The sequence below is a fragment of the Zonotrichia leucophrys genome, unplaced genomic scaffold (genome assembly GCF_028769735.1).
Source record: "Zonotrichia leucophrys gambelii isolate GWCS_2022_RI unplaced genomic scaffold, RI_Zleu_2.0 Scaffold_38_522144, whole genome shotgun sequence".
NCBI classification, from domain to species: domain Eukaryota; kingdom Metazoa; phylum Chordata; class Aves; order Passeriformes; family Passerellidae; genus Zonotrichia; species Zonotrichia leucophrys.
The window spans coordinates 224005-296093 of NW_026992243.1; the positions used below are offsets into that span (position 1 = coordinate 224005).

At 47.8% G+C, this 72089-nt stretch overlaps 1 protein-coding gene and 1 pseudogene across 1 annotated transcript; one reads left to right on the top strand and one right to left on the bottom strand.

Annotated features, from left to right (window-relative positions):
- Window positions 1-3489: 3489 nt before the first annotated feature.
- On the bottom strand, window positions 3490-50170 carry LOC135460405 (zinc finger protein 239-like; annotated as a pseudogene).
- An 18668-nt stretch (window positions 50171-68838) lies between these two features.
- On the top strand, window positions 68839-72089 carry LOC135460395 (zinc finger protein 586-like). Its single transcript, XM_064737212.1, has 3 exons — window positions 68839-68967; window positions 70937-71018; window positions 71204-72089. Exons 2-3 carry the CDS (start codon window positions 70964-70966, stop codon window positions 71872-71874), a joined length of 726 nt encoding a protein of 241 aa, XP_064593282.1. The 5' UTR covers window positions 68839-68967; window positions 70937-70963; the 3' UTR covers window positions 71875-72089.

A 72089-nucleotide genomic window follows, 5' to 3' on the forward strand; every position in this document is an offset into this window, starting at 1 on the left:
TCTTCCTCTGAAGATCCAGTGGAAGAAGAGGCAGCTGCTGTTCCTCTGGGGAATCCAGTGGAGAAAGCTGTGCTGGTGTCTCAAAAACTTCTGGATCTGGGTAGGAATGCTTGGCTCCTCCCTCTGGGCAGAGCATCTCACAATGAGATGTTTTAGTTCTTATCAGTCATGCAGTGACATTCAATAGTCTGTTATCAGCAGATGTCCCCTCCCGAGGGAGGAGTGATTGTGGTCACTCAAAGAGAGAGAGAAGGCAAACTGCCCACTTGACAGAAGATAATCTGCCATGCAGATGGTAATGGAAAACATCTCGCATTGCGATCTTCAACACTTCACCAAGGTGTCACCGTGGTCTCCTGAGTCCAGGTAACAATTCAGAGTTGAGATTCCAGGAGATTCCACCCTCGTGTCACCATGGTCTCCTGGGTGACAATTCACACTTGGTTCCATGAGATTCCACGGTGTCACCATGGTCTCCTGGGTCCCATGAGGCCTCTCTATGTGTCACAGTGTTCTCCGTGGTTTCCTGAGAAGCTGATGTGTTGACAGTTGACCCTTGGTTCCTCGAGATTCCATTGCATCCCAGTGGTGTCCCTGGTTTCATAAAGCCCAGGTTTATCACAAGGGAGCCTTGGTTTCAGGATATTCCATTGTGGCACAATGGTCTCACCCCTCTCTGGGGCTGCCCCATGAAACAGTGGACACCTGGTTCCATGAGATTCCATGGGGTAATAGTCAATTCTTTTGCTTCTTTTCTGCCAAGGTCGGGACGAAATCCCAAGACAGAATTTCTTGTTTGGACTCAGGTGTTCATTAGCCCTTGTATCTAGAACAGTCTCACAAGATGTGAGTTCTGCAGCACTTCACTAACAAGGTAAAAATGGAGCCCCATCTCTCTCTCTGCAAGGTCTTTTAAGAATAAACTGTCCAATTAACAAATAACACCTAAATTATTTTTACTTTTAACCCAATAACCAACCACCCATGCCTAACAATGGGGACTTTTTTATCCAATTACACAATACCACCCAAACACAAGGAGGAAGAGGAAGAGGAGAAGGAGAATGAGAAGGAGGAGGAGGAGGAGAAGGAGGAGAGAAAGAAAAGAAGAAGAAGAAGAAGAAGAAGAAGAAGAAGAAGAAGAAGAAGAAGAAGAGGAGGTGGAAGAAGAGGAAGAAGAAGTAGAAGAAGAAGGAGGCGAAGAAGGAGGCAAAGAAAAAGGATCAGCCTCCACCCTAAAATCTCCATCTTGCTTTGTATATATTACTGTATTCTAAAACCTTAAACTCCAAGTTTTCCACCCTGTGATATTACACCCTTCTATTCAAACTCCACGCCCATAATCCCAGTTCTATCATTCCATTTTGGAAGCCTTCTCCACAGCCTCAGATCAAATGCAGTGTTCTCCTGGGGGTCAGTGTCTGTCAGCTCAGAAAGCCCGAAATTAGCAGCAGCCAGGGTTCCAACAGGTAACAATGTTCTCCTGTGTTCCAGTAGGTTCCATCAGGCCCAGCTCTGTCCCCATGGACACCTGGTTCCATGAGATTCCATGGGGTAACAATGTTCTCCAGTGTTCCATCAGGCTCTGTCACCATGGACACTCAGTTCCATGGGCAGTGGCCATGTCCCAGTGGCACCTGTGTGCCAGGGCACCCTGTCTGACCAGGGACAGTTTGTTCCAGGACATTCCATGGAGTCCCAGCAGTCACTTGGGTTCCGTGCAGGTGCCTGGGGAGTGGGAGCTCAGCCCAAATATCCTGAGGGTCCCTGTGCGGGTGTTTTTTGGGGGGAACCTTTGGATCTTGCAGGGCTCCAAAGCTGAGCCGCGGATGCCCCTTGGGACAGAGTGGAGCATGATGGAGCCAGGAGACCCTGATGGAAGCCAGGAGAGCCTGATGAAGCCAGGAGACCCTGATGGAAGCCAGGAGACCCTGACGGAAGCCAGGAGACCCTGATGGAAACCAGGAGAGCCTGATGAAGCCAGGAGAGCCTCATGGGAGCCAGGAGACCCTGACGGAAGCCAGGAGACCCTGATGGAAACCAGGAGAGCCTGATGAAGCCAGGAGAGCCTCATGGGAGCCAGGAGACCCTGATGGAGCCAAGGCTGCAGCGGGACACAGAGGGACCTCATGGGAGCCAGTAGACTGTTGTGAGGCTGTGGAACAATGTGGCACCAAACTTTCGCTGGGGCTTGAGAGAAGCTCCTGGAGACAAGGAAGAGCCGCAAGGCTCTGGAATCAGTGTCTGCAGGAGGATTTTCTGCTCCCTCCTGGGATGCTGGTGGACAATAAAGCCTGTGTCAGCCTCCCAGGTGTCCAGCTGTGTCACCAGTGGGGGCCACATCTGCGGGGACGCCCTGCCAGCCCTGGCCGTGCTGCTCCTCCTGGCTGGGCGCGGAGCTGCTGGGAGCCCGGGCTGGGGGGAATCCTCAGGGCTGTGCAAGGAAAGGCTCCCCACAAGCAGCACTGGAACGAGATGTGCAGTGTGAAAAACACCAATCACTTGTTTTTACAATTTTACAAGTTTAATATTAATAAAATGGTTATAAAAATAGTAATATAATTAGAGTAATAATAATTTGGACAATTTTAATTAGGACAATATGAGACAATAGAGACAAAGAGTTACAGACATCCGGGTACCTTTTTCTGGGCAGCACAAGCCTGAAAAAGGACCCCCGGTAACAAAGGATTAACCCTTAAAAACAATAGCCTGTTGCATATTCATACATGTCATACATGATGCATAAATTCCATTCTAATACAGGATTCCGTCTGGTCATCATCATCATCTTCCTCTGAATCCTAACAGTGCCTTCAAGGTGGGAAGAAGTTAGTTTCTTATGATAAGAGGGCAATAAATTCATTTTCTCTGGAAGATTTAGGTGTTCTGTGGCTACTATCTTGCTGCAAGTCCTTTCTTTAAAAAAGAATCCTACATAGCACAGTTTCTATTTCAACATTTTTATAACCAAAAACTATATTTACACACTACTAAAGAGAATTAATACAGCATCACTTTCTAACACAAGACATATAATATTCATTTTAATATTTGCAAAAAGCCAATCATAAAATATGTATTTTTCACATACTGGGAGCAGCCACTGCCAGTGTCAGGACTCCCCAATGTCACCCTGAGGGCCATCTGCAGCTCGGCTTTGGAGCCCTGCCAGCTGCAAACATCCCCCCCAAAAAACCCCAAACACAGGCACCCCCCGGGATGTGTTAAAAATCAATTGTTTTCACTGGGACTTGAGCGGTTCTGAAGCGACAGATCAACCCTTCTTTGCTTTTGGAGTTCAGAGAGATGGAGAAGGGAAAAAATTAAGGCCAAATCAAAAGGCGAAGCAGTCAGGTGTGTTCCCAACATGGATCACAGGGAATGTGAGTGACCAGGGCTGTGCCCAAAGTGCCTCCTCCAGTGGGGGATGGAGCTGGAGCAGCGCACGAAGCTCTGCCCGCACTCGGGGCACTCACAGGGCTTCCCTCAGTGGTGCCTCTGTTGGTTTTGGGTCAAGTGAGAGCTGCTGGAGAAGCTCTTCCCACACTGGGGACACTCGTAGGGCCTCTCCCCAGTGTGGATGCGCCGGTGGGTGACGAGGGCGGAGTTGTGCTTGAATCCCTTCCCGCAGTCAGGACAGCGAAAGGGCCTCTCCTCTGTGTGAATCCGATAGCGCAGGAGGAGATGGGAGCTGGTCGGAAACCTCTTCCTGCATTGATCACACTCGTAGGGCCTCTCCCCACTGTGGGTCCTCTGGTGCTGGATCAGGTCGCAGCTCCTCATACTGAGATCATACTGGGACCATACTGGGAGTGAGCAGGAGCCTGCGGGGGGCAATTGAGACCATGTTATGGGCAAATGGGATATACTGGGATTGACTGGGATGGTGCTGAGGATGACTGGGAGCAGCTGTAAGCAACTGGGAACATGCTGGGAGCAACTGGGAATAACTGGAAGTGACTGGGTGCATACTGGGGGTGATTGGAAACTGCTGGGCTTATACTGGTATGAACTGGGATCATGCTGGAGGTGACTGGGATCATACTGGCAGTGAGTGCCACTACACTGAGGCTGACTGGGAGTGGTTGGGAGCAAATGGGATCATACTGGAAGGAACTGGAAAGATGCTGGAGGGAACTGGGGTACAATGGGAGATACTGGGAGTGACAGAAACAAAAGTGAGGGTGAAAGAGAGCAACTGGAACCATGTGGAGCACAACTGGTTCATACTGGCAGGGACTGGGAGCACACTGGGCCCACATTTGCATCATACTGGGAGGGACTGGACGAATACTGGGAGTATCTGAGAGTGACTGGGAACACACCCTGCACATCATCCCCCATACTGGGCCTGACTGGGAGCAACTGGGAGCACGCTGGGAGCAAATGTCATCATACTGGAACTGACTTTGTTGATGCTGGAAGCAACTGGAACCACACTGGGGGCACTGGCATCAGACTGGGAGTGACTGGGAGCAACTGGGATTAGACTGCAAGTGACTGGGATCTACTGGGAGCAGAGTGGGTGTGATTGGACCCTGACTGGGGGTTACTGGGAGCTACCAGGCCCTGCTGGGAGCCAACTGGGAGCATAATTAGGGCAACTGGGAGCAACTGGGATAAAACTGGGGGCAAGTGAACCACGCTGAGGGAACTGGGAGTGCCTGGCAATGACTACAAGAATGTTCAGGGCAACTGGGATATACTGGGAGGGTCTGAGACCATATGAGTGGTGACTGGGACCAGACTGGGAGTGACTGGGAATGTGCTGGGGGAACTGGGAACATGCTGGCGGCAAGTGGGAGAGAGTGGGGCCCTGCTGGGAGAGACTGGGATCATACTGGGAGTGCCTACGACTACGCTAGGGACAACTGGGAGAACTGATTCAGCCGTCTTGGTCTGGATGGTCCCAGTCCATATTTGATCCCACTCCCTATTTAATCAAAGTCCGTATTTTATCCAAGTCCATTTGATCAAAATCCATATTTAACCCAAATCCATATTTTATCCTAGTTCCATATTTGATCCCAGTCCAAATGATCCCAGTCCATATCTGATCCCAGTCCAAATTTGACCTCAGTCCATATTTGACCTCAGTCCATATTGATCCCAGTCCCTATTTGATCTCAGTCCATAGTTGATCCCAGTCCTGTTTATCCCAGTTTGTATGGACACAATCCATAGGATCCCACTCCATAGGATCTCAGTCCATATTTCCATATCTCAGTCTAAATAATCTCAGTCCAGTTTATCCCAGTCTGTACAATCCCAGCCAGTATGTGATCCCAGTCCATGTTTGATCGAGTCCGTATTTGATCCCAGTCCATATTTGCCCCCAGTCCATATTTAATTCCAGTCCATATTTGCCCCCAGTCCATATTTAATCCCAGTCCATAGTTGATCTTAGTTCATATTTGATCCCAGTCTAAATAATCTCAGTCCAGTTTATCCCAGTCTGTAGGAACCCAGTCCATTTGATCCCAATCCATATTTGATCCCAGTCCATATTTAATCCCAGTCCATAGTTTATCCTAGTCCATATTTGATCCCAGTCTAAATAATCTCAGTCCAGTTCATCCCAGTCTGCACAATCCCAGTCCATATTTGATCCCAGCCCATAGTTGATCCCAACCCATATTTAATCCCAGTCCATATTTGACCCCAGTCCATGTAATCTCAGTCCAGTTTATCCCAGTCAGGATGATCCCAGTCCATATTTGATCTGAGTCCATAGTTAATCCCAGTCCAAATTTGATCCCAGTCCAAAGTTGATCCTAGTCTAAATAATCTCAGTAGTGTTTATCCCAGTCTGTACAATCCCAGTCCATATTTGATCCCAGTCCCTATTTGGCCCCAGTCCATATAATCTCAGTCCAGTTCATCCCAGTCAGGATGATTCCAGTCTATATCTGATTCCAGTCTGTATTTACTCCCAGTCCATATTTGACCCCAGTCCATGTAATCTCAGTCCAGTTTATCTCAGTCCATGGCATCCCAGTCCATATTTGATCCCAGTCATTATTTGGTCTCAGTCCATTGTCGCAGTCGAGGCGGTCACGACACAAAGCAGAGACCACAAAGCAGTTTCAGTTGGCAACACTTTATTAGTGAACATGGCTGATCTTTTATACACTTTCCAATTGTTTACCCTTCTTCTACCTTAACTATTGGCCACAATAAGTCAATATCATGTTATTGGTGAAAAGTTATAGTGACTTCATCTAACTTTCTAAAAATGCTTCGTCCAGCTGCAAAGTGCTCTTATCTTTCTTCTCTCAATCTCCTTGGTTACAGCCTTGGAGAAAGCTCCTTATCAGCTTGTTCTTCCTCTTGCTCCTTTAGCTAACAGGCCTGCTGTTAGCCCCTCCCACAGTCCATAGTTGATCCCAGTCCAGTTTATCCCAGTCTGTACAATCCCTGTCCATATCTGATCCCAGTCCATATTTATTCCAGTCCATGTTTGATCCCTGTCCCTACTTGGTCCAAGTCCCTATATGATCCCAGTCTCTATAATCTCAGTCCAGTTTATCCCAGTCAGGATGATCCCAGTCCATAGTTGATCCCAGTCCCTATTTGATCCCAATCCATTTGATCCCAGTCCATATCTGATCCCAGTCCCTATTTGATCCCAATCCATATTTAACCCCAGTCCCTGTTTGATCCTAGTTCCATATTTGATCCCAGTCCAAATGATACCAGTGCATATTTTATCTCACTTCATATTTGATAGAGTCCCTATTTAATCCCAGTCCCTAATTGAGCCCAGTCCATATTTGATCCCAGTCCCTAATTTATCCCAGTACAGTTTTGATCCCAGTCCTTATTGCCCTGCACACATTCCAGAAGTCTGGAATTCCAGCTCCCAGACAGAGAAAGATGTTTCCGCCCTTGAAGGCAAATGGAGCAAAATCCTACAGAGACATTTCCCTGCCAGCCTTCAGGACTTTAGCTCCTGGGACTGGGAATTGAAATAATTATTGGGAAATAATAAATAATCAGGGGACAGTCTGTGGGGACAGAGGGGTCAATTAAATCAGGGCAGGGGTCAATTAAATCAGGGGAGGGGGCAATTAAAACAGGACAGTGGTCAATTAAATGGGGAGAGTCTCTGGTGGTCCGTGGGTCCAGGGAGACACTGAGAGAGAAACAGAGCAGGCAAAGAGAGGCAGGAGAGAAAAGGGGACACCAAGACAATGAGCTGAGAAGGCGGCACTCTGCAAACAGAACTGCAACAGACTGAACATGAACGGGAGAGAAATCAGTAAGTCTCAGAGTTTTATTTGCTGTCAAATACATCCCACACACCCAGCCCCACACAATCTCCATCCCACCACTCTAATTGAGATCCCACGACTCTAAATCATTTCCCAACCTCATCTCAGCCTGATGGCTGCGGAATCGAGTGAGTTTGGCATGGGATTGAGTTTTTTGAGGTGGGTTTGAGCTGTTTTTGGGGTAAGATTGAGCTGTTTTCACTGGGATTTGAGTGGTTTGGAGGTGACAGATCCATTCCTCTTGGCTTTTGCAGTGCAAAGAGATGGAGAATAGAAAAAAATTAAGGTGAAATTAAAAGTAGAAGCAGCCAAGTGTGTTCTCAACATGGATCACAGGGAATGTGGCTCACCTGACCTGTGCCCAAAGTGCCTCCTCCAGTGGGGGATGGAGCTGGAGCAGCGCACGAAGCTCTGCCCGCACTCGGGGCACTCGCAGGGCTTCCCTTACCAGTGGTGCCTCCGTTGGTGTTGGGTCAAGTGAGAGCTGCTGGAGAAGCTCTTCCCACACTGGGGACACTCGTAGGGCCTCTTCCCGGTGTGGATGCGCCGGTGGGTGACGAGGTGGGAGGTGTGCTTGAGTCCCTTCCTGCAGTCGGGGCAGTGGAAGGGCCTCTCCTCTGTGTGAATCCGATAGTGCTGGAGGAGATGGGAGCTGGTCGGAAACCTCTTCCTGCATTTATCACACTCGTAGGGCCTCTCCCCAGTGTGGATCCTCTGGTGCTGGATCAGGCTGGAGCTCTGGCTGAAGCTCTTCTCACATTCCCCACACTCATGGGGCCTCTCCCCAGTGTGGATGAGCCGGTGCCTGACAAGATGGTGGTTCTGCCTGAAGCCCTGCCCGCAGTCGGGGCAGCGGAAGGGCCTCTCCTCTGTGTGTGTGCGCTGGTGCTTGAGGAGATTTGAGCTGGTCTGAAACCTCTTCCTGCATTGATCACACTCGTAGGGCTGTTCCTCACTGTGGGTCCTCTGGTGCTTAAACAAGTTGGAACTACAGCTGAAGCTCTTCCCACACTCCCCACACGTGTGGGGCTTCTCCCCATCATGGAGCTGCTCATGGAGCACCAGCTCTGAGCTCTGGCTCTATCTCCGGCCGCCTTCCCGGCCCAGGCTGGCTCTTTCCCCCTCAGATCCCCGCCAGCTGCGTTTGCAGCCCCTCCTCGTGCGGCATCTCCAGGGCTTTTCCTCCCCGATGGCTTCCTGCGCCGTGGAGCCACTCAAAACGGCCTCTTCCACCAGGTTCTGCCACGGGCATTTGTCCTCCCTGCTCTCCATGCTCAGCTCCTGCTCTGGGGGAGGAAGGACAAGGACAGGATGGGATTTGCCTCCGTGCCACAGGCAAGGGCAAGGAGATCCCCCAGGGCTGAGCTGCAGCCGGGGCCGTGCTGGGCTGGGAGATGGAGCAGCACAGAGGGGAAAGGGGCACTGACTTCCTCCTCACCTGCCTCAGTGTCCCGGGGCATCTTCCTCTTCCTCGCAGCCTCCCAGGCCTTGGCAATGGGAAATCCTGGTTTGGGGAAAACAAGGGATGAGCACAATGTCTTCGAAGGTCCCTCTGCCCAAGTCCATCTCTACAAGTCATTTGCCATCTGGGCTACTGAAAAAGCTCCCAAACACCCAGATTCAGCCCTGAAAAAGCCTCCCAGGAGTTCCCTGTCCCTGGTCCCTCCCCTCTGGTGTTTGGGGGTTCCCTCCTGTCCTAACTGCTGGGGGTCACGCTTGGATTGGGGGTCCCCCTTCTCCTCGGTGCCCGCCCTGCCCAGGCTGCTGGCAGTCCCAGCAATGCCAAAAGCTCCTCCCGCTTTGCTCTACCCATTTTGGGATGCCGGGGCTGTTTGGGCTCCCTTCTCCCCTCATTCTCTACTCGGGGCTGCAGCGGCTCCAAGGAGTCCCCCCTGCCCCTCTCCAGGCTCTTGAGGCTCCCACCAATGGCGCCGCTTCCCCCTCTCTGGGCTCCCCACTTTGGGCTCCTGGGGGACACAGGGCTCTGCTCCTCCAGGCTGCCTCTGCCGGCAGCCGCCACCAGCACCCACCGATGTCCCCCCAAGGGGCCTTTTCCGCTCTGCCTTGGACTGCTTCATTCTCCAAACATGCCCCCAAAAACCCAACCCAGGGACCCCCCGGGATATCTGGGCTGAGCTCCCCCTCCCCGCTCACCTGTGCGATGGGGGGGGGGCGATGATCCCACAGGTGGGGGCTGCAAATTCAGGCAGGGCTCGACCGGGGGGGTTCCCTTGGCTCAGCGTTGATCCGCCTTTGTCCCTCCTCTTCCATCCCCCCTCCTCCTCCTCGCTAACCCCACCTCCTTCTACTCCTCCCCTCCTCCTCTTCCATAGCCCCATCTCCCCCTCCCTAACCCCACCTCCTCCTCCCCCTTCATCCCTGCCCTTCCCTCCCTCCTCCTCCTCCCCCAGCAGCAGCCACACCCTCGCTGCCCCGTTCCCGCAGCCCTCGCGGCAGGAGCGGGGATGGAGCCGGGACAGGTCGGGATGGGCAGCGCGGGGCTCTCGGCTGCTCCAGCCGCTGCGGGCGGGGGGAGCCCGGCCCAGGCCAAAGGAGAGGCAAACTGGGCAAACTGGGGGCTGCACATCTGTTGCGGTGTGTTGCAATGTCCTGTTTTACCTTCTCCCTTCCCCCTCGCCCCTCGCTGAGTGTGCCCTGTCAATCAGGCTAACATACCAGCAAGGCGTCGTGTGATAGGTGTCCCTAGTCCCTTGAGACCCTGCCCCTTCACCTGGTTGGTGGCTCACCTGTCCCCTCCCCTTCCCCTGCCCTGAGCTTAAAATGTTAATGAGACCATGAGACCATTCTGTTGGAGGAATTGTCCCAGTGTAGACCTCTGCACCCATGGAATAAACATCTGGATATAACCCTCTAGCAGAATCCACTCCTTCCTTGTCCAGGTTTAGAGCAAATTTGGGGAAGAATCCCCCCAAAGGAGCTCCGGTGGGAAAAGCAGATCCAATCGGCCCCTCCCCCCAACTGGTCCAGGAGGAAAGAAAAATACCTCCTTGGAGAAAGGTGGAAAAAAACCCCCTGTTTATTAAACAATAAGACCAAAACAGTATCAAAACAATGAGACCCCTTGCCACTCTAAAAGAGATGACAAACTGAGAAAAACCCCGGGTTCAAGCAGCAGCTCACTCAGTCTCTGATCAGTCTCTCAGTGCTGGAATTGTCGCAGGCCAGGGCCGGCCCGGTGGGCCACAGCTGCAGCTGCCGGTGCTCTCCTGGGTGTTCAGTCCAGAGCAGTTCCAAGAGGTCCAAAGAAAAGGGAAAAAACAGTCCAGGGAACTTCTTTGCCTCAGCTAGCTAACACTAACTAAAAAGCAAAAGAAGAGCTCTCTGTCCCGCTGTCTGTCCGCAGACAACACAGTCAGGAGCAGGAATGTGGAGGAGTGCAGTGTCTGAAAAACAAAACTGCGCGCTTCTTCTCTCTCCCCCTTCACTCTCTGTAACACTCTTAAAGGTACAAAACTTATTATTATTCAACATAAACAGAATGAGACGATTGGGGATAAAAGCATCATATAGTCAACCCAGGACATTCCACCCCTTATCCCCATATCGTCTGCTTACTACTAAAACTAATATAAATTCTAACTCTACAAGTACATACATGATACATCCATTATACAACTATACACAGACAATGGTAATAACATTCAGGAAACAGTGATATTTATACAGGTTTTATCCAACAATCAGGTCTCCCTGAGGTACACATCGTGTTCTTCCATCTTTTTGCATTATCCACCACGTGCAACCTGGTCCCTGAGCAAAGACAACCCCACGAATGGGTTTGTCTGTACTCGAGGCAGAATTGATCCACACAGTCTTCCCTAATAAACCTCTGACATGTACCACTGGGACTTTGTCTCCATCTACTCTCTGCAAAGGCTCAGATTGGGCAGGGCCGACTCGGTTAGTAGAGCCTCGGGTGTTAACTAACCAGGTGGCCTTTGCCAGATGCTGATCCCAGTTCTTGAAAGATCCCCCACCTAATGCTTTCAATGTGGTTTTTAACAGTCCATTGTACCTCTCCACTTTGCCTGCAGCTGGTGCATGGTAGGGGATATGGTACACCCACTCAATGCCATGTTCCCTAGCCCAGGTGTTGACAAGGCTGTTCTTGAAATGAGTCCCATTGTCTGACTCAATCCTCTCAGGGTGCCATGTCTCCACAGAACTTGCTTTTCCAGGCCCAGGATGGTGTTCCGGGCTGTAGCATGAGGCACAGGGTAGGTTTCCAGCCATCCAGTGGTGGCCTCCACCATGGTCAGCACGTAGCGCTTGCCCTGGCGTGTCTGGGGCAGTGTGATGTAGTCAATCTGCCAGGCCTCCCCATACTTGTACTTGGACCACCGCCCACCGTACCAGAGGGGCTTCAGTCGCTTGGCCTGCTTGATGGCGGCACACGTCTCACAGTCATGGATAACCTGAGAGATACTGTCCATGGTTAGATCCACCCCTCGGTCTTGTGCCCACTTATAGGTGGCATCTCTGCCCTGGTGGCCTGAGGCATCATGGGCCCACCGAGCTAAGAATAACTCTCCTTTATGTTCCCAATCTAGGTCTATTTTGGACACCCCTATCTTTGCGGCTTGGTCTACCTGCTCATTGTTTTGGTGCTCCTCATTAGCTCTACTCTTGGGTACATGGGCATCTACATGGCGGACCTTCACAGGCAGCTTCCCTACCCTGGTAGCAATGTCTTTCCACTCTTCAGCAGCCCAAATTGGCTTTCCTCTACGTTGCCAGTTAGCCTTTTTCCACCTCTCCAGCCATCCCCACAGAGCATTGGCTACCATCCATGAATCAGTATAAAGGTAGAGCTTTGGCCACTTCTCTCTCTCAGCAATGTCCAGGGCCAGTTGAACAGCTTTGAGTTCAGCAAGTTGGCTTGATCCACCTTCTCCTTCAGTGGCCTCTGCCACCTGCCGTGTGGGGCTCCATACAGCTGCTTTCCACTTCCGGTTCATTCCCACAATGCGGCACGACCCATCAGTAAAGAGAGCGTATTGTGTATCTTCTGCTGGCAGTTGGTTGTATGGTGGAGCTTCTTCAGCTCGTGTCTCTTCTTGTTCCCCTTCATCAGAGAGACCAAAGTTTTCACCTTCGGGCCAATTTGTAATGACCTCCAAAATCCCAGGGCGATTCAGTTTACCTATATGGGCGCGCTGAGTGATGAGAGCAATCCACTTGCTCCATGTAGCACTGGTGGCATGGTGAGTGGAAGGAACCTTGCCTTTGAACATCCACCCCAGCACGGGTAGTCGGGGTGCCAGGAGGAGTTGTGCTTCAGTGCCTATTACCTCCGAAGCAGCCTGGACTCCTTCATAGGCAGCCAGGATTTCTTTCTCTGTTGGAGTATAGTTGGCTTCAGACCCTCTGTAGCTTCGACTCCAAAATCCCAGTGGTCGACCCCGAGTCTCCTCAGGCACCTTCTGCCAAAGGCTCCAGGACAAGCCATGGTTCCCGGCTGCAGAGTAGAGCACATTCTTCACCTCTGGTCCTGTCCTGACTGGGCCAAGGGCTACTGCATGAGCAATCTCCTGCTTGATCTGTGCAAAGGCTTGTTGCTGCTCTGGGCCCCAGTGGAAAGTGTTCTTCTTACGGGTGACCAGGTAGAGAGGGCTCACGATCTGACTGTATTCGGGAATATGCATCCTCCAAAAACCTATGGCGCCTAGGAAAGCTTGTGTCTCTTTCTTATTGGTGGGTGGAGACATTGCTGTGATCTTGTTGATGACATCGGTGGGAATCTGACGCCGTCCGTCTTGCCACTTCACTCCCAGAAACTGGATCTCTTGAGCAGGTCCCTTGACTTTGTTCTTCTTGATGGCGAAGCCAGCTTTTAGGAGAATCTGGATAATTTCCTTCCCTTTCTCGAACACTTCCGCAGCTGTCTTCCCCCACACAATGATGTCATCAATATATTGCAGATGTTCTGGAGCCTCACCCTTTTCCAGTGCAGCCTGGATCAGTCCATGGCAGATGGTGGGGCTGTGCTTCCACCCCTGGGGCAATCGGTTCCAGGTGTGCTGCACGCCTCTCCAGGTGAAAGCAAACTGAGGCCTGCATTCTGCTGCCAGAGGAATGGAGAAAAATGCATTGGCTATGTCTATAGTGGGGTACCACCTTGCTGCCTTGGACTCCAGCTCGTACTGGAGTTCCAGCATGTCCGGCACAGCAGCGCTCAGGGGTGGGGTCACTTCATTCAATGCACGATAGTCCACAGTCAATCTCCATTCTCCTTCAGATTTTCGCACAGGCCAGATGGGGCTGTTGAAGGGTGAGTGGGTCTTGCTGACCACCCCTTGGCTCTCCAGCTCTCGGATCATCTTATGGATGGGGATCACAGCATCTCGATTCGTTCGGTACTGTCGGCGGTGCACTGTTGAGGTGGCAATTGGCACTCGTTGCTCTTCCACCTTCAGGAGACCTACTGCAGATGGGCTGTCTGACAGTCCAGGCAAGCTGTTCAACTGCTTGACACCCTCTGTCTCTACAGCAGCTATTCCAAATGCCCATCTGAGTCCCTTTGGGTCTTTGAAATACCCACTTCGAAGGTAGTCTATGCCCAAAATACATGGGGCCTCTGGGCCAGTCACAATAGAGTGTTTCTTCCACTCATTTCCAGTCAGGCTCACCTCAGCTTCTACCAGAGTAAAATCCTGTGATCCCCCTGTCACACCAGCAATAGAAACAGACTCTGTCCCCACATGTCTTGATGGGATTAATGTGCATTGTGCACCAGTGTCAACCAAAGCTTTGTATTCTTGTGGTTCATATGTGCCAGGCCAACGAATCCACACAGTCCAAAAAACACGGTTTTCCCCAGCCTCTACCTGGCTAGAGGCAGGGCCCCTCTAAGCCTGGTTATCCTTCTTTCCCTGGGCATATGTCTTGGAGGTTCCTTCAAGGGGATCAAAAATATTGTCATTATCATCATATGTGACAGTTCGGTTACTGGCCACTGGAGCTGCTTCCCTTTTGGAACTTCCTCTCTGAATCTTCAGTTGTCTCACCCGTTGTGCCAGAGCAGAGGTAGGTTGTCTATGCCATCTCCTCATGTCTTCTCCACAATCACGCAAATAGAACCACAGCTCAGCTCGTGGGATGTACCTTCTCTCGCCGTCTGGGGAACGTCTGCGTTGGGTACCAGAACCTCTGATCTGTACCGCCGAGATTTGGAGAAAGCTCTCTTTAATCTCCTCCCTCAGTTTCTTGTGACCCTCCTCTATCTTGTCCTCTAATTTTTGAAGACGTGTTTCCACCGCTGCGATTCTGGCATGTGTTGGGCCATGTACAGCATCTGCATATGCTCGGAGCTTCCTTGCCATGTCAAGCACAGTCTCACCCCTCTCATCCCTCTTCATGATGGCTAAGGCAGAGGCATATTCTTGTGGCCCGAGTCGTACGAGTTTTCGCCACATCACAGACGTGCATGGTACTAAGTCTGGGTTCCTAGTTGTTACATCATCTGAGAAGATAATCTCAACCATGGCCATTTCTCTCAGGCGTTGGATCCCTTGCTCTATTGTCTTCCACTGAGTCTGCTGCATATAGAGATCGTCTGCACACAGGTATCTTTCTGCTACACTTCTTAGGACCCGTTCCCAGAGGCTCTGAGAGTTAGCCCCCCTCATCATTCCTTGGTCTATGACAGTATCCTGTGACAGGGATCCCAAATGCCTGGCTTCAGTGCCATCCAAAATTGTAGCCTCGCCTGCAGCATCCCAGAGACGGACCAGCCAACTAATTATGGATTCATCAGACCTTCGAGTGTAGTCCTTCCTTAGGCCACAAAGGTCCTTCAGGGAATAAGACTCAATATTTGCGTCTGATCTTGCACCTGCTGCTTTGACTCCTGATTTTACGTCAGGAGGCATTGAGGTTCCTTCTCCTGTATCACCACCATCATCATCATCATCATCCACTGGTCGATCAGTTTTTTCCGTGCGTTTCCCACTTCTAGTACTGGTAGCAACAGCCATGGGTTTAGATGCTGGCTTAGGCTCACTGTCTGGTCTAGCTGCTGGCTCTGAGCCTGGGCTGTTGGCTACAGCTTGAGTGACTGGGATAGCTGATTTATCTCCCTGCCCCCCTGCCTCTGTCTGCTGCCCGACAGTATCTAACAAAGTGCGATAAGCATAGGCCAGGGCCCAGCTTATTGCAATTAGCCTTTTCTCCTTAGAATTGTCATGGCACTTCTCCTTTAGGTATTTCCCCACCTCTGCTGCGTTCTGAATTTGTTCCCGTGGGAAATCCCAGTCTACAGGATCAGAAAATTCCTTCAGGGTTTGGCCTATATTTTCCCATTCTCCACCCCACTCAGGATTTTTCACGCCTGCATCTGCTTCTGGATCAGGGGTCTCACCAGCTCCTCTGGATATCTCAGCCCTCATTCTAGAGAAGCTGCAGACCATATAGAGGAAACTTACCAAATTAAATACCAGAAAGATGGTCTCTTTAACATTCAGGGGAAACTGAACATTCTCAAAAAGTGACATAACCGATCCAAAGGAGAAGAGGGAAAGGGAAGGCTGGAAAGTCTCATTCTTAGCTCCTCCTCTAACAGACTGAGTGTAGTTACTAATAAATTCCCAAAACATACCACTGGAATTGGGATGCAGGGTAGGATGAAGAAACCATAAACCATACATGCTGTAAACAGAGGTCAGTATCTTTTTGAACGCTTTATAAATCATTATCACCAAGGCCAGCACAACAGCTATTCCAATCCGTACCCCTCTACCGTAAAAATTACTTGTTAAGGACAATAATCCTAATGACCAGAAAGGTATTGAAACCTCAAAAAGGTCTAGAGCCCAGAGCCATACAGAGGCGTTCTCAACCAGAGACATCAGGGGTTCAAGCAGCATAGCTACTAACTGCTTTAACAACCACAGACACACAATTAATAGGGCTTTTATCCACATTTTCCAGCCGCGCGTTGGGCGCCAATTCATGTATTTGTCCAGGTTTAGAGCAAATTTGGGGAAGAATCCCCCCAAAGGAGCTCCGGTGGGAAAAGCAGATCCAATCGGCCCCTCCCCCCAACTGGTCCGGGAGGAAAGAAAAATACCTCCTTGGAGAAAGGTGGAAAAAAACCCCTGTTTATTAAACAATAAGACCAAAACAGTATCAAAACAATGAGACCCCTTGCCACTCTAAAAGAGATGACAAACTGAGAAAACCCCGGGTTCAAGCAGCAGCTCACTCAGTCTCTGATCAGTCTCTCAGTGCTGGAATTGTCGCAGGCCAGGGCCGGCCCGGTGGGCCACAGCTGCAGCTGCCGGTGCTCTCCTGGGTGTTCAGTCCAGAGCAGTTCCAAGAGGTCCAAAGAAAAGGGAAAAAACAGTCCAGGGAACTTCTTTGCCTCAGCTAGCTAACACTAACTAAAAAGCAAAAGAAGAGCTCTCTGTCCCGCTGTCTGTCCGCAGACAACACAGTCAGGAGCAGGAATGTGGAGGAGTGCAGTGTCTGAAAAACAAAACTGCGCGCTTCTTCTCTCTCCCCCTTCACTCTCTGTAACACTCTTAAAGGTACAAAACTTATTATTATTCAACATAAACAGAATGAGACGATTGGGGATAAAAGCATCATATAGTCAACCCAGGACATTCCTTCTCTTCACCATCGCCAGAAGCTCTCTCCTGAGGTAAACGGAGTCCTGACAAGCCTGGACTTGCGTCTTGTGCCCTGCTGCACTCTCAGCCAAGGTATCTCTGGGGTAAAACACCACAGTGCTGCTTTTGGCCCAGCAGCGAGGGTCAGAACTGGCCCAGGCACCATCTAACTGGTTATATTGGGATTCGTATTCCAATATATTGGCGTCCCTGTGGGTGGGCAAAGTGACTTCGCAGCCCTAGAACGGACTCGCAGTTCCTCAGAGAAGTTTCTGCCAGCCGTGCATCCAGCTGGAAGGGCTTTGGTTGCATTGCCCTCAGCTAGAGACTTTGGGAATACTCCCAGAAAAAGTTTCGTGGACTGTTCGGCGCCTTCTGGAAAGCCCAGCTTCATTGTGGTGAGCAGATTTTCCAGAGGAAGAAAAGGGGAGCCTCTCTTGCACCCAGAGAGAGGTCCTTTTCCGGTGGAGACCTGCCTGCCTAGACCCAGCCTACAGCTTCCATTTCACGTGAGTATCTCTGCTTTCGGTAGAGCAGAAGCTCAAAAACAGACTCTGCCGCGAGTTCTGTTCCTTTTTGCCTTTGCATTTTTGGCTGCGCAGCCCCACAGACAAGAATTCATAGCGTTCTAGTTTTAGCTTTTCTGCCGCGTGTTTTACTGTCTTTTAAAATTCGCGCCGGAGCGGGATCGCTCGCTGCCCTTCCCCCCCCGGCTCAGCAGCGTGTTCAGACACGTGTTAGGAGACTCTCTTTCTCTTTCTCTTTCTCTTTGCGGGGGAGGGGGGGAGCTCTCTTTCCACGTGGCCGGGGGATCTGCGGGGTCGGGAGTGTTCTCTGCACATGCGGCGGCGGGGGGGAGCCCGGTTTCGGCTGCCACGTGGAGTGGCTGCTGTTTCTGCTCCGCGGGGGGGATGCATTCCATGGCGGGGGAGGCTTTGTGTCTGCCTCGGCTCGGCAGGGCGTGCCCTGCTGCTGCTGCCCGGGAACTTTAAAAGCAGTATATACAGCTGCATTGTGAAGCTTTTGTCTGCTCGTTATCGCTTTCTATCTGTGGTTTTTTTAGAAATTGGTAGCTGATTTTAGCTTTGTTTTTGGTCAGGCGGGATTAAGTACTTTGCTTTTTACATCTAACATGGGTTCCAAACTTAGCATTGTACAAAGGGGAGTGTATTATAATATTGTTAGCATTTTAGTCAATGGTAATGTGAAATTCTCTAAAGGAAAATTGAAACAGTTTATAAGATGGCTTTTTCTGCAGTTCCCAAACATTTCCCCTGAAGAAATCCACAATATTCAATTCTGGGATAAAGTTGGGAATGAATTGATAACCTTAGGACAATCTGGCAAATCACCCTCAGCTAAATTTGTGTTCTGGAGTTTACAAATTCGAACAGCATTGCTCAAACAAAAGGAAATGGAGAAAAAGCCAAATGTAAAGCCATGTACCCCTGCTCTCCCTGTTCCTCCCTCTCACTGCCCTAAAACCCCTAAACCTCTTTCCCCAAAACTTGGTATTTTAAAGAGTGCAAACTCATTGGGAAGTTGGCTCCCAGAGTGTGCAAGAATACCCGAGTTGTTTTGTTCACAGAGCCCTGGCCAGGCTGCGTGTCTTTCCCAATCCCCTGTATCCCCTCCTCTAAAACCCAGAGCACGTGTTAGCTTTCCGGAGAGCAGTGATGTCCAAAAGGGCCCCCAGTCCCTAGGGGGTGCACAAGATGGTGGGTGCCACGTGGCATCTTCCCAAACCTGGTCTTCTTCTTCCCAAAATCCTCTTAAGCATCCCAAAATTCCTGCCTCATCCCCCTCTCCTCCTGTTCCTCGTGACACCTTCCCCCCTCCCCCCGCTTTCCTGCAGTACCCTCAGCTCCGCCTCTCTACTCCTCCCAGGGGGCGTCTGCTGATGTGATGTCACCAGGTGACCCCGCCCCCTGTTCCCACGGTTTCCCCGCCCCTTGCCGGCTCCCTGTCCCCGCCCCCTCCCTGGGTTCCCACGGTGGGGACACACCCACTGCCTGTCCCCAAACCTGTAGCTGTGATCCCAATGCTTCTGATTCAAGGGATACAGAGCAGGGAACAGCAGACCCAATGCACAGTGCCATGTTGTCACTGGCTCCTGTTACGTTTCAGCCTGCAGCTCAGGGGGGAGCAGCCCCTACTGCCAATTGGAGCTCCTTTGGACGAAAATTGATTAAAGAGATCTGTAAATCTCATAAAGAATATGGTCCACACAGTCCATATTTCCGTGGCCTTTTAAATTCTGAATTAAGTAGGACTGTTGTGATTCCACATGATTTAAAACAGCTTTTTTCATGTCTCATGACATCCACGGAATTCAAATTATGGGAATCAGCATTGAAACAACTGCTAAAAGACGCTCTCCCAGGCTTACAGGCTGATCCAAACACAGCAAAAGACAACAATGGTAACCCTAATACCCTTGAGCACCTCTGTGGTGAAGGCCAGTGGTCTTCTCCCTCAGTCCAAGCTGCGGCAATTCCTGCAGAAACACTTGAGAAAGTAAAAGAAGCAGCTGAAAAAGCATTCTTTTCCCTCCAACCTGAGGGGCCTTTTGAGCCCTATAGTAAAATCAAACAACTACCATCAGAGCCTTTTTTGAAATTTGTAGAAAGGCTAACTAGAGCCATTGAAATACAGGTTAAAAAGGAAAATGCTAGGGAAGCAATTTTAGAAGAAATAGCATTTACAAATGCAAATGAACAGTGTCGAGCGGCAATCCTGAGCCTTCCTATGGAACCTTCCCCTACACTAAAAGATATGCTTGTAGTCTGTAACAGGAAAGTGCCTCTGATGACTGTGGCTGAAGACACCAGACCAAGGCTGCTGCCAAGACCACCTCAGCGTGTCGCTGTTGCCAGCCCTGCACCTTTCCCCTCAGCACAGCAGTACCCTGGGCAGCAGTGGAGACCAGCAATGGTTGAGCCCACTAAACCATGCCTGCTTTGTAATAACCTAGGACACTGGAGTAACCAGTGCCCCCTGAAAAGGGAATTTGATGAATTTAGAAATGGCAGGGGAGGAGAACTACAAGCCCTCCCTGGCGGTCAACAACAAAAAAACGAAGAATAAAGCGCCAGCTTGCCAGGCGTGCAGACATAAAAGGAGCAGGCCAAGAGAATAAGGGTAGCAAAACAAATCAAGCGAGCGATAATATTAACATTTGTGTAAGTGAAGCAGGTGCTTCAAAGACCAAGTCTGCTAGTCCACTGTTGAAAGTGAAACAAAATAACCTTTGTTATGATTTAAGTGATTCTGTATTAACCACATCTTCTGTCAATGAGCCTTACATGTTGCAGCTGACAGAGTCACTCCACCTGAAGGACACTGACTGGCATTTTGTCTCTGTAAATCTTGAACAGAAGGGTACTTGGAACCAAATTCGTCGTAAGTACATCATCACTGGGGACAAAAACACACCACAAGAGACCGAAATTGCTCCGGGAATGACAACATCGGATCCCAAGCAATTTGTTCTCAGCCTGCACTGTTTCCACCCACCCCTGTTTCTTCCCAAGGGACAAATTGTTGCTCAAGCTATCCCTGTGCCATCTTTACCTGAAAATGTCGATAAACAAGGGCCCACAGTCGCCCGGGTCCAAGTTATTGGGACAGATAAACCCAAATGGTGGTGCAATGTCAGTGGGGGTGGGGAGTCCAAACGCATTGAGATGCTTGTAGACACAGGTGCAGACTGCACAGTGATTCCAGTACAAGACTGGCCAGCACACTGGCCTTTACAAAATGTTGCTGGCCACCTTCGAGGTGTAGGAGGTCTGCAATTGGCAAAACAATCCAAAAGCATTATTCAATTCGAGGGTCCAAACAGGCAATTGGCAAATATCCGTCCATTTGTGTTAGATTATTCAGAACCTTTGTTAGGGAGAGATTTAATGGCCCAGTGGGGTGTCACAATTAATATTCCAGACTCTCCACAGCATTTTTGTGCAGCAGTCATTGAACAACAGCGCCCCACCCAAAAACTGAAGTGGAAAACAGACGAACCAGTTGATGTGAAACAGTGGCCACTCAGTAAACAAAAAATAAAGGTGCTTGAGGAACTAGTACAAGAGCAACTAAGAAAGGGCCACATTGTGGAGACCATGTCCCCATGGAACTCTCCAGTGTTTGTCATCCAAAAAGCTGACAAAAAGAGGTGGCGACTCCTCTGTGACCTCCGACAAATTAATAATGTAATTGAAGATATGGGTTCTCCCCAACCTGGTATGCCATCCCCAACAATGCTTCCCCAAGATTGGAAATTAGCTGTTATTGATATTAAAGATTGTTTTTTCCAAATCCCATTGCACCCTGATGATGCACCGCGTTTGGCATTCTCTGTCCCTTCTATCAATTCAGAAGCTCCTATGAAAAGGTACCATTGGACCGTTCTTCCTCAGGGCCTAAAGGTATCTCCAGCTATCTGCCAGTGGTATGTCTCTTCCCTGCTTTCCCCAGTTCGTGCAGCTGCAGTGAAGGCCATCATTTATCATTATATGGATGATATCCTTGTGTGTGCCCCCAATGATGATTTACTCACACATGCGCTTGACCTAACGATCGATGCATTGATTGTTGCAGGGTTCGAGCTCCAGGAACAGAAAATTCAAAAGATGCCACCTTGGAAGTATTTGGGCTTAGAAATTGGAAATAGGACCATTGTTCCTCAAAAACTAGAAATCAATCCAAGGATCAAGACCCTTGCGGATGTCCACAAGTTGTGTGGGTCTTTGAATTGGGTAAGACCATGGCTTGGTCTGACTAATGAAGACCTTGCCCCTCTTTTCAATTTATTGAAAGGGGGAGAGGACCCAGGTGCTCCTAGGTCTATTACCCCAGAGGCACGGAAAGCTCTAGAAAAGGTTCAGATTGCAATGTCCACAAGACAGGCCCACCGATGCCGGCCTGACCTGCCATTCAAATTTATCATCCTAGGTAAGTTGCCACACCTCCATGGAATTATTTTCCAGTGGGAGGAAAAACAAACACCTAAGGCAAAGGACACACCAAAAAAGGACCGGGACCAGAGGGACTCTCTCTTGATCATAGAATGGGTTTTCCTCAGTCACAAAAGGTCCAAGAGACTGACAAAGCCTCAGGAACTGGTAGCAGAACTGATCCGGAAAGCAAGGACCCGGATCAGGGAGTTAGCAGGATGTGATTTTAAGTGCATTCACATTCCAGTTGAGTTAAAATCAGGTCAAAATACTATGAAAATACTGGAACAATTGTTTCAAGAAAATGAAGTGTTGCAGTTTGCTCTGGATTCCTACTCAGGACAATTTTCGGTAGCACGGCCCGCTCGCAAATTGTTTGAAGAAGATGTTCAATTTACTTTAAAATTAAGAACTGCTCTAAGTAGGAGACCTTTAAAAAGGGCTCTAACTGTCTTTACAGATGCGTCCGGGAGGTCCCACAAGTCCGTTATGACTTGGAAGGATCCTCAAACCCAGCAGTGGGAGACGGACATTGCTGAGGTGGAAGGTTCACCTCAGGTTGCTGAATTGGCTGCGGTTGTTAGGGCTTTTGAAAGGTTCTCAGAACCATTTAATCTGATTACAGACTCTGCATACGTGGCAGGAGTAGTATCCAGAGCAGATCAAGCAATACTGCAAGATGTATCTAACATCGCACTTTTTGAATTGCTCTCAAAACTGGTAAAGTTAGTCACTCACCGAGAGCAACCATTTTGTGTGATGCATGTCAGGTCACACACTGACTTGCCAGGGTTTATCGCTGAAGGCAACAGAAGGGCAGATGCTCTTGCTGCACCTGCAGTGATGGCCACTCTCCCAAATGTTTTTGAACAGGCAAAAATCAGCCACCAGCTTTATCACCAAAATGCACCTGGCCTGGTTCGCCAGTTTAACATCACTCGAGAACAGGCCAAAGCGATTGTGACCACGTGCCCAAATTGCCAACAACATGCACTCCCTACAGGGAGTACGGGAGCAAACCCAAGGGGACTGAACAGTTGTGAACTGTGGCAAACAGATGTAACACACATACAGGCTTTTGGACGGCAGAAATATGTTCATGTTAGTGTAGATACCTTTTCTGGAGCGGTCTATGCTTCTGCCCACACAGGAGAATCATCTATTGATGCTATTAAGCACCTCTTACAGGCTTTTTCTTTCATGGGCATCCCCAAGGAGCTGAAAACTGATAATGGGCCTGCTTATAAATCCAAGGAATTCGGGAGCTTCCTGCAGCAATGGGGAGTAGAGCACAAAACTGGCATCCCCTACTCCCCTACAGGTCAAGCCATTGTAGAAAGAACTCACCGTGATATTAAAAGGGTCCTGGACCAGCAACAACAGGTTCTGAAGGTAGAACCTCCCCACATCCGGTTATCCAGGGCACTATTCACAATCAATTTTCTGAATTGTTCTTTTGACAGCCTGAACCCACCCATCCTACGCCACTTTGGAGGGAGCAGTCACAAGTTGATAAAAGAAAAACCTCCGGTTTTAGTAAAAGACCCTGAGACTTGGAAAATTGTGGGACCTTACAAATTGGTTACTTGGGGACGTGGATACGCCTGTGTGTCCACCCCCTCTGGTTTAAGGTGGGTTCCTTCCAAATGGGTAAAGCCCTATGTTCCCAAAGTCTCAGAGAAATCTGCAGAAGCATCCCAGGTTGCTCACGCTGCCTGAAGAAGAAAACGCCGCACCCGTTCTCTGGAGGAAATTCCATTTAAGCCTCCTATCTGGAATAGCTTGTAATATATGTCTGTCTCAAGTTCCTTGTACCAGTTTAGATCCCACTGTTCGTGTGAAGCCTCGAGATGCCATGAGACCGAGCCTGCTTCTCGTCCTACTCGTGATTGAAGCCCCAAACTGCCCATCCGATCAGCATTTTACTACTGCACAAGAACATAATTTTGTTATCAAAATGCTTAGGCAGAGCCACAGACTGAGAATCAACCCTGAGCAGTCCTATCCCATTCCCATCCCATTAGCTACTCACGCGACCCCTAACACTAGAGCCATATCCCATATCACCGGCGGGTGGTCTCATGTTAGGTACAAGGGGATTCGCCCCCATCCACACTCAGGAATTGCTTATGATGCTGTATGGTAGGTTATTCATTAATCCGGAAGCAATCCTGGAATTATTGATAATGCTGTATGATAGGTTATTCATTAATCCAGAAGCAATCCTGGTGGATCCTTCTGTTTGAAGTTTGGTAAGCAGGGCAAACAATAAAGAGAGATAGGGATAAGGGAATTGACAAGCTAAGCATGATCAGAGCTAATAATGTCAAACTGACCCTAAGAGCCATGCCAAGCCATGGGAACCAAGCCAAATACACCGGGAATTGACCATATTAGGATAGGAGTTCAAAAGTTTAAAGAGGAAGACTCATCAGAAGACCCTTGCCCACGATGAAGGACCGGAAGGACCACCAAGAATAATCCTCAAAATAGATGTCTCCGCCCACACCACGCCTCTTATGAATATGATGTAACCCTGCACCCAAGACTGTATAAAAGCTTGCTTCTGTCATGAGATAGCTAGAAATCCCTTTGTGATTTTTCCGACGCGTCGTAATAAAATACCTCCTGTCTATGTTGACTTACTTGAGTCTCTTAGGCAGTTATTCTCGCCTTTTGGGGCAAAATTCGGCATCATAATCATCCCACCTGCGATCTCCTACATAGTACTGCAGCCCAAACCACATATGGACTGCCTTGACAAAGGCTCTCAGACATCAACAGAGAAACTGACAACGAGCTGAATGGACTTTTCAATGGCTGGGGAATCTCAGGCTGGTTGGGATCTATTCTGAAAACTGTGTTTTTAGTGCTGTTTATTTTAGTTATAGTTATTGTAGTTTTTAACATTGTTTTTGGACTAATCAAATGCATGGTTCTCAAGTTAATCTCAAGCTCATCTCCCCCTCCTGAGGTCTACCATTTGGAAGCCCTCAGTGCTCCAGTGGAGGACCTAGAGGCCTCAGTGGAAAACACTGACCCTCCTGTAGAAGAAGAACCGATTTACCAACCATGGTTTGGCAATCATTCTGCACCATAAACACAGTCCTCTTCTTTTTAAGCAAAACTAGGGGGAGATGTTGCGGTGTGTTGCAATGTCCTGTTTTACCTTCTCCCTTCCCCCTCGCCCCTCGCTGAGTGTGCCCTGTCAATCAGGCTAACATACCAGCAAGGCGTCGTGTGATAGGTGTCCCTAGTCCCTTGAGACCCTGCCCCTTCACCTGGTTGGTGGCTCACCTGTCCCCTCCCCTTCCCCTTCCCTGAGCTTAAAATGTTAATGAGACCATGCGGTCTCGATTCTGTTGGAGGAATTGTCCCAGTGTAGACCTCTGCACCCATGGAATAAACATCTGGATATAACCCTCTAGCAGAATCCACTCCTTCCTTCTCTTCACCATCGCCAGAAGCTCTCTCCTGAGGTAAACGGAGTCCTGACAAGCCTGGACTTGCGTCTTGTGCCCCGCTGCACTCTCAGCCAAGGTATCTCTGGGGTAAAACACCACAGTGCTGCCTTTGGCCCAGCAGCGAGGGTCAGAACTGGCCCAGGCACCATCTAACTGGTTATATTGGGATTCGTATTCCAATACACATCCAAACTGGGCCTTGCTGGGGACCCTGCCTGGGCACTGCCAGCCCTTGGGGCTCCTCTCGGCACATCTGTGGGGGGGATCCCAGCAGTGGCAGCACTGCCAGGGACTGGGCTGGACTGGGATCGTACTGGGAATGACTGGGTGACTGGGGCTGTACTGGGCTTGTACAGATATCATACTGGGATCATACTGGGAGTGACTGGGAGTGTACTGGCTTTGTACTGACATCATACTGGGATCGTACTGGGAGTGACTGGGACTGTACTGGCTTTGTACTGACATCATACTGGGATAGTACTGGGAGTGACTGGGACTGTACTGGGACTGTACTGACATCATACTGGGATCGTACTGGGAGTGACTGGAAGCCTGCAGGGGGCAATTCAGACCATGTTAGGGGCAAGTGGGATACACTGGGTGTGACTGGGATTATGCTAGGAGGAACAGGGAGTGACTGGGTGCATGCTGGTGGCGATTGGAAACTGCTGGACTTACACTGGGATGAACTGGGATCATGCTGGATGTGACTGAGATCATACTGGCAGAGAGTGCCACTACACTGAGGCTGACTGAGAGTGGTTGGGAGCAAATGGGATCATACTGGAAGGAACTGGAGGTGACAGGGAACATGCTGGAGGGAACTGGGGAGTGCTGGGAGATACTGGGAGTGACTGGAACGAATGTGAGGGTTAAAGAGAACAACTGGAACTGTGTGGAACACAACTGGTTCATACTGGCAAGGACTGGGAGCACACTGGGGCCATCTTTGGGTCATACTGGGAGGGACTGGAACAAAAGTGAGGGGGAGAGGAATGTGAACCATATGGGACACAACCGGTTCATACTGGCAAGGACTGGGAGCACACTGGGCCCACATTTGCATCATACTGGGAGGGACTGGACTAATACTGGGAGTATCTGAGAGTAACTGGGAACACACCCTGCACATCATCCCCCATACTGGGCCTGACTGGGAGCAACTGGGAGCCTGTTGGGAACAAATGGCATCATACTGGGACTGACTGGGTTGATCTAGGAAGCAACTGGAACCATGCTGGAGGCAGCTGGGACCATACTGGGAGAGATTGGAAGCAACTGGGATGATACTAGGACCACACTGGCAGTGCTGGCATCTGATTGGGATCAAACTGGAGTTGACTGGGATCATACAGGGGTTGAAAGGGAGCGACTGGGATCACACTTTGGGCTACTGGGAACAACTGAGAGAAACTGGGATGATGCTGCAAGCAAACTGGAGGAACTGGGAAGGACCGGATGCATGCTGGAGGCAACTGGAATATACTGGGCATGACTGGGGGATCATACTGGGATAACTAACACCTTACTGGGGCCACTGGCAGTGCCTGGAAATGACTACAGTCATTCTGTTGGCAACTGGGATATACTGGGAGTGTCTCTAACCATACTGGGGTGACTGGAACCACACTGGGAACAACTGGGACCATGCTGGGGAGAACTGGGACCATGTTGGGGGCGACTGGGAGTGAGTGCGACCATGCTGGGAGGGACTGGGATCATCTGGGGAGTGACTGGGACTAGAGAGCAGGGACAACTGGGTGCTACTGGCATCACAGTGGGAGGAACAGGGAGCAACTGGAACCATGCTGGGGGCAATTGAGATCCTACTGGGATCACAGTGTAAGCAGCTGGGGGAGACTGGGATCATACTGGATCATGCTTTCAGCAACTGGGACTGCACTGAGGGTGACTGGGAGTGGCTGTGAGCAACTGGCATCAGGCTGGAAGCAACTCCAACCAGCTGGGAGTGACTGGGAATGTGCTGGGGAGAGCTGGGTTATACTGGGAGAGATTGAAAGTATAATGGGGGTAAATGGGAGCAACTGGAACCATGCTGAGTGATAGTGGGAGCAGCTGTGCCCATGCTGGAATCATACTGGGATCACACTGGGAGTGACTGGACTAGTACCGGGAGTACCTGAGAGTGACTGGGATCCTACTGGAACCAGACTGGGAGTGACTGGAAAGGTGCTGGCCGTGACTGGAACCATACTGGAGGTGAATTGGAGCAACTGGGCCCACACTGGGAGTGACAGGGAGTCACTCTGGGCATGACTGGAATAACACTGGGAGGATCTGGGAGTGACTAGGGTTACTGGGAGTGACTGGGAGCAACTGGGATCATAGTGAAAGTGACTGGGATTGTAGCGGGAGTTACTGGGATCATCCTTGGAGCCACTGGGATTGCAATGGGTGTGAATGGATCCTGACTGGGGCTTACTGGAAGCTACCAGGCCCTGCTGGGAGGAAAATGTGGAAACATTGGGAAGAACCGGGATCAGCTGGAAGGTACTGGAACGATGCTGAGGAGACTGAGACCACAACTGGGATCATACTGGGAGCAACTGGGACTATACTTTGGGCAACTGACAGAAACTGGGATCATGCAGAGGCAGCTGGGAGTAATTGGGAATGACTGGGATCATTCTGAGGTAACTAAAGACTTACTGGGGCAACTGGGATAAACTGGGAGTGTTTGTAACCATAGTGGGGGGACTGGAACCACACTGGGAACAGCTGGGATCATGCTGGGGACAACTGGGAGTGAGTGGGACCATGCTGGGAGGGACTGGGACTATTCCAGGGACAACTGGGATCATGCTGGGATCACAGTGAGAGCAGGTGGGTCCATGCTGGGTTAGACTGGGATCACACTGAGGGTGACTGGAATCACACTGGGATTGACTGGGAGTGGCTGTGAGCAACAGGAATTGTGCTGAAAGCAACTGGGAGAAAGTGGGAGTGACTGGGAGCATGCGGGGGGTGACTGGGATATACTGGGAGAGACAGGGAGTTACTGGGATCACACTGGAGGCTACTGGGGTTATGCTGGCATTGACAGGGAGCAACTGGGATCACATTGGGGGCACGGGTATCAGATTGGGAGTGACTGGGATCATACTGGGAGTGGCTACAATCATACTGGGATCACAGTGGGTGTGATTGGACCCTGACTGGGGGTTACTGGGAGCTACCAGGCCCTGCTGGGAGCCAACTGTGCACACACTGGGAGGAACTGGGAGTAACTGGGAATGATAGGATGCGTACTGGTAACAACTGGGATATACTGAGAGTGATTAAATCTTTGATTGGGATAAAACTGGGGGCAGGTGAACCACGCTGAGGTGACTGGGAGTGCCTGGCAATGACTGCCAGAATGTTCAGGGCAACTGGGATACACTGGGAGTGTCTGAGACCATATGGGTGGTGACTGGGACCAGAGTGGGAGCGACTGGGAATGTGCTGGGGGAAACTGGGGCCATTCTGGGGGCAAGTGGGAGTGACTGGGGCCTGGCTGGGAGAGGGAGACTGGGATCATACTAGACTCATCCTGGGATCATACTGGGAGTTACCGGGGCAGCTGCTAGGGACAACTGGGAGAACTGGGAACACACTGGATCAAAGTGGGAGGAACTGGGAGCAACTGGGACCTTACTGGGGGCAAATTGCATCATCATAGGGAATGACCGGGAGTGACCGTGTTATGAATAAGAAGCTTGACTAGGCCAATATTCAAGCAGCAATCAATTTATTATTTAATATGGTAAAGTGTGAGAAATACAGCGCTGGGTACAGTGCGGGAAGTTTTCCCTCCAACTGCACACCGATAATTGATGGTTACAGGTATTTATAGGGGTCCCCATCATTTGTTTTCATCAGTTTCTATTTCCAATCTTTTACTTATCAGCAATTTTTATTCCAAACTATTACATCACAATTCTATACACTATTGTGATTTTAATTTCTCAGGATGTATCTAAAAGGAGTATCCCCAGATGGTGACGGTCCAGTTTCTGAAAGAAGTAAGATGAATCCTGTCCTGTCTCAGCTGTTCAAATGGCCTGGTAAGGCCTGGATGGCCTTGAGGCAGCCCGCGCTCGGAAGGACGAAAGTAGTCTTCAGGTTTTTCAGTTCTTCAGTGTTGTTTATTAATTCTTATCTACAATATTTTCTCCCGGCCCGACAGAGGTCCGCACAGCAAGTCAGCCATGGGCACACTGACCTCCCTCGGGGTGGCCGCTTATTTTTATACCAAAAACTACATGTAAGATATTTACCTTTTCCTCCCAATACCTTTCACTCTTATTGACAAGTGCAAATTCAGTAACAACCAATCTCAAAGTGCCACCATCACCATCAAAGATGGATGATAAGAAGACGAAGAAGGAGAGGACACGCCCTAATTCCTCCATCTTGTCTCCTAGAACCCCCTGTACCAAGATTCCAAAACCTGTGTTTTCACTCTATAATTAATCTATCCCTTCACCACTTATCCCTGTGTGATCCTCTCATCCTCATACAGGTGTTGCATCCTGTGCAGGATCAAAGTCTAGCCACCAAGCACTTCTGGCAACGTTCCAGGACTTCCGAGCCCCCCAAGGGTTATCTCGGCAATTCTGGACATCAGGAATGATGTGCGGAATTCCCACATCTCCGCCTTCTGTTTGCACCAAAAGCACTTCTTTCGCTACCTGACTCATGACATGCCTTATACATAAAAAGATGCGCAGGATAACAAGCATGAGGACTAAGAGAATTATTAAGACATATAATGCTATCTTTAAAATTCCTCTCCATATCGGAGAGAGATCAAAAAATCCTGTCAGATCATCGATCCAAGATCTTGCGATCTCGCCAAGTTTATTTATGCTGTCTTTTATTTTCTGAATACTTTCATTAATTGATCTTGAATGGTCTGAGAGATTCATGCAGCACATCCCCTCAAATTCTTCACATCCATGTCCATGAGCGAGCAATAGATAATCAATCGCCACCCTGTTTTGAAGAGTCGCCTGTCTTACACTACTGATGTCTTTTAACATGTCACTCAATGCCACAGACACAGATTGAGCATGTTTGCTCAACCAACAACCCATGCGGTCGAGTTGAGTCAAGGCCACCCCCGATGCTGCTTGAGGTGAGAAGATTGCTGTAGCAATTCTCCTTGCCTTGTCCCAAGTATATATTTTGTCATTGCAATCTGCCGCATAATGTTGTAATGATCTTTCTTCTTTGTGTTTTTTCTCTCTTAGCAATTTCAAATCTGGCGACAACATTGAAATTTCCCCAATGCTGCATGGACCTCCCCTGGCATTAGCAGGAATGCCATGCCAAATTCTGTCCCCGCAAATTAAAAACAAACCCCGTGGCAATTGCACCGGGACTTGGATTGATCCTTTGGCAGTTTTCTCTGTGTATTTACACCAAGCTGATGCATTTTTATAAAATTCATGATTGGGAGTTACATCAATAGTTTTGTTTCTCTTTGTGGCATTTGGAGTTTCAAACTGCATGCAGAGTTCCATTGTCATGGACCTAAAAATCTCCAATACCTGAGGTTCTGTAGAAGCCACAGGAAGAAGTTGTGTCCAAGCAAACCACTCCTTCACAGGATCTTTAATGACCTGTGAGATGTTAACTGTGGAGTGCCCTGGAATTGGCCATTCGTCCACTGGCAATCCAAACATGCATGCTGAAAATGGTCTCCCTGGCCTCGAATGTGTCAGACAAATACAATCGAAATTCGCTGCCTGAGCTAAAGCCTCACACACATTTTGTTTTGGTTGATCAATGGGTAAATTTGCCCCATTGCTTATTGCAATGAATGAAAGAATGATGCACATGAGCATTGTGAAGCTCATGACTTCACTCTTGTGCAAAATCATTGTCATGTTTTCACTCAAGACCCCAAAGGAAAAATCCCTAAAGTCTTTAATTCTTTTTATTTCTCTTCTGAGTCGTTTTCTGCAGCCTGAGCCTCGACTTCTGTCTGAGTACTCGTCTCTTTGTTTCTTGGATCAGCGTTCTCCTGTTCTCGCATTCGGAATGGCTTCACGTGTCGCGCTGAAACCCACTTCAGACCACGATCTGTGGAAACACAAGCGAAACCCTTGCCCCAAGTGATTAGTTTGAAAGGGCCCTCTATTTGTCCTGTCTCTGGGTTTCTGATCAAAACTAAAGGATTTTCCCTTAGCTTTGCCTGTGTGCTGTTTAAGAAATGCCTCATGATTGGTGGATTAGGTTCTGAGGATGAACTATTTAGGAAATTCAACACATACAACGCTTTATTTAATTTCATGTGAGGTGTTGCCTCTGGCTCACCCTTTCTTTGTCTGTCCAGAAGGGATTTCAGGGTGTGATGTGTTCTTTCAATGATTGCCTGACCTGTGGGTGAATGTGGAATACCAAATGTATGTTTGACACCCCATCTTTTCAGGAATTTGTCAAGCACCCTGCCTGTATACGTTGGACCATTATCTGTTTTTATCTCCTGAGGCACACCTAATGAGGCGAATGCTTGCAGAAAATGTCAACAAGCATGGTCTGCTGTTCCCCCTGCATGTGCTAAAGCAAAGACTGCACCTGAGAATGTATCTACTGAAACATGAACATTTTTGAGCCTCCCAAAGGATGGATACTTCGTGACATCAGCTTGCCACAATTGAAGACTTTGCAGTCCCCACGGATTGAGCTCTGACCTAGTGTGGACAACCTTGCTCCACATTGCCCAGCCCCATCCTGTCTGTCCTCACTTCCCTGGGACCTGCTGTGATTGGAGAGCTGGCTGCACCCAGCCTGAGAGGGGTTTGCCCTTTTTGTACTTTTTGAAGCAATCTGTAACTCCTGAGTTTCCCTACTGCAAACAGACACCCTGCTCAGGTGTGTGCCAGCCCCAGGTGCCACCAAAGCCACTGCAGAGCTGCCCTGGGCCAGCTGTGAGGGTGGATCATCAGCCCAAGCTGCACTGGGCCACTGCAAGGGGCTGTGGCCATGGGCACTTCAGTGACCCCACTGCTGGGTTTGGCTGACATTTGTTATGAACAGAATTCTGCCAATTTTTCTGTGAGAAAAAGGTTACCACTGTTGCTGCTGGGCTGCTGCTTGTGTTATGGTAATTATGGGTCGTTGTTGTTAATAGTTGTTTTTGTATCAGTAAAAGCCCTGGCTGGGGCCAGTTAAAGGCCCTTCTCTGAGACAGTGAAGGGTGGGGTACCTCCCGAACAGTGAGGAGAAGGGACTTTGGAGGGGAGGGATATGCAAAATAACTCTAAGGACCAGCATGCTTTGTGGGACCCCTGCTCCAAACGTACTGAGAAAACCCCAAAAACAACGAGCCACCTAAGAGTTGAGAGATTGGAGTGATGTCTGGACGTGAGAAGCGGAGTGCTGAGCCTGCAGAGATGTGGACCACCTTCGGAGTCCCTCTCGCCTTGACCATGGGAGTCGTCCTGACGCTGGGAGGAGACGGGAAGGAGCGGGGAAAAGTAACAATGAGGGTCACGACGGTCAAAAGGCTCCCACGAGGACCAGACCCCCTGCTCTGCCCCTAGCGGACAAAGCTGCGCATATCCTCCTCCTCTGAGTCGCCCTGGGAGAGACGATTGGAAGATGCAGGCCCACCAAGCTGCTCAATCCTGAGCTGATCACATATAATAAAGGCATTAAAAAGGAGAAGAAGTCTCCTTGCCCTGTTTATTTCAGTTGGGGCGCTCATCCAGAATAGCCACGCCGAAAGAGGACACCAGGACTGGCCATCTTGGACCTCCAGGACAGCTGGCTACCAGGACCAGAGGGATCGGCTCAGGAGCAGCGACGCAGAGGAGCACCGGAGCACCGGACTGGTGAGAAATCCGGTGGCGGGAGTGGGAGACGAGTGCATGTGTGTGTGAGTGAGACGAGGGCCGGCAGCCGGACTTTCAAAGTGAGAGCAACCCCCTCAGCACCGCGTTTTTGGCCTTTCGCGAGAAAGCCGGCTGGGAACAGTAGGAAGTGAGTGGAACTAGTGTGAGTGAGTCATCTCCTAAGGGGGAAAAAAAAGGGCCCCCCCCCCTCCGGGCATGTGGAGGAAATAGTTGTATGAATGGCTCGCACCCAAAGTAAGTCCTGACAGAGGAAAGTCAAGCAGATTGTAAGTCCCGAGAAGGATTCGGGTAGGATTTGTAAGTCCCGAGAAGGATTCGGGTAGGATTTGTAAGTCCCAAGAAGGATTTGGGTAAGCTCAAGCCCTGCAGGCAAAGTAAGTCCTGACAAAGGAGTCAGGCCCCACTGAGAGCCATTGCGCCTCGAACTCCCGTGATGCTCCGCGGCCCCGTTAAACTGTATGATACCCTTGCCTACAACTCCCGTCACCTCCTGCGCCCCAGAGAGCCCCGTTTGAGCCCCGCAATGGCCCACCTGGACCCCGAAGGGCCCCAAATTCCCCTCCCTGACCTCCAAGTGCCTCCCTGGACCCCCAAGTGCTACCCCGGACCCCAAACTGTCCCTCAGAATCCCTGAGTGCCCCTCCAAGTGCCCACCTGGCTCCCCCAAGTGTCCTCCAGACCCTCAAGTTCTCTCTGAATTCCCTCCCCAGACCCAAAACTGCCACAAATGTGCCCCAGAAATGTCTCCAGGGACCACAAAATGCCCCCCTTGACCCTATGTGAGAAAATAGTAGAAAAGATGACAGAAGTGCTAAATTATTAGCATAAAGAAGAAGAGATCAATAGCCGATAGTTGCCAATTAATTCATGAAGGGAATTATGTTACTTAGAACGGACGAGGAATAATTTTTTTGGTTCCTAAAAATGCATTGATTTTTCACATCAATTTATAAATTGGGTAATAAAAATATTAAATAATAATATTATAACTAAGAAAAATACTACTATAACTTTAGTAATTATTACATTCTAATTTTCAAGTAAAATGCATAATTTTTTTTAATGTTTTGGGATGTCAGTCCCAGATGGGCGATGTCAGACATAGTGAGGCTGGAGATGAGGAGCAGGTTGTCCAAACAGGGTCAGCCTGCAAGGGGCTCATTCTTCTCTGTGCCCAGACCTCCTAAGGAGACATTCAGCATCAAGATCACCTGGGAAATGCTTCCATCCCCTCTTCTCTGAAATGAAAAGTATAAAAACATTCCCTTGACTAAGACCAAAAATCATGATGTGCACTTTGGAATCTCCTTCCTGAAGACAACTCCAAACTGACTCCAATCACTGCACAAACCCTGGAGACTCAAAGACAATGGAAGGGAGACAAAGAGCTTCTGAGGCCTTTCTGTATTTTAATCAGCCCCACGCTGGATTTGGGGCTAGGTCCAGGAGCTTCAGGCTCGCAGAGAAGGATGGAGAAGCTGCTCAAGGAGGCAGCAGCAAAACTCCAAGTGCCTTGGAGCATGGCTGGGCCCCAGGGAGGGCAGGGAGTGCCAAAGGCTGCCCAGGGCCTGGTGAGAGCAGATCCTTGAGGCCAAGATTGCAGGGAGCCCAAGGCTCTGAGCAGGGAACTGCAATGCTGAGCAAGGCCTGGCTTGGCTGGGTTTTCTCTCCTTTCAAGAGTCTCTGGGTAGACACTGTTGGTTTCAGGTCCGTGGTCCCTGTACTGCTCTTGGCCTGCTCTTGTTAGGGTGACAAAGGCAAAAAGCTCTGACGATGGTCCTGATGTTGTCTTATGTGTTCTGTTGTTAGAGGTGTTATTTTAATTCTTTATTTGCACGGTGGCTTGTTGTTCTAGGGCTTTTTATTAGGTCACTCTTTTCTGCTAGGTCTTATGGGATTTTCATATTTGGTTATTATGACATCATCCTCTTCTTTATGGTGTTGGGTGGTTTGCCATCTTAGATGAGAGTGGGAGTGATAGTAAAAGGTTTTAAAATCATAAAATTCAGGGAATTAGAAAGAAGCTAGACTTAGTGGGGCCCTGGAAAAATGTTAAAAATAGACTCTGAAAATGTGAGGCTTTGTGTTTGCCAGATCATGTGAAATTGCACCTGCATAAGGAGTATATGATAAATTATATACTTGTTAGATGTGATGATTGTTTAGTAATTAAATACAATTATTGTATTATCCTAAGAAGAATAATGAGAAACTATGTTAGAAGTTTGAGGAGGGGGTCACGAGGAGCCCATGCTTGGATAAAATCTATGTATACAATAGAACAATATATGTTTAATAATTAACATGAAAGTTATATAACGATAGAATATAAAAACATTTTCATCCCAAATGCATGTTGGAGACAGATTTGGGTTTGCACCCCTGACACCCAGAGCTCTTCAATAAAAGCACCTGCATAGAATCATTCTCGTGATTATGTGCTTCTGAACACTAACAGGAGCAGTGAGGGTAACACCTGACAGTGAGGGGATTTACATAATTATAAATCCTTTAACTAGCATTGGAACTTAACTATTAAATATTCAACAAACAATCTATGACTAACATTGGAACTTTATATTAACTCCTTTAACAGTGAACTTTATATCAACTCCTTTAACAATGTATTCTCTACAATTTCCCCCTCTAATTGTTCGATTGTGCTCAAGCATGCATCAATTAGCAATTACTGCTTCTTGAAAGTACAGTTTTTAATATTGGTTGTAAATTTGCTTGGCATCTGGACGTTCTTGATCATTCATTATCATGATTACTTTTACTTCTTTCTTATTAAGCTCTTTTGGTATCATTACACTTGCTTGTACAGCAGATGTTACAACTTGGATTATACAGGGGAGCATGTAAGGTAGGAGGATTAAACTAGCAATTTCAAATAAGATGAAAAAGGCTATTTTTTTCCACCAGTTTCCTTTTAATGACCAGAAATTGACCCACCAGCTGGTATCGAATGTAGGGGTCCACTCTTGTGTTCCAACATAAACTAACTTCCAGATTTCCTTTGAGATATTTCTAATTACTTCACTGCAGTCATCTATTTCTAAGCAGCACTCGAGGAGTAATATTTTCCACATATGCTTCCTTCATGGGCTAGTAAATAATCTACTGCTAGTCTGATTTGATACACCACACTTCTAGTCTGGGATAGTTGGTCATTTATGTGGTCTAAAGCTAGAGAGGCTCGGTTTGATACCATCTCGAGTACTGCCTGTAATCTCAGAATCCGATTTAACCCCCTATAAATTGGGGTCCGGTGTCCCCAGGACCCATTTTGAGCCCAGATCGCTGGTCCATAAGTGCAAATTATTTCCTGGGCACTCCATATGGTGTTTTTCCGTGTCTGTATTCCTCCAATTTCAATTAAGTTTCTTTTTGGTCAGGTAGATTTGTTCAAATCATCAAACACTGGGACCCGTAGGTTCAATCAGACTCTTTTGGGAGTAAGAAAAATGACGGTTTAATAATTCTGATAGTGCAACTGCTGCTGCACTCCCTGGGTAATTTAGTGTAAGCCACATTCCCACATATCCAAACCAGGTTTTCTGGAGCTTTCCAAGAAGCATCACTGATAGTCATTGGAAATTCCCAGTACTTGGATATTTCTCTCACTCCCCAGAATGGGTTTATTCCTTTTACTCCTTTATTTATTCCTATTTTTATTCCTTTATTTATTCCTTTTATTTATTTTTTTATTTATTCCTTGATTTATTCCTTGATTTATTCCTTTTCCAGTACACTCATGGAATTTAGATCCTTCTCGGTAGATATATCCCATTTCTTTCTTCCCAATGGATTTTCAGTATTTATTTTCTTAATATACTACTACTACTACTACTACTACTACTACTACTACTACTACTAATGTATTAATATATATTATTATATTATATTATATTATATTATATTATATTATATTATATTATATTATATTATACTATATATCTTATATGAAATAAATATATATAATATATTATATGTATTATGTTAATTAGTAATTAATATTTTATTAACTTTCTAAAATTCTAATAAAATAATATAATATTATAATTATATAATATTAATTAATGTATATAATATATCATATATCATATACCATATATTAATTATTAATCATTACTATATAGAATTATATATTTATATTATTATAATATTAAAATAGTATTTTAATAATAATATTTATTTTATAATAATAAAATAATAAATATTTTAAAATGTTATTATTATTTAATAAATAACATTTTTTTTATCCAATATGTAAATAATGAATAATACTTCCAGTATTTATTAGGTTCTCTAGGGACCTACCCAGCTACTGGATGTTTTGTTTTTAAATATCTCTTACAGGACATTTCTCCTACTGGGGTTTTATAAATTTATACATTTTATACATTTTCCCTTTCCAAGATATACACTACTCTTCTCCAATTATTTTAGACTTTAATTCCCACCATTCTTTTCCTCTTGGTCCAATAGTTGGTACTTTTTGTCTTGTTTGTGTCCATTTTAAGGTTTCTATTGGTCTTAAGCTGATCCCTTCCCAAGGCCAGACTTCAGCCATTTGTGTATTTCCACAGATCCAGCAATTAGTTAAATTTAACTCTTTACTGATCTTTTCCACTAAGTCTATGAACAAGTTTTTCCCACAAGATATTTCTAGGTCTTCTTTCTCAATTTATTGATGTTGTTACTTCTTTCTCTTTTATTAAGTCTGCTGTGCCTTTTTGATTGGACTTATGTTCAAAGCAAAGCCAAGCATCTCCTATAGGATACTCCCCAGGCAGTTGTTGCTGATAAGTGGCTCTATTTTGTGAAATCCGGTAAGTCTTCCCATGCCCTTGACAGGTTTCTAACAGAGAGAGGTTGGCACAGTTTAAGTTTAAATTTGTACGTACTCGTATTAAAGATCCGGTTTCTTCCCCTCTGTAAAGGGGGCAGTAACATTTAGCACATGGGCTCTTCTGACTTCCCAGCATGTTGTTAACAAGTAAGATCAGTAAGAGCATTCCCAGGAGTCTGGTATGAGGCATTCCCCTAGACTCTACAACTACTGAGCTGTGCCCAGTGATTGGAGTGGCTGTTTTTAGGCGGACTGTAGACTCACCCAGCCTTGCCTCTTGGTTATGCTTTTCTCCTACAGAAGAGCTCATTGGTTTTAGTACAGAGTTTTTATTCTCTCAGTGTCAACACATTTGACTTTTCTTTACTAATTTATTTTTGCCCTGATGGATGTTTTATAGGAGATTGCTTTGCACACTAAGATTGGAGTTAACTGGGGTGTTTTAACTTTTTAACACAAAAACATGCATCTGAAAACCTTGAACTCAATGGTCAGATGACTTTAGGAATTTTCGGTATCCAAAATGATAGATAAAATACTCACACCAAACAAATAACAAGGTATTTACTCTTATGCCTAATCCCACAAAATCATAGTATGATTTTATGCTAATCCTACAAAATCATAATACACCTTATGTCTAATCCTACAAAATCATACGCTGAAACAAACAAATGCTCCAACACAAACTAAAACTTCTTCATTCTTTATTAAACACTAACTAATAATAAATGCAACAGGAAAGTATCTACTTTTCAAACTCAAAAGCAAAAGATAAATAACATTAACTGCAATTTTTAACACTTCTTAACAAGTTTTTTACTATTAACAGTCTCTAATAGTCTTTAGGTCTCCCCTGGAGGGTTAGCTTTAGATTGTCTGAGTGATTAGTCACAGTCCATTCATTAGAAGACTTAGTAGGAGATGTGGTTGGTTTTGACTCTTCAGTGGGAGGTGGTACAGGTCCTTTAATCTGGGTTTTATGTGTCCACCCCTTCTCTTGGGTCTGTATGGCTGTATTGGTGGTGAGTAGGACCTGAAAAGGGCCTTCAAACTTTGAGGTTAAAGGTGCAGAGTTCCATGATTAAACTAACACCCAGTCCCCTGGATTGATGTTATGTCCCTTAGTGTCTAAGGGAGAGGTTAGAGGGAGATAGCTCTTTTTCCTAAGATCTTCTAACACACTTCCTATGGCCTTTAGATATTTTTGGGTGGCTGTCTCTCCTTCTGGATAAATTCCTGTGCTATATGGGGTTGTCAAGAAGGGGAGTCCAAACATCATTTCATAAGGTGAGACTTGTATACCTGATCGAGGCCTTGTTCTAATTTGTAACAGTGCTAAGGGTAGACATTTAAGCCAATTCATCTGGGTTTCTGTAACTAATGTAGTTAACCTGTTTTTGATGGTTTTATTCATTCTTTCTACTCTTCTGGAGCTCTGGGGATGCCAATGGGCTGTGCAACCTCCATTTCATTCCCAGGGCTTCAACAACTTGTTGTAAGACTTGGGCAGCAAAATATGGACCTCGGTCAGAATCGACATTATTTATCAACCCATATCGGGGAATGATGTTTTCTAGGATTGCTTTTGTGGCTGCTTGAGCTGTCTCTGTTTTGGTCAGGAACACCTCTACCCAATGGGTGAGGTGATCCACGGTCACTAATAAGTGTCTGTGTCCCTGGACAGGGGGCATTTCCATGAAGTCTACCTGCACACTTTGGAACAGCCGCAAGGCCAACTCTCCTCCCCCAGATCAGACAACCAGACAGTACTCTTCTCATCAATTTGAATAATTTGTTGGCAAGTTAAACATCCCTTGGTAACTGCCTTTGCTATGGTTCGTACTCCCATGCACATATGATCCCTTGGAAACTGGTCACATAATCCTTGTATTCCCCAATGGGTCAACTCATATAACTCTGTCATCACCTTTCGGGATGGAGCTTTATTTAAAATTTGCTGTCCATCAAGGGTCCACCATTCTCCATTTTCTTTTTGCTGTCCTCTCATCTTTTCTAACTCTCTTAATTCTTTCTTGACAAAGATTGGTTTTTCCTCTTTTGTTTCTTTACTAGGTGTTCCCTCTATCTTAAGAATTTTAATTGGACTACCTTGTTCCAAGGCTACTTCTTTCACTACTTGATCAGCTAATCGATTTCCCTTTATTTCAAGGGTGTCCCCTTTTTGATGTCCTTCTATGTAAACTATGGCTATCTCAATTGGTTTCCTTAGGGACTCTAGTACTAATTTTCTTAGCTCTTCATGTATTAAATTTTTGCCCTTAGAATTTAGGTACTCCTGTTCTTCCCATATTTTTCTGAATGCATGAACAATTCCGAATGCGTACCAGGAGTCGGTATAGATTGTTCCTTTATCTTTTTCTAGTAAATCTAGCCCTCTCTTCAGGGCACAGATTTCACAGCACTGGGCACACCAATTTGAGGGTAGCTTTCCTTTTTCCTCAACTTGCATGTTCTGCCCATCTATCATTGCATACCCTTAGACCCGTTTACTGGCTACCATTTGTGATGATCCATCTGTAAATAAAATTCTCCCATATGGGAGGGGCCCATCTTCTAAATCTTCTCTCACTTTAGTCTGCATTTCAATAATTTCTAAACAATCATGTTCCAGGTCTGTTAATGGCTCTCCCATGAGGAACTGGGCTGGATTTAAACATTTTGAAGTGACACATTCAAGGCCCTTGGTACTTATTAGGATGACTTCATTTTTAGTATTTGGGAATTGGTTAGCCACTGAAGGGCCTTGTGACTTAAAACATCTTTCACATTGTGTGGGGTATGAACCTGGATCTTCCCCTTTCAAGTTAGTTTCTGTGTGTCTTCTATTGGGGTGGCTGTTGCCTTTGTCACTTGTACACAGGCTGGCCACCCTCTGGCTACTGGATCTGGTAACTTGGAGAGATATGCGACCGGCTTCCTGCATCCTCCCCAATCCCGTGTAAGGACTCCGCAAGCCATCCCCTCTTCCATGTTTACCAATAGGTCAAAGATCTTTTTAAGGTCTGGTAGGCTCAGTACAGGGGCAGAGGACAATTTAGTTTTCAGATTCCAAAGGTGTTCCTCATCATTTGAGGTCCAGATAACAGGCTCTGATTCTGTCAATTTGTCATATGGAAATTTCACGCTTTTAGTGATTTTATACTGATCAAGCCATAATCTTCAATACTCAAACAAACCTAATAATTTTCTAACATCTCTTTTGGTCTTTGGGGCAGGGATGGACAGAATTCCCAAAATTCAGGAGGCCATGAAAGGCTTAGACAAAATGAAAATGATTCACTATTTTATGAAAGTCTGGCCTAAGTTAAACCTGCAGGGGGAGTGGCCATGGTACGGGACAAGAGATCCATGGATGTGTTCCCAATTAAACCAACACCTGAAAACCCAAGAAAGTCCCAATCTTGAGCAGTTAACATATGCTGCATGTTGGCAGAGGGATACCACTGGCAATGTTATAAAAATCTGTACACTACAAAAACAGAAGGAAAAGAATGAGGGGAGAGAAGAGGTTAGTTGTTAAGTGGGACCCCCTTGATTACTTACCTCCTCCTCCATTCCCTTTTATTTACCTGGCAAGGCCCAGGCTCCTCTCCCAGATCCGATTTTACCTCTGGCCTCTCCATCCCCAGAATCAGCAGCTGCTCTGATCCCATTACCACCTCCAATTAACACTCCTATGGTTATTACTCCTACCCTAACCTCAACTCCCTTACCTGCTCCAAACACTACTGTCCCACCTCCATCTAATCCAGTTATTTCTCCAGTCTCCCCCTCAACCTTTTCAACTGTCTCTCCAGCCCCACCTCCAGTGTCCCTTCCTACGGGTTCAGTTTCTTCCCCTTTACCTACTGCTGTACCATTACCCCCTCCTAACTGGGAGGTGAGCACCTCCATCTCTAACCCAGTTAGTATAAGTCAACTAGCCCCACTCCTCCTGTTTCTTCCCAGAAGGGTAACCTTACGGAGGGACCTTACTGTAAAACAAGATCAAAAGCTTCTAAAGTGGAGAAGCTTTTTCCTCTTAGAGAAGTCCCCTTGGGTGGGATACGTGGGGGACTTGGGTTTGTGAATGCCCCATTAACAGCCACTGAAATCTGAGGCTTTGAAAAGGAGTTAGGGAAGTTAGTGGAGGATCTGGTAGGTATATTGAACCAAGTAAATCTGTTTCTAGGCCTTAACATTTACACCTGGGGCCGCTGGACTCTATTTTTAAAATTTTGTTCAGCGCTGAAGAAGTGAGGATGATCAGGGCCACAGGAATGCGGATCTGAGAGTGAGAAAATCGTTCAGGAGATCCCAGTGACCAGAAATTACCCTTACACGTCCCTGAGTGGGACCCTAATGAAGAGGAAGATAGAATGAACATGGAAGAGTATAGGTCTCTGATGGTTAGAGGAATAAAGGAATCAGTTCCCCAAAGTAATAACACAAAACTAGCTTTTGACAGCATGCAAGAAAAGGATGAAACCCCAGCTACTTGGCTTAATAGATTAAAGAGGAACTTCCAATTATATTCCAATATAGATCCTGATAGCTTGGAAGGCTAAGTACTTCTAAAAGTGCAATTTGTTACAAAATCGTGGCTGGACATATGGAGAAAGTTAGAGAAAATGGATGACTGGCAGGAGAAGGGAATAAATGAACTGTTAAAGGAAGCTTTAAGGGTATATTTAAGGAGAGAAGAAGAGAAAACTAAAGCTAAAGCTAGAATCATGGTAGCTGTAGCCAGGGAAAGTCTAGGGGAAACCAGAGACCAGCAGGGACAACCATCGAGAATCAGTGAAAATGGACGAAAGTCCTCCTTTGATAAGGAGATAAACCTATACTACCTCCATGGGTGGATACAAACAAGAGACCAGGGGCACCACTGAGTGGCAGGAAATGTTATTACTGTGGAGAGATAGGACACATAAGAAAGGATTGCAATAAACTCTTTTTGGATGAGGCAATGGTAAAAGAACAAGAGGCTCTTGAGAGACTCCTGAGGGATGACAACAAGGGGTGTCAGGGGCTTTACATTTTAGGGGACCCAATGTATCATCAAGAAGAGCCTCTGGTAAACTTTGAAGTCGGTCCCTAAAGTGAGGAATTTGAATTTTTAGTTGATACCGGAGCAGATAGATCAAGTATAACGGAATTACCCGCAGGAGTGACGACTGGGAGAAAGGTCTGTGAGGTGATGGGAGCAGAGGGAAAATCATTTAGAGCCTCCTTAGCTGAAAACGTAGAAGTTAAAGGAAATGGAAGGCAGTGTGTGGCTGATTTTATCTATTTACCTAATCTAGAAAGTAATTTACTAGGAAAGGACCTACAGGTCCAATTAGGAGTGGGGATTACCCCAAAGGATGGGAGAATGATAGTCCAGATCATGAAATTGACATCAGGAGATACAGAGCAGATAAACCCAGAGGTTTGGGCAGGAGAAGGAAAGAGGGACTATCTAGACATCCCACCAATAAGAACTGAAATGCAAAAAGGAATTCCTCCCGTTCAAGTAAAGCAATACCCAAGGTCTATTAAGAAAAAAAGGGACTGACCCCTGTGATTGAGCAGCTATTAGAGGAAGGTATCCTGGAGCTGTGTATGTCTCCCCACAAGACCCCAATTTTAGCAATCAAGAAGGCAGATGGAAAATACTAATTGGTCCAAGACTTTAGGAAAAAAAATAAGAGAACTATAACCAGGCATCCAGTAGTCCCAAATCCCTACACCCTCTTGAGTCAGATCCCAAGGGAGCATGCCTCATTTACTATTATAGATTTAAAATATGCATTTTGGGCATGTCCTCTGCTGAGGAATGTAGGGATTGGTTCGTGTTTGAGTGGGAACATCCAGAGAAGAGGAGGAAACAACAATTAAGGTGGACGCGCCTACCCCAAGGATTTACCAAGTCCCCAAATCTCTTTGGGCAAGCCTTAGAAGGGCTTTTAGAACAATTCAAGCCTGAGAGCAAAGTACAAATTCTACAATATGTAGATGACTTATTAGTATCTAGAGAGGAACAGAATAATGTCAGGGCAACAAGTATACGCCTTTTAAATTTCCTAAGAGCAAAGGGTTTAAAAGTATCTCAGAATAAATTGCAATTTGTGGAAGCACAAGTTACTTATCTGGGACACATAATTGGGAAAGGATATAAGAAATTCAGTCCTGAAAGAATTCCAGGCATACTATCCATACCAGCACCAAAAACTAAGAGAGATGTCAGAAAACTAGTAGGCTTATTTGGGTACTGTAAGTTATGGTTAGACCAATATACCCAAAGTGTAAAATTTTTATGTGACAAATTAGTAAACGCTGACCCAATAGAATGGAGAATTGAGGATGATGAAAAACTAAATAATTTGAAAGATAAACAATCCTCAGCACCTGTCCTAAGTTTGCCCAATCTGAAAAAAGAATTTGACCTATTTGTAAATACCGAAAAAGGAATTGCTTATGGGGTGGTAGCCCAAGAGTGGGGAGGGTGTAAGAAACCAATTGCTTACATCTCCAAACTGCTAGACCCCCAGGAGCCAGGGGCTGGCCCGCCTGTATTCAAGCAGTTGCTGCAGCAACCACCTTAATTGAAGAGACTCAAAAACTCACCCTGCGATGTAAAATAAGAATCCATACACCACATGATCTAAAAGCAATTTTAAGGCCAAAGAGCCCAGAAGTGGCTTACTGACTTCAGAGTATTAAAGTATGAAATAATCTTAATAGATGCTGATAACCTAGAGCTGGTAACCTCTAAAACTCTAAATCCAGTGCAGTTTCTCTCTGGAGAGCCATTATTAGAACTAGAGCATAACTGCTTGGAACTAGTGGACTTTCAGACCAAAGTTAGGGAAGATCTAGAAAAGCTACCTCTACCTTATGGAAGAAAATTATTTACTGATGGGTCTTCGAGAGTAGTGAAGGGAAAAAGGATGTCTGGATATGCAATAATTGAAACTACAGAAAAGGAAGACATGACATTTACCAAGAAGGGCAAACTGCCTTCTAGTTGGTCAGCTCAGTGTTGTGAAATCTATGCCTTAAAGAGGGGACTTGACTTATTGGAAGGGGACCAAGGGACAATTTACACTGACTCACGGTATGCCTTTGGAATCGTTCATACATTTGGAAAGATTTGGGAGGAACGTGGGTATCTGAACTCCAAAGGAAAAAACTAAGTGCACACAGAACTGATAAGATCAATAGAATCTCTACCTAAAGCTGCAGAGATGGCAGTGGTACATGTTAAGGGACATCAGAAAGGGAATACCATCGAGGAAAAAGGGAATCAGTTAGCTGACCAAATGGCTAAGGAGGCAGCATTAGACCCAGGGGAGCCAGTGAAATTACTCAAGTTAAACAAAGTGTTAGGCGAAGAAAGGAAAGGAAAACTAGTATTCAGTGAGAAAGAACTAAAAGCAATAAAAAAATTAAAAATGCATTGGGGAACCAAGGGGAGTGGTTGACACCAGATGGGCATAAATTTTTAAATAAAGCCCTAGCCCAGAAAATGTTAACAGAGATACATGAATAAACCCATTGGGGGGTCCAAGGGTTACGTGATCACTATTTAAGAGAAAACTTATGTATTGGAATACATAAGTTAGCAAAAGCAGTAACTCAGGGGTGCTTAATTTGCCAAAAACTAAATCAAAAAGTGATGAGGCAGACCATACAAAGGGGAAGAGAATTAGCCCAAAGACCATTCCAAAACATTCAAATAGACTTTACTGAAATGCCCCCTGTACAGAGTTGCAAACACTTATTGGTAATAGTTGACCACCTTACTCATTGGGTGGAAGCCTTTCCAACTAGAAAAGAGACCGGAAAAGCGGAAATAGTAACCAAGATTATCTTAGAATTCTAACATCAATCCCCGATACGAGTTGGTGAACAATATTGATTCAGATAGGGGACCACACTTTATCGCACAAGTATTACATAAAATAATTGAGGCTTTAGGAATAAAACAGAGATTACATACCCCACGGCATCCTTGGAGCTCTGGGAGGGTAGAAAGAATGAATAAAACCCTCACAAATATATTAACAAAATTAATTGCAGAAACGTAGATGAACTGGCTCAAATGTCTACCCCTTACCCCTTTTAAGGATCAGGACAGGACCCTGATCAGATATAGGGGTTTTGCCCTATGAAATGATGTTTGGACTCCCATTTTTAATGACTCCTTATAGTAGTGGGGACTATTTAGAAGGGGAAACAGCTGCCCGAAAGTAAATAGAAACCATTGGAAAGACTCTAGCGAGTCTGAGAAAAAGAGGATATCTTCCCCAAACTTCCCCCCTTGATACAGATGTGCACCAAATAAGTCCAGGAGATTGGGTACTAATGAAGTCATGGAGCAATACCCCATTAACTCCAAAATTTGAAGGATCCTTCCAGGTATTACTCATGACGCACACTGCAGGAAGGACACAAGAAAGAGGCTGGACTCACATCACTCGAGTCAAAGGACCGGTACCACCCCCCCCAAACAGCAGACTGGATCCAACAGCACCAGCTACAGATGCTTCCATGTGGGTTGCAATCCCGAACTCGGACAATCTCAAAGTTACCTTTAGAAAGAGACCAAAGGTTGCTTAGAAAGACTGATAAAAGTACAAGATATATATTAAAATTGTTATACATTTATTCAAGTCATTATTATTTATTGTTATTGTTGTTGACTTATGAATGTAGAATTATTAGTTTGTGTTGGAGCCTTTGTTTGTTTTGGAGTATATTAGGACATTATTGAATTAGAGATTAGAGTGAACATTTTGTTCCCTGTTTGGTGTAAAGATTTCATATATTATCATGAGTATAGAGAATGGGTTCCTCCATCTCTTTTAAACTGTTCAAGGTTACAAGTTGAAGAGTTATAAGAATTAAATGTTAGTATGATAGTTAAGTTCAAAAGGTTATATCACCAATAGAGTTCTAATAATCTATTTTTCTCCAAGGAAAACCCTGAGGGTTTCAAACCTACTCTTATACAGAACATTCCTTGGGAGCTATTAAATTGATAGGAAGTGGGAGGAAAGAGAAGGGAGAAAGTTCCCCAATCCTAAGAGGCAAGGCTGGGTGAGATCATGGCAATGGTTCATACTGGACTCTTAGAAGGACTGGTGCTATTCCTGTTTATGGAAAGTATAGGGAGTAAGGAAAATCCATGTACTATCACCCCTTAAACAATGGGGAGAACCTTGCCTCACTGATAAGGGTTCACACCAATGTAAATCCTTATTTTTTAACTACTCCCAGTTATTTACCTGTCAAGAGGACGGGAAAGTCTATTGGATTGCGAGAAGCACTGCCTCATTTCGGCAACGCTTACTTGGAGAATGCCCCGTAGGAAAAACTTGGTTTTGTTTTGAGCATGAAAGTAATCAGGAAGGACGGAAAGATCTAATAAAGGAAAGACAATTAACAGTAACCACCAAAAAGGATGAAATAGAAATGCCCTTAGGGAAGAACCTATTCCTAGACCTAGTTGAAAGAATTAGTAAGGAACTAAATCTAACCAACTGCTGGGTCTGTGGGAGTACTAAAATGACAGAGATTTGGCCATGGGAGGGAATTAGTTTAGGACCATTAGAAATTCTAAGGTGGGAACAATCAGGACAGAAACCTCACATTTTAGGACAAAGAAGGAAAGAACAATGGGACTTAAAATCTAAAGTAATTGGGGAAGAATGCATAATAAGGGCAGGGAAGAGATATAATACCCCAGAGGAAAAGATGGCATGCAAGAGGTATCTAAAGATTGAAGTCTTAAATGCTAGATGGATTCCTCAAGAGCCAAATCAATACTGGTCCATTGGGAAAAAGGAAAAGGGGTGTGTTTATCATGAAGGGTGTAGGCTGCACAAATGTGCAGAAAAAGGGGTAAACCCCTTCTGGAAAATAAGACAAATATATAAATACTGGGAATACCCTTGGGAAGTCCAAGACATCTTTTGGAGAGCCCCCAATCATCTATTTTGGATTTGTCGCAACACAGCCTATACTACTCTTCCAGGAGACTGGATGGGTAGCTGCACTATAGGCGTCATCAAATCTGCTTTCTTTCTATTGCCAAAGGAATCAGGGTCAAGTTTAGGGGTTCCATTGTATGACCATTTGAAAAAGACTAACCGGAAAAAGAGGAATATAAATGACCTGGGGGGAAACAAACCTGGAAGGGAAAAATCTGGACACCGGAAGAGTTAATTAACACGTATGGGCCTGCAACTTGGGCCCAGGATGGATCCTGGGGATATCGTACTCCAATTTACATGCTCAATAGGATCATTCGACTCCAGGCAGTACTGGAAGTAGTCTCCAACAGAACATCACTTGTCCTTGACCATATTAATTACCAATTGGCCCAAACTAGATCTGTCATCTACCAAATTCGACTTGCAGTTGATTACTTATTAGCCGATGAGGGAGGGATATGTGGAAAATTTAATTCATCAGAGTGCTGCCTGGAAATCGATGATAGAAGTGAGGTAATAAGAAACATCTCAACAGAAATACGAAAAATAGCACATGTGGGAAGTCAGGAGTGGACTCCCCTAATGGACACCAGTTGGTGGGATGATTTTTGGTCTTTTAAAAGGAAATGGTGGAATGTCGAAGGAAGGAGACCAGGACATCAGTTGATCATCACAGGCCCAATTTTTATTGATCAGCACGGCGGGTTAAATACAGTTCGTAATTAACTTCATGCATATTGCAAAAGTTGAGCTCAGGATTGGTTAGTTACATATCAGCAGTTACACCTACTTTTACATTCCTATGGTCCTACTTTTGATACTTTCTACATATTCTTAGGAGATATTCAGGACTAATCTCTACTCAATCTCCTCATGTTGCAGCAAGGCCACTGATTGCTAACTGCTGACATCTCCTTTCAGCTTGCTGACTGCTGATTTCTCAGCTTGACCAGTGGCAATATGTCAGCATGGCCTTTCTCAGCTAACCAACTACTAATAAATCCCTCCACATTTCCCCCGTTTTCTTCTTGTGCAAGGAAATTAGTTTGCCAAGTTTTTGCTATTGTACGGCTGACCATGTTTTGAATACAATTAAAAATACAAGGCAAAATAAGCAAAAACAGTAAAATTACACCCAGCAGTCCTATAGCATAGATCACAAGGTTCCTCAACCATGGTCCAAGTCCTAAGCTTTTAAGCCATTCATCAATTCCTAAACCTTCTTCTTCCTTGAGATTGTGAAGTCCCTGTTGCAGTTCTTTTATCTTACTGTGAATGGACACTGAATGATCAGACAGATTCATGCAACACATTCCTTCAAACTCTTCACATCCATGTCCTTGTGCTAAAAGCAAAAAATCTATGGCAGCTCTATTTTGCAAAACAGCATGGTTAACACTCTGCACATCTGTGGTTAGCATGTCTAGAATTTGTGATGTCTTGTTCAGCTCATCCTTTGCCCAGCACCCTAATTGCTTTGCTAAATTCATAGCCTTATTGGCAGATCCTCCCGGCAAGATAGTTGAAACAACCACTTGTTTGAATGTGCCCCAAAACTGTGGATCTCCTATCGAGCTGCAGTCTAAGTCATGTATGCTACGTCTCTTTCTGTTTGAATTTTGACTCAGCTGCATTAGCAAGGACACATTAGGATGAAACAATGACAGTTTTCCCAAATAACAGGGTCCACCCTGTGGTCTAGCTGGTATACCATTCCACGCCCTGTCTACGCAAATTTAAAATATTCCTGTGGGTAATTTCATTGGTGCAGTGATCTTTGTGCTGTTACATTTACTGTAATGCTGCGGAGAGATTTCACTCACATTCAGGAATGAATCTAGGGTGGCCCATGTTTCTTTTGGTCGGTTTGAAAACTTAAAGCTAAACCATCCACCAGCTGTAGTGTTAGACAAACTGGCGTTTGTACTGCCAAAAAGGTCCAATTCCTCAGGAGGAGAATGCAAAGAGGTGTTGAGTGATTGGATCAGTAAACATTGACGATAGCCATCACTCTGACCTGCAGTATATCCTTGTTGCTCTGGCAATTTGATGTTTGACATGCTAGACATACATAAGGTCTGATTTTTTATCAAACTGCAAAATTCTCCAGGAGACCATACCGGAAGTCCCACCAGGCATGTTCGAAATGGGTTAGTGACTCCTCCAAGACTAAGTGATGATTGGTTAATTTGGTTAGCAAGTGTTACCCATAAATTTTTTCTTGGCTGACTAAAACGTGTTATTTCTACAGCTTCACTTATTACAGTATTGAGCAATATAACAAGAGCAAACCTCATTTTTCGTGAGATAAGTTTGAAGGCAAATCAGCTTTTACAGCGAGCTAAAATTAATTAGCAATCACCAATAACCTTATTTAGAAGAGGTTGTTCCCTTTTTTGCCTTCTTTTTCTTATCTATCTTCAAACTTGCTGCTCCTATTGTTACTGGTCCTGCCACTTGCAAACTTAATTTCTGCAATTCTTCAATGCAGTGGTCTAGTGCACTTTCAGGATTTCCCGTGAAGGGTCCTACAACTGAGCGTTGTGTTAAAGGTACTATTTTCCTACACCTTACAGAGATTATGTGCGATTTACTTTGAATCTTAATTCTCCTCACGAAACATTGTATTTCCCATCGATAATAAGCAAGAATTTTCTGTTCAGGAGACTCATAAAGACTTAGAGCTTCATACGCATTTTTCCCTGTTTGTCTCCTTAATTCACGTTGCCAATTTTCACTCCACCGGTGCTCAAAATGACAAGGGTGACACCACAAATCACACAATAATGATTGTTCTAACCAAAAAATTCTATCACAACCCCCACAAAGCAGGGCTATCCAGGCAGCACAATGTGGATTGTGACAGGCATAGCAATGTTCCTTTGCTGGATTTGTTAAACGAAAAGTTGATAATGAGTCAACAAAATCAATCAGCTCCTGGGTTGTCCGACAGTAGTGTGTCAGTGCTATGTCCTCCACTTTCGAGTATCCCTTCAGCTGTAGCAGTAGCGGTCGTAGGACCAAAAGCAGTTTCTTCTTCAGTCGCTCCCTGTCCTCCTCTGTGAGGTGGTCCACCAAATGCTGCATCAGAAGCAGGTTTAGTCCACTTAGCAGGCACCCACAGAGGCCCTGTAGGTGAGGAAACACAAAGATACCCTCGACCCCAATATAATACTTTTGCAGGTTTTTCCCATAATCGTGTACTGGGGTTCTTATACCTGACCCAGACCTCTGTTTCCTTAGTACTTTTCTGACCTGACCTTGGATGATGTTTAATTGCAGGAGGGGTATCATCTTCCCCCAAAATACATAAATGATTAATTACATACAACACCTTAGCCAGACATGCTTGTGGATCTCTCAAATCTTGATGTTTTTCAATATATTGCTTAAGGGTACCGTTTGCTCTTTCCACTATTGCCTGTCCGGTAGGGGAGTGTGGAATGCCTGTCACATGCTTAACCGACCACTGATTCAAAAATTTTTGAACACTAGCACTTACATAAGCTGGAGCATTATCCGTTTTAATACTTTTTGGAACTCCCATAACAGCAAAGCAACTCAACAGGTGTCTGATAACATGTATAGCTTTCTCTCCTGCCTGAGCCGTAGCCCATATGTAATGACTATACGTGTCTATAGTGACGTGCACACACTTGACTTTACCAAATCTGGCAATATGTGTAACATCCATTTGCCGTTTCTCATTTATTTCTAAACCCCGAGGATTAACTCCAATGCCTAAACCTATTCCACCATTGTGATAACTACATGTTGGACATGCTCTAACAATAGCTTTAGCTTCTGACAAACTCAATTCAAATTGCTTTGCTAATCCTTTTGCATTTTGATGATATCTACTATGTGCTTCTCTGGCCAATGTATGCTTATCAATAGGACAAGAGTTATCAATAGGTAGGGTAACCAATTTATCTGCACGTTCATTTCCTTCTCCTAAACCTTCAGACCATTTATGGCTCCTGATATGAATCACAGAATACGCTGCATTTCTCTCCCGTAGAGCTTTCCTTAATTGTACCAACAACTCATACAATCGTTTATTATTCACTTCCTTAATTGCTGCTTCATCTATTCGTTTAGCTACTCCTGCAACATACATAGAGTCTGTAACCACATTTAAAGGTCCCTGTAAGTTGGATACTGCCCATACTACTGCCAACAATTCCAAAGTTTGTAAACTATCCGCAGGGTCTGCTGTGAGGAGTTGATGTTTCCATTGTCCTTTTTCTTGCCAAGTGACAGCAGCACGCCTTGATTTCTTTCCTGCATCGGTAAAGGCTGTAATAGCTCCTTCTATAGGGCATTCTTCTCTCAAGGGTCGAGTAATCCAGTTCCATTCTGTCATCCATTGCAAAACTCTAGGCACTAATTTGCTGGTATCTACTTTTGCAGACGATGTCAATAATGCTTCCTGTAAATCCTTTGAATTAATCAGGTACCAGTCCAAGGTTTCTTTTTCCATAGGCAGTCTAATGGTAGCAGGTTCTCTACCGTCCACTTCAAGAATTCTGAGACGCCCCTTTTTAATTAATGCAGCCAATTGTTCAATTTTTGAACATATTCTTTTCTTATGCTGTAATGGTGGAGACAACCATTCCAACACCCGTATCTCCCCCGTTTTCTTTTGTTGTTGAGAGAGAGCACCAAGCAGGTGGCAAGGGCTATTCCAGATAGTAAGGTCAATAGGGTGGTCAAGTTGTCGACGAGACACGTACCCCTGTTGTACACAGTCACTGATTTGCTGCAAGGCAAGACGATGCTCATTTGTCAGGCATACAGGAGTAGTAGGGTCAACACCCTTTAACAAAGGCCGTAGGGCTTCTAACAAATGATTCGGTATTCCCACAATAGGTTTTAGCCACTGTAAGTCCCCCAGCAACTTCTGTGCATCATGTAGAGTTTTAATGTCCAGTTGTAATTCCAATTTTTGAGGTATCACTATTTGATCCATTAAAGTCCATCCCAAATATTTCCAGGGCTTTGTAGTTTGCCATGATTTGTATTTCCCCTGTAAAGTCTGCATCAATAACTTGAAGCAAAACAAATAATCCCAACATAGTTGTAGAAGAGCGTCCTAATAATAATGCTCCACATGTTTGTCCATTTAATATAAGAGGACCCTTTACTCCAGTTGGTATTTTCTCAGGCCGATTCGTCATTAGTGTGACGTCTACTGCTGCTGATAAGTCCAAACCGAGGCTCCCTGTTGTTGCGGGTTGCAGACAGGAGGTGGCAGCAATGTTGCGGCAGCTGGTGCTGGTGTCTCCGGTGTCACGGCGGCAACTTGTATCTGGGCGCGGCCCCCGTGAAGCGCGCTCTGCTGATGGTTTCCCGACCGCCGTCTACAAGCTGTGGTATTGTGGGAGCTGGATCGGCAGTGTTGACACCATATACCAGTTGCTCTGCAGGCTCGGCGTGTGTGTCCCTCATTGCCGCACCGGTAACACTTGATAAATGGCTTTGAACCTCCTTGCGTGAATGAGCCGCTTCGGAGAGGAGCAAGGGCAGCTAACACCTGATTCTGAGTAGACTCTGCCTGCTTTTGTAACCCCAATCCTAATTCCTTTATAGCATCTACTAGGAATGCCTGCGAAGCAGTTGGTACTAATGCCATTCGCTCTAATGCTTCCTCAATGGTCCAATTTGCTCCTAAAGTAGCTAACACTCTTTGAGTTGCTGGATTACTATTTTGCAAGGCACACTGCTTCAATAGCGCCCCCTTAAGATAATCTGCCACACCGGCCCGATCTATAGCAGTAGCTACCCTATCGATAAAATTTCCAAATGATTCTTCTCTACCTTGCTTAATACCCATATAAGCTGGTAACCCTCCTGGCTCTTTAACAATATCTATTGCCGTTCGCACCAATCGCATAGCCTCTCTAAGTTTATCCGGTCCTGATATCATCTGTGCCTCTGTACGCAAGTATGCCCCTAAGCCCATGAGCTCATCCACTGTTACCCCATGCAATGGGTCTCCCTGAGCCCGTTGTACAGCAACTGCATCATTTACTAACGCTTGCCAATGTGCATTAAACAATAATTGTTGATGCTGAGTAAATATTAAACGCACTATTCCTCTTAAATCATTTGGGCATAAAATCTGAGTGTTAAAGAGATAATCTAACATTTGCTTAACAGGTTCACTTTTTACACCAAACTGACTAACCGTAGAACGTAGCTGAGCTAACAACTTCCAATCTAAGGGAGAATATGCTGCCACATTATGCATTAAGTTCCCCTATGCATCATATTGTGGTGTATATGTAACCGGACATGCAAGACTAGAAGCAATTTCTACGGCTTCACCGTCTCCCATTTGCATCGCCTCTTTTGCCATAGCAGACCAAGCCTCCCTCCTTTGTTTAGCCATTTCCCCCCATAGATCACGGTGTGCCTCTGGGATGGGAGCTGGCTCTTTGGAGGTGCTATGCTGCTGGCATTTTAGTGCAGGCACCGAGTTTTCACATGGGGGAAGCGGTAAAGCAGAGGCTGGCTCGCGCGGGGGAAGCGACCCCCCTGCTGGAGCTGACAGTGAAGCCGGAGCCGGCTCGCGCACAGCTGGAGCCGGCTCGCGCGGGGAAAACGACCCCCCTGCTGGAGCTGTCAGTGAAGCCGGAGCCGGCTCGCGCGGGGGAAGGGCCCCCCCGCCTCCCGCCGGAGCTGTAACCGGAGCTTGCCCAGGCAGAGCTGGCACGCGCGGGGGAGAGGATCCCCCCCCCGCCGGAGCTGAAACCGGAGCCGGCCTGCCCGGGGGTAGCGGCGGAGGCAAAGCTGGAGGCAGAGGTGAAGCTGGCTTGCTCCTACCCCCACCATCCGATTCGCCTAAAGCCGGCGGTGGAGGCAAAGCTGGTTTGCTCTTACCTCCCCCATCCGACTCGCCTTCCCCCTCAGACAAGGGAGGCGCAGACGGTTCCGCAATATCTATAGGCATGTCCTCAACACCACTGTGCTGGGGATTTTTAGGCATAAGTATTTTAGTTACAGAAGGTGCTAAAGGGTCATCCTCACGACCATATCCTATATTCCTCTTATGAGCTTCTGTAGCCCTTTCTGCTGCCTTTCTCTCAGAGACCTGCTGAAGCAACGTATTATACACCACCCGCCATAATTTCCCAAATTTTTTAGCTGATTTATCCCCATCTAACATTGAGTCCATTAACATTTCCCCAAATTTTTCCACTCTGACAGCTCATGAACTGTGTGCGGGTTACTAAACATACCTATAGAATGACCATAAGCTAATAACCCCGGTAATTCCTTTTTTATATCTTTTACCCCTCGCCTTTCTAAATATGAGGAGAATAAATCGTATGCCGCTTGCCTATCCATACCTATTAATCAGTGCGCACTTTTTGCAGCTTCCAGGCTCTGGCGGCACGTAGATGGCTTGAGTCACGGATGTGATCCTCAAGGGTGCTTTTTATAAATAATCCGGCACCGTCCCAGCTGCAGGGACCCCCACCCAACTTCCCGACCGTGGCGAGTTCCCTTTTTCTTTGTAATACGAGAAAAAAGGACAGGGGTTCAACGTTGCCGCATCGTTGCCCGCAGCGGTGCTCACAGCGTTGTTGCCCACATTCTCCACCATTTGTCGAAGGAAGGAGACCAGGACACCAGTTGATCATCACAGGCCCAATTTTTATTGATCAGCACGGCGGGTTAAATACAGTTCGTAATTAACTTCATGCATATTGCAAAAGTTGAGCTCAGGATTGGTTAGTTACATATCAGCAGTTACACCTACTTTTACATTCCTATGGTCCTACTTTTGATACTTTCTACATATTCTTAGGAGATATTCAGGACTAATCTCTACTCCCTCTCCTCATGTTGCAGCAAGGCCACTGATTGCTAACTGCTGACATCTCCTTTCAGCTTGCTGACTGCTGATTTCTCAGCTTAACCAGCGGCAATATGTCAGCATGGCCTTTCTCAGCTAACCAACTATTAATAAATCCTTCCACAGTGGAAGAAAGTAATCTTTATAGTAGTGGCAGCATTAGTAAGTTTAATATTCTTACCTTGCCTACTCCCATGTTTAATTAGGATTATATAATCTACAATTCAGGTTAGTACACAGGTTTCAGAAACAACTGCTCAAGCCAAAACCAAAACAATGATGATTGAAAGTCAAGAAGGAGAACATAAAACAGCTAAAAGAGTTTAGGACGGGTATCAGAAGTTATGAAAGTTTTATGTCCAAGAAACAGAAATTACAAATTGATGTGGGCTTAAACCCGATAAAAAAGAAAGAGGGGGGATATTGTGAGGAATGAAATCCTGGAGATGAGAGCTCTTTTTCAGAGTTGCTGTAAATGAAGTTGATAAGGTCTTAATTGAATGTTAGAGTTCTAGGACTTGCCATCAGTTGCCGTTGTTAAATGTTGCTATTTTACCCTGTATTTGCATCCCTCCTCATCATAGTCTGTATTTGTACCCCGTGTTAGTCTGTTGTTAAACCAGGAAGGTTAGAATTCTAAGACTTGCCTTTAGTTGTCGCTGCTAGATGTTACTATTTTACCTTGTATTTGTATCTCTCCCGGTCATACTCTGTATTTGTTCCCCTTTCCGTCTCACCCCGGATTTGTATCCATTCCCGTGGGGAACCACTTCCCTGCTCCCAGGAGGACTTGCACCCGGACTGAATTCAAATGAGAGGCTGTGGGAACTCTATGAACCCTCTCAAAACAACAAACCAACACATAAACTTTGACTTTAACCCACCAGAACCACATTAAGTCACCCACTCTTGACCACAGCCGGATCCTGTCCTGTCACCATACCTTGGAGAGTACCCAGCTTAGGGGATACCCTTGGACTACGAACCAATGTTTGCCTTCCCAAGGACTCTCATGAGGATGGAAGCCCCCGCTTTGCCAAGAGACAAGGCTGTTTTCCTTCTCCTCAGCGTCGTCTCGTCCCGTGGGAGTAGTGGCGGTGTGGGCGACCCCTCGGGTTCCCCAACCAGAGCTGTCTTTAAGAAACGGCTTTTTTAAAGGAGCTGGTCTCCTGGTCCTATTTAAAACATTGGAGTCTTTTTGCCATCTTTTTTATCATCTTTTGCAATGAAAGGGTCAAGGGAGGTACTTTGGGGTCCCTGGAGACATTTTTGGGGCACATTTGGGGCCATTTTGGGTCGGGGAGGGAATTCAGAGAGAACTTGAGGGTCTGGAGGACACTTGCAGGAGCCGCGGCACTTGGAGGGGCACTCAGGGATTCCGAGGGACAGTTCGGGGTCCGGAGCAGCACTTGGGGGTCCAGGTGGGCCCTTGGAGGTCAGGGAGGGGAATTTGGGGCCCTTCGGGGTCCGGGCGGGCCCTTGGGGGGCTCTGACGGGGCTCTCGAGGCGCGGGGTGTGATGGGAGTTATAAGCCACGGTCTAATACGGTTAAAGGGGCCGCGGAGCCTCAGGGGAGTTCGAGGCGCAGCTGCAATGCCTCTCGGTGGAAGCACGGGGAATGACGGGAGATGAAGTCCCGGCTGGAACAACACTGGACATGCGCTGCGGAGCATGATGGGAGCCGTAGTCCCAGAAGTGGCTCCAACGCTTTGTTTGGTAGTCCGGGAAGGCTCTTGAGGGAGACTCCTGCGTCCGAGCCGCGAGTTGAGATCCTCGGGGAAATGTAAGCGGTTCGAGAGAACTTGCGGGGAGTTCGAGGACCTCTAACAAGGCTCTTTAGGGTGCGGGGCACGGCAGGAGTTTTAGGCGCGGAACTGTGTTCTGAGGGGCTCTGGGGCCGCGGGGGAGGAGAGGAGATGAACTCCCAGACGTGGCTGTACCGGGCATCTGGGGGGTTGGGAGCACTCAGGGGATCCGGGGACGCTTTTGGGGGATCCCGAATGGGTGCTGAGGGAGCACTGGGGGATACTGGAGGGTCTGGCGTACACTTCAGGCAAAAAGGGGTGGTGGATCCCGGATGTTCTGTGGAGCGCGGAGCATGACGGGCGTTGTAGTCCCGGCTGCAATAGGGCTGAATCGGGCCGCGGGGCATGACGGGAGTTGTGGCTACCGTAGGCACCGTCCCCGAGTCTCCGATCTCTGGCGCTGATTGACTTCGAGTGATGACGGGCGGGAGTCTCGGCAAATGGGATGTGGCAAAGGCGGGAACAGCCCATTCAACCTCTCCAGTCCCTCCCAGTACAGACCAGTTCATCCCCAGTATAGCTCAGTTCATCCCAAGTAGAACCCAGTTCAACCCCAGTGCCCCTCCACTTCCTCCCAGTAGAGCCCCGTCCCTCCCAGTATACCTGAGTTTATTCCCAGTCCCTTCCAGTTCCCTCCAGTGTCATCCACAGGATGCCCCAATGTCCCCAGTCTTCTCCGCAATGTTCCCAGTGTCCCCAGTATGTCCCAGTCCTCCCCAGTGTCACTCCCAGTCCTCCCCAGTGTTTCCAAGGACAGTTTCATCTCTCACGGTGGCCGTGGCACCCAAACCCAGCAGTGGGGTCAGTGCAGTGCCCATGGCCACAGCCCCTTGCAGGGGCCCAGTGCAGCTTGGGCTGATGATCCACCCTCACAGCTGGCCCAGGGCAGCTCTGCAGTGCCTTTGGTGGCACCTGGGGCTGGCACACACCTGAGCAGGGTGTCTGTTTGCAGTAGGGAAACTCAGCAGTTTGACATTGCTGCAAAAAGTACAAAAAGGGAAAACCCCTCTCAGGCTGGGTGCAGCCAGCTCTGCAAGCACAGCAGGGCCCAGGGCAGTGAGGACAGACAGGATGGGGCTGGGCAATGTGGAGCAAGGTTGTCCACACTGGGTCAGAGCTCCAGGCACAGCTTCTGTGAGCAGGCCAGAGCTGCTGAGGAGAGACCCTGGGTCAATATCAATCACAGAATGCTGCAATTACCTCTGCTCTAAGGAGAAATTTAATAAAATACACCCTTTAAAATAGGAATGTATATTTTATTACTGCTTTTTGAAATCTTTCTCCGTAATTGGACTAGGAAAACTTTAATGACCCTCTCAGGGCTTTGCTGTTGTTTACATCAGACTCAGTCCTTAAGAGTGTTTTGAAAAAACTTCTCAAGAACTCAAAGGTAAATTTAGACTCCAAATTTTCTTGATGTTTTAATGGGTCCCACTGAGGGACACGACTGCCTGCCTCTGCCTGCCCACACAAAGGCTCCTGCTGGGGAATGTGCTGCACCACAGCCCTGCCCTGGCAGGGAAATTCCTTTCTGTTTGGGTCCTGTCTGGCTCTTCCTATCTGCCCTCTGCATTAATTCTTTCTTTCTCTGGCTGTTCTCTGTTATGCCAAAAGGATCCAGCATCTCTGAAACCTCCCTTCAGTCCCTCCCAGGGCTCCTCTTCTGTCCTCAATCTCCACTCCACTGAGCACAGAGCTGCTTTGTGCCTGTACACGAATTTGCTGTTTCAGAGGGTGTCATTTATTCAGGCCAGAGCTCTACTGAGGGATAACTCCCAACCTCACATGGACATGTCATTCCACCATCGTGTTGCTTCTATACAGTCACTAAATGTGAATTACAATTTATCCATTTCCATAAAACCCACCCCAAGTTCCCAGATTCATTCCTTGTTTTCTCTGTCCCTGCACCCTTGAGCCAGATGTCTTCTTCTTCTCTTCCAACCATCCTTGCTGGGAAAGCATCCCCTGCATGCCTTGTTCCTGTGCTGAAAGTTCACAGGCAGGGTAAAAATGGAATGAACCCTTGTGGTATCAGTCCCAGGCTTTGTGTGGGCAGGCAGAGGCAGACAGGAGGCAGAGCTGTCAGCAAAGGAAGGGCCCAGCCAGGTGGGGCAGCCAGGGGATGCCGACAGCCTGCAGGGACAGAGGCGCAGGGCAGGGACACCGTGGGACAGCCTGGGCTGCAAAGGGCACAGGGATGGGCAGCAGCTGCAAGACAGCCCTGCCAGAGCCAACTTGGGCAGCACTTTGGCCATGGCTGCTGGGCCTGAGGCAGGAGCAGGAGACAAGTGACCCTTGCAGGGCTGGGGCCTCATTGCCTCCTTGTCCCTGCTCAGCAGCCTGGCAGGGGCCGCCCCATGCTCCTGCCCCTGGCATTGCACATCCCCACATGCCAGTGCCCATCCCGGGAAGAGCCCTGAGCAAGGAGGGAGGGACAGGATCTGCCTGGCCAGGGGCTGGAGCTGAGGCCTTGGCCCTTTGCATTCCTCAAACCCAGCCAGCTTTGCTCAGCACCAGAGACACCTTTGTCTTGTTTGTCCCCAGCCGTCATCACTGCCTCCAGTGTTCTGCTCTAACTGGAACCTGGGCACACTTTTCCAGTCGTGTCTCTCAGTGGGACCCATTAAAACTTCAAGAAAATTTGGAGTCTAAATTTAACTTTGTGTTCTTGAGAAGTTTTTTCAAAACACTCTCAAGGACTGAGTCTGATGTAAACAACAGCAAAGCCCTGAGAGGGTCATTAAAGTTTTCCTAGTCCAATTATGGAGAAAGATTTCAAAGAGCAGTAATAAAATATACATTCCTGTTTTAAAGGTGTATTTTATTAAATTTCTCCTTAGAGCAGAGGTAATTGCAGCATTCTGTGATTGATATTGACCCAGGGTCTCTCCTCAGCAGCTCTGGCCTGCTCACAGAAGCTGTGCCTGGAGCTCTGACCCAGTGTGGACAACCTTGCTCCACATTGCCCAGCCCCATCCTGTCTGTCCTCACTGCCCTGGGCCCTGCTGTGCTTGCAGAGCTGGCTGCACCCAGCCTGAGAGGGGTTTTCCCTTTTTGTACTTTTTGCAGCAATGTCAAACTGCTGAGTTTCCCTACTGCAAACAGACACCCTGCTCAGGTGTGTGCCAGCCCCAGGTGCCACCAAAGGCACTGCAGAGCTGCCCTGGGCCAGCTGTGAGGGTGGATCATCAGCCCAAGCTGCACTGGGCCCCTGCAAGGGGCTGTGGCCATGGGCACTGCACTGACCCCACTGCTGGGTTTGGCTGCCACGGCTACCGTGAGAGATGAAACTGTCCTTGGAAACACTGGGGAGGACTGGGACATACTGGGGAACACTGGGAACGCTGTGGGAGACACTGGGACATACTGGGAGTGACACTGGGGAAACTGGGACATACTGGGGAACACTGGGAACGCTGTGGGAGACACTGGGACATACTGGGAGTGACACTGGGGCAAACTGGAGACTCTGGGGCCATTGCGGAGAAGACTGGGGACATTGGGGCATCCTGTGGATGACACTGGAGGGAACTGAAAGGGACTGGGAATAAACTCAGGGTTATTGGGAGGGACGGGGCTGTACTGGGAGGGAGTGGAGGGGCACTGGGGTTGAAGTGGGTTCTACTTGGGATGAACTGAGCTGTGCTGGGGTTGTACTGCTCTGTACTGGCGTTGTACTGGTCTGTAATCGGGATGAACTGGTCTGTACTGGGAGGGACTGGAGAGGTTGAATGGGCTGTTCCCGCCTTTGCCACATCCCATTTGCCCAGACTCCCTCCCCGTCATCACTCGAAGTCAATCAGCGCCAGAGATCGGAGACTCGGGGACGGTGCCTACGGTAGCCACAACTCCCGTCATGCCCCGCGGCCCGATTCAGCCCTATTGCAGCCGGGACTACAACGCCCGTCATGCTCCGCGCTCCACAGAAAATCCGGGATCTGCCCCCCCCATATGTCCCTTAAGTGTCCCCCAGACCCTCCAGTATCCCCCAGTGCTCCCTCAGCGCCCATTCGGGATTCCCCAAAAGCGTCCCCGGATCCCCTGAGTGCTCCCGACCCCCCAGATTCCCGGTACAGCCACGTCTGGGAGTTCATCTCCTCTCCTCCCCCGCGGCCCCAGAGCCCCTCAGAACACAGTCCTGCGCCTAAAACTCCTGCCGTGCCCCGCACCCTAAAGAGCCTTGTTAGAGGTCCTCGAACTCCCCGCAAGTTCTCTCGAACCGCTTACGTTTCCCCGAGGATCTCAACTCGCGGCTCGGACGCAGGAGTCTCCCCCAAGAGCCTTCCCGGACTACCAAACAAAGCGTTGGAGCCACTTCCGGGACTACGGCTCCCATCATGCTCCGCAGCGCATGTCCAGTGTTGTTCCAGCCGGGACTTCATCTCCCGTCCTGCCCCGCGCTTCCACCGAGAGGCATTGCAGCTGCGTCTCGAACTCCCGTGATGCTCCGCGGCCCCGTTTAACCGTATTAGACCGTCGCCTACAACTCCCTGCAACCCTCGCGCCCCAGAGATCCCAGTCAGAGCCCCCCAAGGGCCCGCCCGGACCCCGAAGGGCCCCAAATTCCCCTCCCTGACCTCGAAGGGCCCCCCCCGGACCCCCAAGTGAACTATCTCTCAGAATCCCTGAGTGCCCCTCCAAGTGCCCACCTGGCTCCTGCAAGTGTCCTCCAGACCATCAAGTTTTCTCTGAATTCCCTCCCAGGCCCAGAACTGCCCCAAATGTGCCTCAGAAATGTCTCCATGGACCCCAAAGTGGCCTTTTTTACCCTGTCTGTGAAAATGATAAAAAAGATGACAAAAGGATTTAAAATAGGACTAATTAGTATAAAGGAGAAATCAAGAGCCACACTGGACAGTGAATTAATGAAGAGAATCGTGTTACTTAGAACCAATGACCAATACATTTTTTGCTTGCTAAAATGGTATGGGTTTTTTAATATAAATATTCAAATTTGGTAATACAAATATAGAATAATAATACTATAAATAAGAAAAGTAATTATAATTTTTAAATTCAGTTAATTTTCTTTTAAGGGGAGATGAATAATTATTTTTATGTTTTGCAATGTCAGTCTGTAAGAGACGGTCCGAAGATCCCTCATCTGCCTCACAGCTGCCGTCAAGGACGGAGATTAAAGCCCTCCCCAAGGACTGAGACTGAGACCCCTCAAATTCTGACCCAGGGGTGCTGGCCTGACTGGAGCGGGATGTCTGCCATGGGAAGCAGGAGGTTTCCCATAGGAACCGGTCCTGAAACAACGGGCCCTGCTCCCTCCTGGCACTGGTTTGTGCTGTTCAGAACTGGACTGTCTGTGCCTGTACCCAATGGATTTATTCTCCACTGTTCCCTCCATGTGCCGTCCTGCTCCCCTCCCAGTGGTAGATTATAAAAGAGCCCTGAGTTAACCAAAGACTTTGAGACTCTCCCCGACATGACCAGACTTAACTATTGGCTGGACCACAAGGATCCCTCTGTTGGCAGCTATTCCCCCCTCCTTTTCTCTGTCTCTCTATCCTTTATCCCCATTCTAATCCTTCTGCTTCATCTGCTGTGGGCACTCAATAAAAGGTGCATTTGTTTTGGTTAATACTGAAAGTCCCCTGCTGTGTGTCTTTGCACCCTGAGATCAGTGAAATGAACCATTGTGATCCCCCTTGCACCAGGGGATGGTGACCTGGCCTGATGGGGTTGCTGCCCACAGCATGTGAACGTGATCTTCTTGGTGGCGACTGCACTGGTTCATCTACTCTTGCTTTCTGGTCTCCCTATGCCAGAATTACCTATGGCACCTGCTTTTCTTATATTCCGGTTCTCTGCAGTTCCCTCAATAGTCAGGCCTTTGTAAGTTCACTCTTGGAATAGGGGATCATCACCTCCCCATCATAGTGAGTGCATTTGAATGCACTTGAATGCATTTGGCTGCATTCCAAATATGGTCCCTGTTTTTGATTTACTGTGGAATCTCTGTTTGTATTTTCTACCTCTATTGAGGCTGGGATTGATGGTACTTGAGATGATATTTGGCGTTCAGATTCAGGTGGGTTTTTGTTTCTTGTCAGTGACACAGCCTCACAACCCTGAGTTCTGCAGGCACAAAATGGCTTCCTGTCTCTTGTTACAAGACCTGGATGGTAGCAAGGAGACCATGGTGATACTGGGGATCCAAGGAGACCGTGGTGATACTGGGGATCCAAGGAGACCGTGGTGACACCATGGACACTCAGGGAACCATGGGCATTGTGACACAGCAGGGCTTCATGGAACCAAGGAGTCAATTGGGACTCTACCAAACCTCAAGGAACCAAGGGCCCATTGTGACACTGGAGAACTTCAGGGAACCAAGAGTCTCTTGTGACACAGGGGGTACTCATGAAACCATGGAGACCATTTTGAAACTTCAAGGCCTGATGGAACCAAAGAGTCATTCTGGCACTTCTGAGCCTTGGAACCAAAGGGACCACAGTGACACAGTGGGGCTCTGTGGAACCAAGGGGCCATGGTGACATTGCGGAGTGTCACTGAACCAACTGTCCATGGTGTCACTGCAGGGCCTGATGGAATCATGGGCACCATTGTGACACTACAGGGTGTCATGGAAGCAAAGGGCCATTGTCACACTCTGGGGCCTCTTGGGATCCAAGGGCAGTTGTGATACCATGGAAATTATGGCAACTGTGGAACAACGAAACCAAGGAGACCATTGTGACCCTACAGGACCCCATGGAACTAAGGATTCATGGAACAGTACAGGACACATGGAACCCAGGGGCCATTGTGAAGCTGTAGGACGAAAAGAGCCCATTGTGACACTGTGGGCCCCCAGGGATCCAGAGGTCCATTTTGACATTGCAGGGCCCCATGGAATCCTGGAGACCACTGTGAAACTTTGAGGCCTTGTTGAATTAAGTGGCCCTGCAGGGCCTGATGGAACCAATGAGATCTCATAAAGCCAAGGGTCCATTGTGACCCTGTGGTACCAAGGTGTCGTGGGTTGACCCAGGCCAAATGCCAGCCATCCATGTGGGCTGCTCACTCACTCCCCTCTGCAGCTGGACAAAGAGAATTTAATAAAGGGTTCATGGGTTGGGATAAGGACTGGGCAAGATCAGTCATCAAATACTGTCCTGGGAAAAACAGGCTTAGCTTAGAGATATGAAATTCAGTTATTACTAACAAAGTCAGAGCAGGAAAAGGGGAAATAAAATATGCCCCTCACCTCCCTCCTTCCACCTCTGCCTCCCACCCCAGCAGTGCAGGGAGACAGGGAATGGGGTTATGGTCAGTTCATCACCCATGGCTTCTGCCCCAGCTCAGGGAGAGGAGTGGTTCCCCTGCTGCACTGTGGGTCCCTCCCAAGGGAGACAGTTCTCCAGGAGCTTCTCCCATGTGAGTCCATTTCAGGGGCAGCAGCCCTCTGCAAACTGCTGCAGTGTGAGTCCATGCCAGGGACAACAGTCCTTCCCAAACTGCTGCAGCATGGCTCACTCTTCCAGGAGTGCATTCCTGCAGGGACAGGCTGTTGCAGCCTGGGAGCAGGGCCCCTCTCTCCATGGCTCTCCTGCAGGGTGCCTGGGTCTCCAGGGCCTGGAGCACCTCCTGCCCCTCCTTCTGCACTGACCTAGATGTCTGCAGAGTTGTTCTTCTCACACGTTCTCCCTCTGCTCTCCTCTGACTGGAGTTTAAACTGCACCACAATCTCTATTTTGATTTCTTTTTAAATCTGGTATCACAGAGGCATTGCCACCATTTGTAACTGGCCCAGCCTTTGCCAGCAGAAGGTCCATCTTTGAAGCCACCAGGAATTGGCTGTGCCAGACACGGTGGAAGCTTCCAGCAGCTTCTCACAGGAGCCATCCCTGTGCCCCCCTGTGAAATACAAAGCTGTGTTTTGTGTCAGGTACATACAGGCAACGTGGTATTTGTGATTTTAATTTGTGTGGAAACCGACCATGGGACAGGTATAAAGATGAATTCTAATAATTACTGAGGAAAGCAAAGCTTAGAAGAAGGCTTTTGTGTTGGGAATTTAGCTGCTAAGGACTGGAAAATACAAAACTGCGGCTAATTCCAAGTCCTGCACCTGCACAGATAACAGTGTCCTTGGCCTAGCTGTGGTATAATAACAAACAGTGAAAGAGACATGAGAAAAGAGAGTGTAACCCCTAAGGAATGAGGATGAGTTAATGTTATAGTTTAACCAATAGATTGCTTGGCTTACAGAATATTCATAAGCTTATTATTTGCTGTATAAGTGTTTGATACTTTCTTCAATAAATTGGACCAGAAAGACCTGAGGGACCGGGACCGGGACCGGACCGGACCTGAAGGGCCTGTGATGAACAAACTGGTGTCCTGGTCCCCTTCCTTCGACACTTTTGAACTTACTTTTGTTCGTAATTATCCTTGATATATCTTAAAGTGATATAGGAGCATTTGAATTAACGCTTTTAGGATATTGCTTTTTGACAAGAACTTTCTGCTTGTCGATAAGCCTTAAAGAGTTTTGCAATAATAATAACCTTTTGAAGTGTAATTTGAGAATTCTGCTTGTAGTAAGGATCTTTGAAACTATAGCTTTAGAATATATAAAAGGAAACATGCTTATCTCACACCTTAACAAAACTGTGAAAAGCAGCATGAGAAAGGAAGATGAACATCAACTTAAGGGTTTATGGTTTCGACCAAGGGTAGCTGGACATCACTGTTATGAGATTTATAGTCCTTGCAATTAAAAGATGGACCCACATCTGGAATCTGGACCACACCATCTGGGAGATTTCTTCCTTCTTTCGGAAACCGAACCACCACCATCTGGGGATACTCCTTTCTGGGATACATCCTGAGAAAAATTAATTCACAACAGGTATAGAATTGGGATGTAAAAATTGGGAATAGAAACTGCTGATGAGTAAAAATTGGGAATAGAAACTGCTGAGAAAGCTGATGAGTACCCCTATAAATACCTGTAAGCCTCAACTATCGGTGTGCAGTTGGAGGGTGTCATGGTTTGAGCCTGGCACAGAGCCAGTGCCCCCATGAAAATGCCCTCACCCTGGTGTCTGCTGTGAGATGTGACCAGGAATAAGCAAAACAGGCTCCAGCTTAAACATAAAGAACACTTTATTACCTAAACTACAGGAAAATAGGGAAAAACTATAAGGAAAAGAGAAAAAAAAAATTGAAAACCTTACAAAAAAACCACTTTCCTCCTCCCCACTACCTGAATTTCCCAATCCGATACATTCTCCCAAATCACCAACTGCCCAGTCTGGCACCACACTTTAGTATACTCAAACTTCAGTTCATGAAGAGGAGAGGAGTCCTTCTTGTTCCATAGGCTTCCCCTGGAAACACGCTGAAACCTCTGTGCTTCCAATGTCACTCGGCACCGCCCGGAAAGTCCTTTTGCCGCTTGTGACATCTTCCTTCCATGCCCAGTGCTCTCACCACCGTGCATGGACCAGAGCTGCTTTTAGGGTTGTCTTTTAAGGATGCCTTGTCTCACTCCAAAAAGGCACAGTCTCTGCTTTGGGACATCTGTCCCCCCCATATTTTTCCAACCCCCTGGGGCCGAGGGGTCCCCACGATGAACCCTCCTGGTTCTGAGGCCCTGCCTCCCCCTAAGTGCAGTCTCTGTGTCACAGGAACAAACTGAGTCCATGGCCACAAGAAAAGTCCAGCCAAAAGGCCACTCCAAGCATCTCTCTCTTCACTCAGCCAGTCTTCTCTACGTCCTTCGGGCCAGGTCTTTGTTTCATCTTATCTCTTATCTCCCTTCTTAGTCAGCTCCGAGGAGGATCAGCATTCTTGCAAGGCCCCAATCATGAAAGAAAGGGGTTAAAAATTTCAGTCTCTGCCTGTCTCAGAACGACGATACTCCCACACGCGCTGCTGCTGCGGCCGGCCGGGCTGCACCCTTCTCCCCCCTTTCTCCTCCTGGGCCGGCTGCTATCACATTCCGTCTCGCCGACTCTCCCTCTCTCTCCCTCCTGGGGGGGGGAAATGTCTGCCCGATGTCTCTTGGGGCTGCTCCTCCACCCTTCCATCCTTGAGGGCCTTCTCACCCCCCATCTCTGTCCAGGCCCCAGGCCTACCGCATGGCTGCCCCTCCCCCGCCCAGCAGCAGCGGCTGGACAGGGGAGGGAGATCTGACCTCTTCTCCTCGACGTCCCAAGAGAACCTCCCAGGGCCAGAGCTCTGCTTTTTAACCCCTGTGTATTCTCGGAGGTGTGTCCAAACTGCACTGGTCACACAAGGTGCCAATATCAAACTGCGAGCATCCATTGGTTTGACCACAGCCTCCCAGAATTCCCACTTCTTCCTGGTCAAACCACCACATAGGGAAAACTTCCCCTGCCGTACCCAACGCTGTATTGCTCATGCTTTACCATATTAATGAATAAATTGATTGCTGCTTGAATATTGGCCTAGTCAAGCTTCTCATTTATAACACAGTGCTCAGCGGCTGCTTGAGAAGTCTCTGTACCTCATGCCCTGGGAATGCTTGGGAGGGGCTGGAGGGGTTGTCCCTGTCCCTGTCACCCCAGGCCATTCCCAGGGGGTCTCCATCATTCTCACCCCAGGGAATGCCTGGGGGGTCTCCCTCCCTCTCACCCCTGTGCCAGGGGGTGCTCGGGGCAGTGTCTGTCCCTCTCAGCCCAGGGGATGCTCAGGGGTCTCTGTCCCTTCACCCTGGGGGATGCTCGGGGGGTCTCCATCCCTCTGGCCTCAGGCAATGCCTGTGCAGGGTTGGGGACCAGAGGCTCTGTGTCCCTCTCACCCCTGAGGGTGCTCGGGCTGGGGGGGCTCTCTGACCTTCTCACACCTGAGTGAAGGTGCAAATGAGACCATGGGAACGCAACCTGCAGATCTGCTCGAACTTGGATTGTACTGAACAAGAAATGGAAAGGAGTGAGGGAGAGAAATAAATCAGAAATGTTCTCAGAGAGAAAGAAATATGAAAAGGCTCCAGCCCCAACTCCGCAGCTCTCGGGGACACCCGCAGGGCGCAGCGCCTTTCACAATTCCAGCCAAGCAGAGGAGGTGCTAACCAAGTTCCAGCCAACCAGAGCTTTTCTCGCCGATGACTCACCGGTTGCCAGGCGGGCCCGCAGAGCCCAGCGGGCCCGGAGCGGAATTTGGGGCTCGGGCCGGGGGACGGATCCGCCCCGGGGGGGTCCCCGAGCCCCCTGCCCAGCCCTGGGGCCGATCGGGGGCTCCCCCACCCAGCAGCCGGTGCTGCGGGGCCGCGGGGCAGAGCGGTGGGAAAGGGGGGTCCGGGCTGGGAGCGGAGGAAATGCGGGAGGAAGAGGAGGGAGAGGAGGAGCAGCAGCGGGAGCGGGAGAATCGCGGCGCTCGCAGCGCCCGCACGCCGAGCCTGCAGCACCTCCTGCCCCGGGAGCATCGCCCCCAGCCCCGAGCCGCAGGGGAGGGCGGAGGCCGAGCTCGCCTCGGCTCCAGCCAGGGGTCTCCGGGAGGATTTTTTGGAGAGTGTTCGGAGCCAGCAGATCCCGGACTCCAGCCCCGGATATCTCCGGGCTCCCTAAGAGGAGCTTTTTCGGGGGCAGAGGAGCTGCGATCGCCCCTCGAGAGGGTCCTGGGGGGGTCCACGTGGGGATGGCCCGGTACCGACGGGGTGGGACATTGGTTTTGGGGATCCCTGTGAGAGCTGGGGCTGTGGAACGGGGGACCCCCGGGGCGGGGAGAGGGGAAGGGGCGATACCGGAGCTGGGGGACCCCCGGCAGCCCGGAGATGAGGCGGGGACGGGACCCCCTTACCCTGACAGGGGCGTGTCCTGGGGTGACTTTATGATGCTCGTACCCCATCGATCTGTTTAGCCCAGAAATGAGTTCTACACCTTTAATGCTGGTTCTGAGAGCGAAGGGGAGGAGGAAGAGCAGTAGTTTGTTTTCATACGCTGCACTCACTCCTCCACATTCCGGGTCCTGGACTGTTGTGATGCCTTAAGGAGCTGGAACAGAGGCCACATGGAGTTAAGAGGAATAAAGTTGATTTTTATTGAAGTGCCTTTAAAGGCCACACCCTGGCAGCAGAGGAGCCATAGCTGTGGCTCTGCCTGGATGGCTCAAAGATGGGAGCAGAAGAGGGCTTGGTCATGAGATCTCACATTTAAACAAGTTTTAGTCCATTTGTATATAGAAGTTAACTGCTCAATTAATAGTTTCAAATTATGAAGTTACATCTTCCTTGCTTGCATGCCTGCTGTCCTCTTTTCACATTGTTTATGCTTTGGGCCTGAAGTTTTAAGAGATTGTCCTTGAGTCTCCAGCTAGAACAGGATTGTTGTGTCTTCACCACCCTGTGAAAAGATCCCAGTAACACTTAATATAAAACTAAAAGCTGCACATCAAAACAGAATGCAAAAATTTAAAACCTAAGTTATCAGTTGTCTGCAGTTGGACAGACAGCAGGACAGAGCTCTCCTTTGCTTTTAGTTAGTTTTAGCTCGCTGAGGCAGAGGAGTTCCTCCAACTGTGGTTTTTCTTTTTCTTTGGAGCTGTTTAAACCTGCTCTGGACTGAACACCCAGAACACCACTGGCAGCTCACACCTGTGGCCCACCAGGCTGAGCCTGGGCCGCGGCAGTTCCAGTGCTGGAGGGGCCGTTAACAGACTGATAAGAGACTGATAAGAGACTGAGTGAGCCGAGCTACAGCCCACGGAGGGACTTTCTGAGGTTGTCATCTCTTTTGGAGCGGCAAGAGGTTTTATTTTTTAATATTGTTCATTTTTTTGTGCTGGTGAATGCTTTGCCTGTTAAATAAACAGGTTTTTTCCCCTTTTCTCCATGGAAATATTTTCTCGATCTGGTTGGAGGAGGGGCCGCTTGAATCTGCTTTCTAGAGGAAACCTCTTTTGGAGATTTTCTCCCAAATTTTCCCTAAACCAGGACAGGGTGGTGGGAAGAGGGAAGAGCCCCTAGTGACAGGACTGGGGTGAGGCTGGAGAAGGGGACCCCAAAACCCCCCAGCATCCCTAAGCAGGACCGTGGAGAGGGGAGATCCCCAGTGCCCATGGGATCTCCAACAGCCCTGAGACAGGGGACCACCAGAACCCCAGAGACTAGAAATGGGAAAATCCTGGTGGCTTTTTTTGATTCACTCTTGATTTTTGAAGGATTTTATGGACACCAGATGACTTCTAGTGATGGACTTGGGTGGGAGGAATCCCCAACCCAAGGCATTCGCACCTTGTTTTTCCCCAAACCAGGATTTCCCATTCCCAAACCTTGGCAATATGGAGGAGGAGAAGGCTTGGAGGAAGAGGAAGATGCCCTGGGACACCCAGGCAGGTGAGGAGGAAGTCAGTGCCCCTTTCCCCTCTCTCCTGCTCCATCCCCCAGCCCAGCACAGCCCCCGGCTGCAGGACAACCCTGCTGCCAACCCCGTCCTGGTGGGGATGCACTGGGGGGATCTCCTTCCCTTTTTGGGTGGCACAGAGGCAAATCCCATCCTCTCCTTGTCCTTCCTGCCCCAGAGAAGGAGCTGAGGATGGAGACCAGGGAGGACAAATCCCCACAGCAGAACCTCATGGAAGAGGCTGTTTTGAGTGACTCCACAGTGCAGGAACCCAATGGGGAGGAAAAGCCCCGGCAATCCCGCACAAGGAGGGGCTGCAAACCCAGCCCAGGGTGCTCTGAGGAGGAAAGACCCACCCTGAACCAGGAAGGTGGACAGAGCTTCAGCCAGAGCTCAGAGCTGGTGGCCCATGAGCAGCTTCATGCCAGCAAGAGGCCCTATGAGTGCTTGGAGTGTGGGAAGAGCTTCAGGAAGAGGTTCAACCTGATCTGCCACCAGAGGATCCACACTGGGGAACGGCCGTATGAGTGCTTGGAATGTGGGATGAACTTCAGCCACAGGTCTGACCTGGTTGTCCACCAGAGGTTCCACACTGGGGAGAGGCCCTACGAGTGTCCCAAGTGTCAGAAGAGGTTTCACACCAGCACCCACCTCCTTGTACATGAGCGCATTCACACCGAGGAGAGGCCCTTCTTCTGCCCCAACTGTGGGATGGGCTTCAGGCACAAATCCACCCTTGTCACTCACCGGTGCATCCACACCGGGGAGAGGCCCTACGAGTGTCCCCAGTGTGGGAAGAGCTTCTCAGACCGCTCGTTCTTTACCCGACACCAACGGAGGCACCAGTAAGGGCAGCCCTGTGAGTGCCCCAGCTGCAAGGGGAGCTTCATGCACTGCTCCAGCTTCATCCCTCATGGGAGGACCCATGTTGGTCAGAGCCCTGGCGATCCACATTCCTGGTGATCTGCATTGGGAAGGCGGCTGGATATTCTTTTGTTTTGACCCTAATTTTCTTTGGATTCATCTTCATCCCTTTAAAACAGAGAAAATTGGGTAAAACTCAA

Bases quoted from the DNA above. Each gene is read 5' to 3' on its own strand.
- LOC135460395 (XM_064737212.1), top strand. From the start codon at position 70,964: ATGGAGGAGGAGAAGGCTTGGAGGAAGAGGAAGATGCCCTGGGACACC. The intron at 71,019-71,203 runs GTGAGGAGGAAG...TTCCTGCCCCAG, and splicing joins GCCCTGGGACACCCAGGCAG to AGAAGGAGCTGAGGATGGAG.